We start from the raw sequence: 72,089 nt of genomic DNA on the forward strand, positions 1-72,089 counted from the left end.
GAGAAGAGAAGGCTGCGTGGAGACCTCAGAGCAGCCTTCCAGTATCTGAAGGGGGCCTACAAGGATGCTGGGGAGGGACTCTTCATGAGGGACAGTAGTGATAGGACAAGGGGTAACGGGTTCAAACTTAAACAGGGGAAGTTTAGATTGGATATAAGGAAGAAATTCTTTCCTGAGAGGGTGGTGAGGCACTGGAATGGGTTGCCCAGGGAGGTTGTGAATGCTCCATCCTTGGCGGTGTTCAAGGCCAGGTTGGATGAGGCCTTGGGTGACATGGTTTAGTGTGGAGTGTCCTTGCCCATGGCAGGGAGGTTGGAACTAGATGATCTTAAGGTCCTTTCCAACCCTAACTATTCTATGATTCAATGATTGCAGCTTAGCACTTATTTCACATTCTTCTGCTGTAAAATTGATTAGTTTTCCTCTGAAAAAGCAGACCTTTACTAAATTCTTCAACTGAAATCCGCTTGCTTTTTTTCGCCTTTGGCTTTACGGCATTCCTTGGTCTTTCGTGAAGATTTTCAGGGTCCTCCTGAGCCCATTCCTAAGTTTGAAGACCCAGGAGCTTTTCCAAAAGTAAAATGCACCCATCAGTGTACATGGAAATTACGCACATCTACTGAGGGAAGAAGAGAGAAAAATATGCCCTAATTTTCCTTCACCTGTTTCAGTGATTGGCAGCAGTGGAACTGGCCCAAGCCTGCATCTTCACCTCTTCTGTCCCTTACACATCAGGGTCTGAGTCTCTGCTGCTGAGTGATAATCCCACAGAGCACAAAGTGTCACATCCCTCTGTGTAGGATGCACGGAGTGGCTTTTAATACTTACTGCACAAAATGCAACAACATCTCTGTCAGGGAAGGTTTATGGCATGGCCAGTGGTTTGCAAAAAAAAGATGCTTGCCATTGGCATATTCAACTGAAGTTGCTCATTTTCTTGAAACATGCTGGAAATGATGAAGGGGAGGGGGTGGTTGGAGTATGGTGCTCTCCACCTAGGGTTCACTTAGCTCTCTTTAAGTTGTCAGTAATTTGTCACTGCAAGTAAAAGAGCAAAACCTGTCCACCCCAGGACTGGAGAGATTTATGGCCAGACCAATCTCAGCAGAACTGCAGGCTCTAACGTCTCACCCAAATGTTTAACATATATCATAGCAGAAAGTGCAGACAGCAGAAATAAACCAAAGTCAGAAAAGCCTTTGTGTTTAGTTATGGTTAGTGTTACATTAGGAATTGCTGGGCACCATCTTCCATAACCTCTTCACAAAATTCAAGGCAAAGAAAACACAGCTCCCCAGTGACCACACAATATATATCTCTTCTGTAAAGCCATCCAGGGTTGTCCCAGCCATGGCACGAATTTCTTGAACCTGGCAAATTTGCAGGTATGTTTTCCTTTGTACTGCCTCTTCTGAGCTTATTCTGTTTTTCAAACTGGACAATTAACTCTTCAGATCTGTGCTGCTGTCTGCCTACACATGATGAGGAGCTCTTGTTCCTCAGGCAATGCCACCAGCACTCATGAATTTCAGTCAGTAGTGAATAGGTATAGACATGTGGTGAAAACTTTTCCCCTGTTTTTTTTTAAGCTGGAGAGAGATGCAGCATTTTCAGCCTCCTGGTACTTACTTGCAAGGGACAATAGGAGGTTGGTTAATGAAATATATGAAGTGAACCCTTCTCGATTGTTCTGGGTTCAGCTGTAACAGTTATTTTTGCCTCCTTCTCAGTAGCTGGTGCAGTGCTGTGTTCTGGCTTCAGTCTGAGAACAATGCTGATAACACACTGATGTTTTTAGTTGTTGCTAAGTAGCACTTACCCTGATCAGGGACTTTTCAGTCCCTCATGCTCTGCTGGTTAGGAGAAGCCAGGAGGAAGCAGAGACAGGACACCTGACACAAACTAACCAAAGGGGTTTTATATTATATCTTAGTTACTGGACTGTTCTTATCTCAAACTGTGAGATTTACATTCTTTTGATTCTCCTCCCCATCCCACCTGGAGGGGGAGGGAAGGAGGGAGGTGAGCAAACTGCTTTATCTGAGTTACTGGCTGGGTTTAAATCACAACATCAATAGAGCTGATTATAGGTTTGGGTTTCCAAATGCAATCCCATAGATCAATAGAGGCTGATGTAGTCCTGCACTATTCTGACCTCTTGCACTCTTCACTGGTCACCGTCTCTGCAGCTGAGACTGCCTGACACACAGGCACAAGAAGAGACAAACTATAAGGCCAGGTGCTGTCGTAAAGCGAGTTACCACCTGATGTAGTATTAAAACTCATAGCAATTGCTTTTCACCCGTCTTATCCATTCTCTGCTTCAATAATCATGCCTTAAAGGAATGCTCCTGCAGCCAGGATGAAGTAAACATCTCAGAGTCCCAGCTCTGCAATCCTTCTCCAGCCAGTTACAATTAGACCAGGTGATGCCCAGAGAATTAGGCAGAAATTTTCCACTGGATATAAAACAGCAGTGTTTTTTAGCTGATGCTTAATTAGCCATTTTGTATTTATGTATATGAAGGCAAAACGAGTTCCTCAAACCACCTTCTGCAGTAAGGCTCGTGCATAGAGACAACCTGAATCATCTTGGAGGGGGAGGGAAATGCAAGAGGAAAAAAATCTCAAAGAAGCAGGAGAAACAAAACTCAGATTTATTTTAGTAGAAATTGAGTGCAGAGTGTCTGAAAGCGCACTTTCTCCCTTTGCATTTAGCAGGAGAGTACTTCTTCATTTTTCCCCTCAGAGGACCTTATTAGACCGTGCTTGCAACAGTTAGTTGCCTGTGAAAGCAATGAATAACACCGCCTTCCTTTCCTCCAAATCATTGCAGCATTTCACATTTGCTCTGCTTCTCACATATGTCAGTGCTGCCTGTGGCAGTTCGTAGCCCCACCAAGAGCATTAGCTACGGACAGAAATGGTTTTGGGTGTAGGCACGATGCCAGGCTGGGTAGTGCCAGACACACCAGGAGTACCTGCGATTACTGTACTCCCCAGGGGAGCTACTCCAGTGTCACCATCCATTCCTGCAGCACATGGGGCCACAGGCAGCCCAGTGAGCAGGCACAGAACAAAAAACAAAAATACATGTGTATTAGCTGCATTAGGCCCTTAGCAATGGGACCATTAGCTTATTTACACCAACTCATGCCACAGCTTTGCCCTTGCCTTTCCTGCTTCACATCCAGTGACTAGGTAAGAAGTTTCATGCTGAATAAGAAAACTGCCAGAGATAAAATACTGTGAAATATAGAGGTAGGGAAATGAAGGATTATGTGCCTGAGGAGAGCTACCAAGGGTCAGGGGACAGGGCAGATAAAGACTATCAGAAATTGAGCAATAGTGAAACTTTGATTTATTTTTAGGGAACAGAATCAGGAGCACCTGAAAGTGCCTCCCCCCATCTGAAAAACAAGCCACTTCTCTCTTCAGAGGAGTAGATTTGGTGAACTCTGTTCCCAGCGATTGCTTGCAGGGTACTCTGAATTTGTTCCACCATCTTCTTCTCTCCCACACCACAGAAGAATTTTTACAATTCTTTAACTGAGCACTAAAAGCAAACCTGATCCTTTGGTGATGGAGCACAAGGACAGGGAAGAAGCACTGATCTGTACTCCTTGCATACAAAAGAGCAGTAAAAGCCAGCATTAGATTTCTCAGGGAATTTGATTGCCTTTAATCAGCTACCTCATTAGAGAATCCCTCATTAGTCTATTACTTGTGGATAATCTGGATTCCCATGTACCAAAAGGAAGGTGTGCTCCATATCCATGCACTACAGAGCCTTGATGACTGTAATGGGTGTCCAAGAGGTGTTTTCCCCATTAACACTTTAAGCCAGCACAGCCAAATACTCAGCAGAGTGAGAAATGAGCAGTCAGAGGAAGTATTGCAGCTCAGTTCATAATAAAACACAAGTTTCTCTTTAGTCTAGCTAAGTGAAAAAAAAACCAATTAAAACAACTACCATCTATGGAAAACATCCAACTATGATAAAGAGCAAATGGCAAAAAAGGGTTATTTCAGTAAGAGTCACTTAGAAAAATGACTGTCTCTTTCCCACTTCTGCACTGAATGACGTTAATGAATTCTGCTGATAATTGTCCAGGGAATAGGATTAGGTCGTGTATGACATAAATAAATGTGCTTTTCAAATGGGATCAGTGCAAACTTTAAAAAAAATCATAATATACTAATAATAGTAGAATGTGAGCGAGCCATAAGTGTTCTTCGAATACTGAGCTAAAAAATCTTCAGACAAATGTCAACAGCACAGCTGGGATCTTTGTAGTATGCCACCATCCTCAGCACATCAGGTTCAGGAGTCGCAGTCTCCTTTGCAGCTGCAGGATTCACAGCTTTCAATAACTTGATTTTATAGCACTAAGTCATCGTGGTAATTTAACAATAAGTAACTTCTGCATCAGCAAACCATAGGCTAGACACTTCAGCAGAATTATCTGGGCCCCTGATCTTCAGAACTGTGTAAGGGAAAGCCAAAAGGAAGTCTTTTGCTCCAGATGCAATTTCTTCTTCACTGTGGTTCCCAAGACTCTTACATAAACTGCAGCCAACAACAATTACCAATACTCAGACCTACTCACACAAACATACACGTGGCAGTGCACAAAAAACTGCCAATAGCAGCAAATTTATTTTAAAACTATTCCATGTGGTAGCCAGAGTTTGTCTTTCAAGTCCTTGTTGTGTTTATCTACATGACAAGCCTGTCTGGGATGGAAAGGGAGCACCACTGAGCAATCCAACCCCCCTCAGCTCCCAACACACTCAAACTCCTCCTGGTTCCACATCATTACAAGGTGTTTTGGGCTCATTGTCTGGGTAGAGGAATCCCATTGCTAGGGCAGTGGCTGACATTGGGTCCTGGGCAGGTTCCAGGAACCCTGGGAAAGTGAGGCAGGGCTATGGGTGCCCTCACTGCCCCAACACCCACTTGGTGCACTCCTTGAGGAAAGGTGATGGCACATGGATGAGGTTAGGCCAGGGCAGAGCTGAGTTCAGCCGGACTGGTTTCAGTCGAGGACACGCCAGGGCTGTTACTCACATCTGCACCAGGAGAAAGGGATGTGTAAAAATGCACAGCCCATGATGTGGCTAAACAGCTACACTCCTCTTCCAAAAGACAATCAGGCCACAGCTGGAGTATGGGCATCGTATCCCTCCCCTTCTCTCTCTTCACTGCACAGACACCTAGCAACAACAAAACCACAGCTAAATATGGTCTGCTTGGAGGGAGCTCTCTCCAACAGCTTTCACCATCTCTCTGCTTTCCTCATTTACAGTATCACCCAACCAGTGCCCCTGGTTCAGCATTCAGCTGCCCACTCAGCACACCAGCATCTAGTTCAGTGATGCTTCGTGTGATTGCTCAGTGATTCACCACTTTGTTTGGAATTTCTGGCTCCCAGGCTCACGTTTATCAGCAAAGCACATACTCTCTCCAGCATCAGGCTGTAAGTGGATTGGAGCCGTACAAAATGCCTTTGGGCAAGATGCTCTGCACAGTCAGGTAAAATTAATGTCTATTTAATTGAACAATGACACCTCTTTTATTCATACAGCTTTTCTCCCAGGTCTTTCAGCACGTACTTTGCACTTTTCCAAAACGGGAGATATGATAATGAACTTATAAGTGAAGATATGTTCTTTATTTTCTTTTAGAGGCTCTAATTCTTCATCTCTGTTGTACTGTGCTTGTGACAGGACAACTGAGTGCCAGGCCCTGTGGGTAGGATTCATTTTACCTCCTTTAAAACACTTGCCTTGGTTCCCACAGGGAAGTGGGCAGGGTTAACCAGGCAGCTCTGGGGTGATTCATCTAACACAGGTTGTGTGAATCACGGAGATGCCTCCATCCCCACTGAACAGGGAGGGACTGGGAGATGAACATCTCTGCACTAAAGCTAGCCTTAAACTGCACTGTCTGAAAGCTGGACTGGCAGTCAAATGAAGAAATCCCTAACAGCCTAAAGGCTGATTTTTACCTGTACCTTTTCAGATGAGCACTAAGACAAGGTTCAAGATGTAATCATTACATATGCAATGCTGAATAAAACTATCCTGCAGTAGTACAGGAGATGCATAAATGCACAAGCAACTTGGCTGAAAAACCTGGAGAAACCAGTACATGTGCGTGTTCAGTGTGGATGTCAACAGGGTTCTTTTCTCAGTAGCTTCTGGGACACTTCTGGGGAGGAATTACTTCTGTCACCATCCACACCAACCAAGCACCAATTGCTGTTTCTTCGCAGCCTCTGATATATGGCAGCATGGTTTGTGGAGTTTTCTGCCCTGCTTCTGCAAGCCAAGTGCATGTTCTCACTGTGCATGTTTTCACTGTGCATGACCATAAACACGTCCTGCTCCATCCAGCCAGCCTCCTGAAAAAGGAAGATCACAGCCAGCACATGTTTCAGGGAACACACTCAGTGAAATTCCAGCAGTTACAATGCTGTCAGCTAAATCTTACTCCACAAAGCCAGTTTCTTGGCGCTGAAGGCTCTTGTGTTCCTGCAGGAGCCAGAAAGGGGTAGCACAGCTACAGCAGGCTCTTCTCAAGCCCTCTAGCTAGGACACACACGCTTGCACATGTATGTCTGTGCTTAGGCTGCTGGGTGACCTCCTGCAACAGCCACTTGTTTGTCTTTTGCTTTCTCTCTATTGTTTTAATACAATTTATTCATTTTGTAAGCAGGCAGTAAACACAGGAGCTGGGCATAATAAAAAAGCCGTCATTAATAACTGAAATCAACAGCTTTGATGGCTAGCAAAACCTTTAATATTTTCACTGCTTTATGCTCCAGTGCAAATCATGCATCTGCAAAATTACGTTCCTGTGATAATGTGTGGGACACCACCATTCTTTACAGAAGCAGTAGACTGCAAGGTCTCTGTCACACACATTTTTCCCTCTTCATTGGAATTAGCACATTATTTAATGCTTTCTGAGCATTTTCTACACTGAAAGCTACCAAAGTTTCACATTAATAAGGGAGTACTTGTTCTCATGAAGCCAAAGACGCTGACTGTACTACTGATTCAAAGATGTGGATATCTAGAAAAGGAAATGTCCTTCTGTTGCTCAGCACGTTTCTCAGGTGAGTTGCTCCAAAGCTGGGTACCTGACATGCATTGCTCCTGTGAAGCATGAAACTAAACTGGTGGGAAAAAGCTTTGATTTCCAGAGCCTTTGGAAGTAGCTACAGCCTTGGTTTTCACAAATCCTCCATGTTGCTGGAAGTTTAATCAATGGCTAAGCTGGCAGATTTAGGAGCTGAAAGAGAAATAGCAAATTATAAATCACAGACTCAAGGAACATAGCTCTGGCATAACTCATAAGGTAGATCTGATTTTTGATGCTCTCCAAACCTTGGTTCTAGGTAGGTCCTTGTTTGTCCAGCGGAGCAGAAAGAGCAAGCAGCCATGCAGCCACACTGTCCCTTCCACTGCACTGTGTGCTCCCTGCAATGTAGCTCTGATGGATTCTAAACAATGCTGTCATGCTGTAAAGTAGGACCCAGCGTACCACAAACGTGAACTCAGATGATAAAACATATTGTAGTGAACAAATAGAGACATGAGGGGGAACAATATGGACACATCCCACTGCAGAAGGCAGAGAAAATATTTTGGTTTCCTAGTTACAAGCCCACTCCTGTTTGACTTCTGACCCAAGACCATACTGCCAGCAATTACATCACCACTGCTGGGCAGTATGATGCCCTCAGAAGCTCTTTGCCTCGTGAGCAGGGTATTCACAAGGGCAGCTTTGGCTCTCTGAGTCAGTGGAGGGAAATGGGCTCTTTCAGAAAGGATGGCGGAGCAGCTCAGGTAGGCTTCAGCACTGAATTGCCTCCCGCACTCTCCCTCACTCGCAGCTTGAGGAAGAGATGAAGATAAAATGAGCAGTACCCTTAGGGGACAAAATGTTCTTTCACTAGATGATCTTAAGGTCCTTTCCAACCCTAACTATTCTATGATTCTATGATTAGAGGATCACATGAAAAAACTCTGACAGCTTCCCTGAACATCTTCAAATATCTGCTGTTATGAAAGTCCTCCTTCTCTGCCCATACTGGTATATATCAGAAGTCACCCTTAAAATAAGTGAAAATCAAGCTTAATTGAAATTTAGAAACATATTCAAATTATGTAAAGGGAAACAGCAGTGAAAGTCCACATGGCATCAAACTTCTGCCCCATATACCCACATGTTGCTGGTTCAGCAAAACCTGCACAATATACAGGCCTGGATTCTTCTCACACTTCACACTAAGGACAGACCATATCTACTGCTTTTGTGACCCCAGATTCTCCCTGCTCTCTGCCCTCACATTGCAGAAGGCCTTCAACAGCACCTTTGGATAATTTTCTGATTAACCACAGTATTAATATATAACATATACAACACCTGGTGTACAGAACTTGTTAACTTGTTCACCTTCTAACTGAATTAGAAAAAAGTGAGGATAGGAAGAGAGGTCAAGAGATAAAAAGAGAGAGTTCCTACTCTCAGAACAGCTTTCCTGGGACCATGCAGGTACAGCACTGTCTCCTATTTGAAGATGTTACATTAACTGCAGATTTTTTAAACCCCAGGATCCCAGAAAAGTGCTCTCGTTGGAAGTCCTTAGGCTCTCATCTCCCAGTGTCTCAGTCTCATATTGCTTACAGTAATGTGACTGTATTAAGTAGCTAGGTCTCCTCAGCCCAAAACAACTAGGGGAAACCTAAGAGCTTCATGACTTTGGCTTTCCAAAGCATTCCTCAACCATCAGTAGCATAATTATCATGGCTTTTTACCTAGCCTATAGGCAGGGGAGGCCTTTCTTCAGCTTTCCAAAAGAAAACAGAAGTTTCCCTTTGGGTGTCCTAGCTCTGGCTGGCTCCAAAACACTTGCAGCTCTACTTGAAGTGAGTATCAGCTGCTCTGTTCACATCACAGAGCAAACACACAAACTCAGGTGCAGTCCTTGTTCAACAGTAAAAAGAACCTGCACATTTGATCAACTTCAGGCCCAAAGTCTGTAGAATTGATAGAAAGTGAGGATGTGGAGATGAGGACAGCCAGCATTAACAACATTTTATCTGTGATGAGAGGAGGGTTGAGACAAGATGGGATGAAATTACTTCTTCTCCAGGCAGGGAGCAGTCAAGCTCTGGAGATGTCAGATGCGAAACGTAACATTCTGTGAAGGACATAACACGGCTTGCAAGCAGCTAGTTCTCAGGATATTTTATTTTCCATGTCTAAAGAACACTGGAAAGTACTTTCCACAGTGAGGGGAAAAGTTCCTGAATGTTAGAAAAGTGCAGTAAAAAAGTCCTGTAATTGAAAGGGCAGATTCTTAACACACATGTGTGGGAAGTGAGCTATTTTGTGTATACACATCTTGAATGTACTTGGCAGCACTCTGCTGTTGGCCCCACAGCTCTAATTTCACCTCCAGACCACGACAGTGATTTCTCAGGGGCAGCAGCATTTAGCATAGTCCCCTGTTGAAGATGCTGCTCTACCTTCACCATTTTAGCACCCAGTACTAGGAGAAACAGCCCACCTGGCCGTGGTGCAGTCCAGAAGCAATGGAAGCAGCAGTCACATATATTTATTCTTTAGAAAAACAAAACCCAGTGACAGTGACAAGCAGCCATGACTAAAGACTGGAAGCCACACCAGCTCTCTGCATTGTGTAGCTAAGCAAAAGACAGAATAACCCCAAGCTCAGACATAAGAAAGTGAGATACAGTGCCTTGCACAGTCAAATGTAATGCACTGTCTCCAATATTAATTGCTAATTTCATTAGAGCTGCACAAATCACCTGGTAGTAACATTTTTGTTTATTTAAATTCTGCGTCACTACTTTAATTATTGCCTTTCCATGATGCACTATGGGGTGTATACTTCCCTGCAAACAGAGCAGCAAGTTCCCAAAACTCACCTGTTTTAATGCACAAACTGTACTTATTGCATCTGGGGGAAAACTGATTTATCAAACACCAGCATACACAGAGAGATTCCTGAGCAGGTTGAGCAGAACCTCCTGCTTGCTGTCACTTCACTGGCTGCAGTGGAGGGAAGGAGCTGCCAAGTTCAAAACCACATCAAAACACTCACAGCTGCCATAGAAGCTGCCTCCTGTAGTGCTCAGGCAAGCCAGGGACTTCAGCCACCATCCCAGAGAGGAAACATGTAGGAGATCCCAGCCAAGGCAGCAAATTTGGGGGTCATCGCTCCAAATTCAAGCCCATGCGGCTGTAAGTGACAGCAAGCATTAAAAAACTTAGTCCAAGCTTTTATTTAACATGGCAAGTCTGAAAGATCTTAATGAGATAAATAACCACTCTTAATACTCAGTGTTACCCAACATCTGAACTAGGTTATAGTATTTTTCTGTTTAATTGGGGATAGCCCGACATATAAATAGACTTTGGTTATGTTTAGCTCGGTACAAGGATTAGAGACTGGCTTAATACAGAAGTAGATCCTGATTTCCACTTAGGAAATAGAAAGAGATTAACTTAACAGTAGAGCCAGGATACAATGACAAACCAGCGACAAGAGGGTTTCACTAATTAGGGATGTTTATCAATGACAGTGCTCTAATGCCTCTGATGTTTATGTAATTTCCTATGCTAAGACAAGAGCATCCCTTAAGTATGAGACAGGTAAATACTCCAAGGAAATAACACTAAAGATTGAATTATTGCTGACACTGAAGGCATATGCCAGGTATTAGAAGATGCATGTTGTAACCCTTGTCCTGCCTCTCATTCGCAAGGCACTTCCTGCCCAGCAGCAGTGCTTGGGTTTTAGCAGTTGCACTGTGCAGTTTTATTCAGACATCTGGAGCAGATCTCCGTATTGTTAGGTCTTGGGCTTTAAATCACTAAAATGATACAGGCGTAACACAGCGCTTGTAAGGAATGTTGGAAAAAGCACTTAGATTATTAAAAGAAATCACAACTGATGTGGAAAGTATTGCTAAAATAATAATTTGCTTCTAAGTATTTAAAAGAGAACTTCTGAAACAGTTACAGAGCTGGAGTTTGAAAGAATTGGAAACATCATGATTATTTGACATCCACAGTCAGAAACCAAGCACCATCATGCCAAGCACTATACAAACATCCATCAAAAATATAGCCCTTGTCCCAGACAACTGTCAGCCTCATTATTAAACTAGAGGCATGGAAACCAATAGGAAATAAAGAGAGAGCGCTGTTTAATAGGAAAGACAATGGCCAGAGCAAATCAGCATCACAACAAACAATCAGATATTTGAAGAATAATCAAAGAAGTCTTTTATGTAGATTTTAACAGAAAATGCCACAGCTCTGTGGTCTGTAGGGATCTTCTAAGCGCAAGGGACAGCACAGGAAAAAAAAGGAAGAGTAGAGCCTGTAGATAAATTCTCCTTCATTGCTATGGAAAAGAGATTTTCTTTGGAACAGAGTTGAGTACATTTCCTAACAGAATTCAAAATAGCTCTGGGCTTTTAGCATGCCTTTACGTTGCCTACACAATTTATCATCCAGTTTCAGACCATGTTCGTGATCTATGGCATAGCACAACATTTGGCCTTACATAGTCTGTTAGTCTCAGAATCAGAAGCTACAGAAAATAATTTGCCTATATTCATGTTTTCTTACTGTTTTTCATTAAAAGCCAAATATTTAGAACACCTTAATCTAAATTTCCAGAAGTTAGCAATAATTTCTTGATGCCTTGGTGCCTTAAAACTTTCTTCAATTCCTCCTTGATCTTGTACCATAGAAAAAGAGTGTCTGAAAACTAGATTCTTACCAAGCCTACTGAGCTGGGCCTGAAAACCTGCTCCTGAAAACATAAAATCCTTTATATTAAAAGACCAAAGACTTGCCTATGTAAGAACATAATGGAATATGAAAACAACCACAATGGAAAAAGTGGAATAGATTTATAGTTTTAAAATAGCACGCATGATACAAAAGTTCATGGGTCTATTTAAATTTCAACGAAAAAGATGTTGGGTTTTTCATTAATGCAGAATACATTCATTGTGGGTTTTAAATACCTCAATTTAGTAATTGAAGGCAATTTTTATTAATAGCACATGTAATCCCAACACAGGAGATTCCTGTGGCAGATTCATTTGCTCCTTAAACAGGCACCCTTGACATCAGTAGGAATAAAGGGCTGAGTAACAGCTGCTTGGCAAAGGGGGGCTCATGGTGACAGCAGGGTTCCTGCTGGCAGTGCCACCTCGCTGCTGTCCCACCGGAGGGTTGGGCACACTGGTCATGTCCTGAAGACAAGGCATGAACGTGCATCCTCTCCCCTCTGGAAGGAGATCCCACAGAGGCACAGAAGAGCCAGGATGCATCCTAGGTCTAAACATTTGAGGGAAAACGACCCCAGGATGCTGTGCTGCCCAAGAGCACAGACAGAGCCATCGGGAGCGGGGCAAACACAACACTGAGGAACACAAGGAAGGAAAGGTCACCGTGTTGGCTGTCACTGGCTGTAGCTGACAGGCTTTTTCTATCTCACCCTTTTTATTCTAAGAACTCCTCTGACATAGAGGGAGTGCTGGCAGAGTAGGACTGACACCATCACTGTGGTCTCTCTGGTTACTATGTATGGATTCAATTTATCTCAGACTTTTCATGGAAACAGTTTGTGTGAGCCAGGGAAGAAGAGAAAACATACTCCTCCTGCCTCCCTGAGAAGGCAAAGAGCCACCAGGAAAACCCTCTGTCCAGTAAAGGCATAACAAAAGTAAACGCCCCAGAACCCACCAGGGAGATGTTGAGTATCCTAAACTCACAGATTCCAAATCCCCCCTCCTTGGAGAAAGCTGCCTTGCACCATGTGGTGAAGGCTTAGGAACTGCAATGGGCAGCCAAGGATGGCCAGACCTGCACACAGCAGCCCAGCCCTGCAAGGAAGGGATGCGACTTCATTAGAGAGCCATGAAGTTCAAAAGTAACTGTGAGTCCAAGAGGCAGCTGAGAACTCTTGGGTAAAATCTTTAGAAAGGCAAAGAAGCAAGGGGGAGTTTTTAAGGACAGCATCATGCAATAGCAGAGCAATGGTGAAAGAGAGCCCAGAGCTGCAACGACACATCTGTCCCTCTGACTGTCCTCTGAAGGAATTTGAGGAATGCTCACAACTCATCTGAATACCATACTAAATGCTACTTTTTTTTCCTGCTTGTTATAATTCAATGATTTCTGGCTGTAAGAGGAATTCCAAGCTGTCCCAAAGGTAAAAGGGCAAAAGCCCTCATTACCAGTAGAGTCTCTGAAACGAGCTTCAGAAAGAATGAGACTAACAAATGATAATTTCCAGCTGCTGATGCTCCCAGTATGCAGAACAGAGCTGTCATGAGCTACGACAGCTCTTGAGAGAGGGGAGGGAGATGCCAGGATTGCAAGAACCCCTTTACATTCATCATTTTACATGAAGTTTCCAGTGGAATCATTTTGACACATCTGCACTTGAAAAAGACCATAAAAACCTTGTATGAAATACATTTCTGCTTTTCAAACTTTCTTTTCTTTGTATATTCCCCTCATAGCTCAATATTTACCAGTGAGCTACTCCTGAGGCAGTTCTGGTGTTTCATAAACCAGCAAGCAGTAGAAGCACAGGAGATGAAACAGCACCCACAGCCAGTGAAGATGCTGCTTTACCACTTCCCTTCCAAGGTGACTCCCTCGCCATGCATTTTATCTTGGAAGAAGTTGTGCAACACCATGAACATATATCTGGTGCTGTTATAACAGCAACGGGTGAGAGCTCACGGGAGCTGCAACTCCCAGGTAGGGATCTGAATTCATGTGGAGATGTATCAACACTCGCTCGCACGGCATCCGCTGCTCCTTAGCAGCACAGTTACCTTCTCTGGTCATTGCATGCATTTGCTTAGGTGGATTTTGTTCCTGAAGAAGTGGTTCTTAAATGTGTTTCAGAGGATTTGAGGGCACGGGATGTCCTTGTGATGGAGGGTGGAGGCTTGGGGCAAAGTCACCCCTCAGCCAAGTCTGCAGCAACAGCCCAGAGACTGTAAAGCAGAGATGGCACAGGATGCCCCAGGGCCTTGCTTGGCAAATGCAGGAAATGGCAAAAGAGAAAAGCAAACAGCTAATGTACAAAGCACCTGCTCCAAACTAAGCATCACATAGCAGGGAGGGCAGTGCCTCCTAAGACAGTGCGAGAACTGGGCAGGGTCAGGGAGGACCCTGCAGCCCGTGCATGCAGCAGGGATCCTACAAACATGATAAAAGCGTGATACATGCCAGATAAGGCCTGTGAGTGAATAGAAGACCCATAGTGTCATGAGCATGATGCTATACCAAATGTATGTACTGTTTTCCAAGACCTTTCCAAAAATGACAAATGACCTCAGTGCGGATGTTTCTTTATGTATTATTCCCTTTTCGTATGCCTACTTCTCCTCTTACAGGCATTTTCTGTCACTTAGGTAAATGATGCAGTAGATTTCAGATCTGTCAAAGGCCCAGGCAGTTGTCATGTTAGTAGAGAGAAGAGATAATACATATAGTCTTGCATCTTTTTATCACATAGGCAGTCCTCAGGGACCTCGCTGGTGAGATGGGTGTGCATAAGAATTACAACACAATAAAACTATCTGAAAAAAAAAAAAAGAGGATGAGACAAGGTCAGAGTAATTTATGTGGAATATCAATAAACTGCCAAAACAGAAACACTGCTCTGCATTTTTCTTCTTATCAATAAACAATTCTGCAGGCAGTGCAATGGTACATCCCTTGCTGGCTTCTCAAGGAGTGCCTGTGCAATGGGCTTTGTGTATATTTACACGTGCAGTGGGGAGTGCATAAAACATGAATTGCACACAGAGCTACACTGCTGTGCGTGCTCAATGTACAGCTCAAATGCTTTTTACTGTTGTTCTTGGAAGACACCTTTTCCCTTCAGTGCTGAAAGCCAATGAACAGAAGAATCTGTTGGCATTATAAAACGAGAAGTGTAAGTGAGCTTACAGATCTAACAGCTACACAGGCTGGGATGCATGAAAAAACATTTGTGTATGCATGTAGACAGGGTGAAATTTTCCATTGTAGTTCTTTCTGTGTCAGAAAATAAAGAATCTCAACCAACTATACAGTCACTTAAATAACTGTGCACTTTATAGCTTTTCCACTCTGTGTGGTCCTGCTTTCTTTATTTCGTGTGTGCCATTTACCATCTGCTGTTGCCAATGGTTTGGACCCCAGTTCTAGGAGTTTTCTGTTAGTTCACTGCTGCAGCAGATACCAGGCAACAATGTTGGCTGCAGCAGCACGTACGCTCAAGCCATGATTCATTATTTTTGGTTCCTAAGAGTATACATGATCCTAATCAAATTCATCTGTAAGCGAGTCAAGTGTGCTTGATTAATGCTAATGAGGAAAATCTGAGGGCAGATAGGCATGTAATTTCTGCTTCATTTAAAAGACATATTGAAAACTGAAAACGTATATTGGTACAAAGCCTATTTCTAAAACATTAACTATACTCTGTCTTTCTGCATGTCAGCTGTAAGTACTGACAGGCTAAGAGCAGAGTTTCTCCATTGCTGCTGCAATGTGTTTATTCTTCTGGAGGCATATATGTGCCTAGCTTTGCAGCCACATCATAGTTTGTCCTTGGGGCCATGAAATATTTATAGGGATCCTTCCATTCATTTGAATTGCTCAAGCAGAACAGTCCCACAGGTCTCACATTCTGAAAACTATTTAGATATCTTGTCCCCACTGATTCTGGCAGCAGGGACCTAATCAACTTGCAGAATCACAGCCAGGATCACTCACCCAAGAGGAACAAAGTAAAAAACAGTTTGTACCTGGTTGCATTAAAAGCCACTGTTGAGAGTGACTAACAGAAGTCAGCAGCAGTATGAATTCTGCAAGCCCGGGAGCTGTGCCACAGATGCTGGCATGCCGCTTGGTTATCACTTCATCTAATTACAGAGGCGAGCCTGAGACAAAAAGCCCAGTAAATGTAAGTAACCACAGGTATGGAGTGTAGGCTTGCACAGTCACAACTGTTTTATGCAAACCTTTTCCCAAAGAGAGGTTACAGCACCGGTGGGGCAATGCATTATTCCTGCAGCTGCATAGCCTTCCTTTTCTGGAAGTGCACGGGTAACTCCACAGCCTGATTTACCACAGCTCCACTGCCTGCATGGCAAGTCCTTTGGGCGATGCCTCGCAGTATTTCAGTAATCCTGTTCATCATAAATTGCAGATAGTTGTCGCTGCAGGCTGCAAAACAGCTTACATGAGTAATGCTCTGATAGTCCAGTGCTGCAGAGCAGTGACAGCAGCAACTGGGGCAATGATGCTGCAGTGTCTGAGATCAAACACCCAGAATGAAACATCCTATTACCCAGAGGAGACAAAACTGCTCAGCCTTCTGCCTCTCAGCTTTGGGCAGAGGGTCTTCTACATTGAGGCTAGCAAGGAAGTGTGCAGCGTATAGGAGAGGGAAGTGACTAGAATCACATCTAGCACTTATAACCTACACATTATGCGAGTACAGAAAATGCAGTGACTGAATCAATCTTCATTTCTAGCACACAAGGGAGTGCAAATGTGTTCATGAGCTCTTGAAGTGCAATGCAAGGGGGAATTTGGGTGACTAGCAAAACAAGCTACCAAACCCCTCCTAGCCCAATGATACAACTGAGAGGACACAGCAAAAGAGGATTTTGCCAAACAGTACTCTTAGGTACTTAAAGTTCTGCCCTGTGCATGCCCTTGGGTGCCACTGCTGTGGCCAAGATTATCATAAGTCTTCTGCTGAGATTTACAAACTACTTACTGTTGTGACAGCCCGGTTGGTCCCTTAGGGATTCCCAGCACATCTCTAGAGTATCCAGCAATATCTATTTTGCAAAAAACAATCAAAAAACCAGCTCAAACAGTAGTGATTTCCATCCTGAAATAGCTAGAGGATGGAATCCAACAAGTTTTTTGTAGCAGCCTTGTAGATAGAGCACTCATACAGGAACTGGGGACACAGTATTTGCTCATCTCTTCCCCTGGAAGGGGCTCAGGGACATACTGAGCTGCTGCTGCAATATGCCCCAGGGAACTAACGCAGAGCCCAGCGATGAAGCTCAAGCCCACCCCTCCAAACTGATTACTTTAACCATTAGATTACATTCTTGCTTTTATATATTAGACTGTTTCCATGAATATTATCAGCCCAGTGTGTCAGTTGCTTCCTGTCACCTGCAATTCTTCAACAAACCAGGGGTTCAGGGATGCTCCTGAGAAGAAGATGCAGAGTGGAATTCCTTAAGGATAAAGAGTCCTTCTATGGATGAACAGTGTAAGGATCTCACTATTACAAAAGGTTGCCTTATCTTCTGTGCAGGCCCCTCTTTTCATGACTGAAAGAGAAACAAAACAGAAATACCTCTTGGGTGAACACATAGGGGTTTGGTGTGAATTTGCAGCTTGTTCTGTAAGGTTAGTCCCCCATGTTCCCCTCACACTGCACCAGTAGACCTCGCATACTTGTTTGCAGATCCCACCTTCTCCCTTCCTGACACCACCAGCAGATCCTGGACATTCTGCTGTGATTGCACCCACTTGAACTGCCCAGGCACCAGAAGACGCTGGTGGGGGAATCTGAATCCCAGCCTCAAGCAGCACTTAACATGGATCAATCTTGTGGACCAGTAGAACCATGGGATGCAGATTTAGGGCCCCCATCCCTGGTTCAGGGTGTATTGAATACGTGACCCCTGGGGGCAGTTGTCTTGTTTGTGTTGCAATGTCACCAGCTAGGGACTTTGGGGAATTTGAACGTCATGCCTGCCTTCTGCCTATACTCTTCTCAAAGAGCCAAGGAAACACCTGACTTCAGCTGATGGGAAACTAAATATTTCTGTTTGCATAGTACCTCCCAAAGGAACAGATGCTTGGAGCCAACTAGCAACAAGCTTGCTTGTCCAACAGTTTAGTGTCTAAAAACATTTAAAAGCTGTGTGGATTCAATCCTCTGTGTGTTGAGTGTAGTAAAGACTGCCTTGTGTCTACCACAGTCTGGGACTTGGGGTATATGTCATGGTCTAGTTGAAGAGACTGCTCCAAGCACCATTAGGTTTTACAATACATGGATTTGCTGTTCTGCCTGCTGACTTACTTTTATCCCATCTACTTCCCCAACTATTAATTTAAACCATATTGATGGAAATACATCAGAAAATGATCATACAGGCAGCTAATCTGACTGCAGTAAAGCAGTTAGAGCCTGTGGTAGCATTCTTTGCTCTTGCAAGGGGCAAGCCAAATCTCTCACTTGAGTGTTAAGAAAGTTCAGCATGTTGCTTCAAAACCAGACCAAAAATCTCTCCTCCTCTTTCCTCATTTAGTGGGAGAGGAAAATCTTTTGCTCCAGCAAAGTCCTGGCTGTTTCTGTGTCGCTGCTGCATGTAACAACATGGACAGAGGAACTGCTTAGAGCAGACGCAGCCTCCTGTGGGCCTCAGAGTTTAGACTGATTTTTTCTGTGCAGTATTTTGTAATGACTAACATTTGCCACAACTGTCTTAGTGTGTGTTTCTATATGTAAAAGTCTCAGCCCAACAAGAGTCCATCACAACTTTCAGCTTTGGAAACCTCTCTTTTACATCGGCAATGATAGCAAACAGAAGGCACAACCATTCTGATTAATTAATCCCCACACAGCACCTCCTAGCAACCAAAGGCTGTTTTGCTAACACTTCAAGCCAGGACTTGTAAGCGTATAACTTAACCACATGGGAATGCACTATCTCATTCTCATGAGCTCAGAAGTCTTTAAAGGAAACATTACCTACCTCAAGGCTCTCTCTGAGATGCCATCAGTGGCTGAATGGACAGCACGACCAACACACAGGCTAGTCACAGCAGGCAGGAAGAGAAGGCGCGATGCAAAACTATGTAGTTACAATTAGCAACTCTTCAGTTCTCCCAAAAGGCTGATGAAGCCACCCGGTCAGACCTTGGCTCCAAATGTGTCTGCTACAGCAAATCACAAGGAATTTCAGAGCACAGAATTGATGCTTTTCTGGAAGGCACCTAAAACACTGAGCTTGTGTCACTGAGTTTGTGCGGTGTCAAGTGCTGGTAAACAATCCAAGATATGCCCATGTGGGATGCAGGGACATTAATGACTTTCACTAATTTTTGACACTCTGACATACACTGTGCAAGAGCCGTCTCCATATTATAACACCAGAGCCTCCAGCACTGAAGCTTCCCAGATCCACTGGTGGGTGCAATGTGGCATCCCACCTTTAAAACTACTTTCAGCAATATTCCATTAAATCCCTCCGCCTGCATTGGCATTGACAGGTTTTAAAGTGTTACCTCAGTATGTCTGTCACAGTGTGTTCTTAAGATGCATCTTTTGCTACAAAATCTGAGCTAAGCAAAGCCAGCAGAGCCATCTCCGCCATCCTGAAGCATGAGGAGAAAAGGAGTTGGCTTCAGCGTTTACACTTGCAACAAATCAGGGGAGCCTGCAATCAATGCAGCTGATTTACCTTGCGTAACTGCTTTACACTGACATGCGTAAGCACCTGCTGTGCTCCACCAGCCTCAGGAGGTCAGCAAATGTGCCTCTGCTGAAATTAACATGAGGAGAAGAAATTTATACCATAACTAAGTAATCTTCAACATGCTGCATTACTGGGAAAGGTGAGGAGTGTTTGTAACCAGTGGATTGCCAGGAAACAAGGATATACACAAAGAGAGATCATTTGGGATTAAGGCCCCTGCCTGACATCACATACTGGAGCGTGAAGGTGGACTTGATGGGCTGGGACAACCTCAACAGTTGCAGATTAATTCTGTTAGCCCAGACTGCATAGAGAGGTGTCTCAGGAGCTCATGCCAATGTTACCAGTGATTATCAACGTATGTTTCTGTTTTAATGCTTGCAAATAACTTTTTTACCTCTGGAAATTTGGGGGGGTTTAGTTCTGCATTTCAACATATAAGTGCATTTTGTTGTCACTGAAACCCCCTGGTATTAAGAAAGATGTCAAAGTGATCTTGGAAATGCTGGTACTCCTCCCTCCAGGCAGCACTGCGTTACCCACTCAGGACATTGGAGATGGCTCCTCATCAGACTTTCCCCCTCTAAGCAACACGTCACATCAGTAACCACACCACCACTTTCTCTGCAGACCTCCTCTCACACACGCTCCTATGCCACAAATGTGTGGCTCCCCTCCTAAAAAGGGCAAAGAGACCCTTTACTGATGACCTGACGAACCACCACTGAAGTGGTTCTTGCCAAGCCTGACCTCTCACAGCAGTGTCAGGTGGAAACGTTGAGGTGTCAGTAGGAAGACACTGGGGCTCTCACGGGCACTCAGTGGGGTGTCATAAAGCAGCAGCAAATAAGCCAGTGCACTGGGCTAGTGCCTGGCGGACAGCATCCCCATCCACTGCCAGGGCCACAGCGCACTGAGACAGCCCCCAGTGCTGGGATGGAGGACAGCAGATAGCTGCCTTCTCTCCAAGGCAGTGCAAAGATCAGAGATTCTTATCAGCACAACTCACGAGGATGACCGCTGTTCATCGCAAAGCACGTACTGACTGTCTAAATCAGACAGCGTAAGAACAAAGGGCCATGTGTTACGTGGCTTTGCAAATCACGTGGTGAGCTAGAGGAGGGGGAGAAATGACTTTGAATATTGTCTAGTTGAAAGCAAGCCATTACCCTTCCACTCCACCATGCCCAGGGGTTAGGGTGATTCCCCATAGCCTGACCCAACTGCAGTCCCTTGCTGACTATGGCCAGACAAGGCACTGGGGAGCGTCAGAGGAGCTTGGTACTGAAAGGGCATCATTCCCAGCAGCCCATTTCCAGTCTAAGAGGAACACCTGCTCACTGTAATCACCCTCCTTCCCAGCTCCTGTTTTTTTCGCTTACTGACCTATTTTCCTGTACATACCAAATGACCAAAATGCAGTAATGCAAGGTGCATCTTCTAAGAGGTGCAGATCACCATTTGGAGAGAAAGGGTTCCCATTGTGGATGTCTTGCACGGCTTGGTGGAAGCCTCTAGTGGCTCCAGACACAGCTCCTGCCAGGCATTTCAGGTGGAGCTGACATGTCCCTGTACAGAATATGGCAGCACCCCATGTCTGGGAAAGGCAGGAGCTGCCTCTGCAGGGCATTCCAGCTGGATTCCAGCAGTCTGAGCAGCCAAACCTCCTGCTGGGTTCAAAACGCAGCCAGGACTGTGGCCCAGCAGCCACCACCTTTTGCAGGGGCAAGAAGTTTCAAAGCCAGGGAGCGCCTGCAGCCAAGCCACCTGCTGGGTGTCACAGGGCTGCAGGTCTTAGTAGACACCTGCACTGTGGGTTGGAGCACCCGCTTTATCCCATCCCTACTCCTCACATCTCCCACAGGAGAAAATCTGCCAAGAGGCATGCAGGGAGCAACTGGGTCCCACTTGCACACTGCTTGAGGGAGTCTCCAGGCCAGCTTCACTGCTCGGGTTCAGAGGGACTTTGTGTCATTCCAGCTGGCAGCACAACCACCCTCAGCCAGCCCAAAACAGGACCTGTTGCTGACAACTGCTGGTAGCAGCCAGGGGCTGGACATTGGGTAATTGATTTTAACTTGTCATTAAACCTGTCTGTGCATCAGCCCCATGGGCAGAGCCTGTTTAAAAGCTGCACTCATTGAAACACAAGCTCTCATCAGTTCCATCTCCAGGCTGCTCAGTAGGTTCTCATGGGTCTGGGCAAGGCAGAGCAGCAAGAGCTTTGGCTGATGATGAACAGCCTCTACAGGGATTTCTGGTTGCCAGAAGTTATCTGCCTAGCATGCTGCAGAATGAAATGGAAGCAGCACCCACTCTGTTGGATAATAATGAGTCATGCAGACATGTTTCTCCGTATTTTACCAGACATTTCCCCATGGCCTTTCTCAGATGGCGCTTCTTTGGTTCTTAGAAATGCACTTCAGATGTTACCACAATGGAATCAACCCAGCCATGTTTAGTTTGTGTGCTGCAACAGATATGTCTTAGTGGGATGTATGCTGCTCACATAATGAGCACCTGGGGGTAAAGTATCACAGTATCACAGTATGTTAGAGATTGGAAGGGACCTCAAAAGATCATCTAGTCCAATCCCCCTGCCAGAGCAGGAACACCTAGGTAAGGTTACATAGGAATGTGTCCAGGCGGGTTTTGAATGTCTCCAGAGAAGGAGACTCCACAACCCCCCTGGGCAGCCTGTTCCAGTGTTCCGTCACCCTCACTGAGAAGAAGTTTCTTCTCAAGTTTAAGTGGAACCTTAGTAGTAGCTGTCATATCTGCAGAGAGAAAATGAGCAAGACAAGGTAGTTTCAGATACCTTCCTTAGCAGGTCAGTCCTCTGCTCTGTAAGCAGCTGAGCACCCTAAGGTACAATGCTCACAGGCAACAGGGAAAAGCAACTGGAAAATGCCAGGCTTGCCTGAACTGGCTCTGAACATATCCATGATTTGGAAAAAACCCAAAGGGCCAAACTTGAAGCATTGTTCGTCTCCTACTCAGTTCTTACTCAAGGATTTCAGGAGAAGTGTAGCCTGGAAGAATTTGTGTGTGTGGTCTCGGGATTTTATTGCCTAATTGTAATGCAGTAAGAATTAATTCAATCCCAAGGGATTCTGGCCCTCCCAAAAGACACACCAAGATCCTGGACCCTGATAGAATGATGCAAAGTGTCCAAATTTGGTAATGGATAGAGTTGGGACCTTCCATGTTCTTAACCACCACTGAGGGCAGGTCTGAAGGTTATAAGGGGTTGTGATGAAGCAACCTCTTTAAAATATTACAGTCATTGTAATTTAGAGAACCTTTCTGCCTTAAATTACTTACAAGATCCTACTGTCTTCTACTGGCCCTGGAAATTAAAAGAATAGAGCAGTTCCATGCAGTCATTTCTGCTTTTTCCTCTTGGCTCATAGGCAAGCCTTGGAGGAGGATGCCAGCATCAGACACATTTGCAGAGACAAAGGTGCTCTGAAACTCAGCCTTACGGCACCAAGCCTTTCAGGACTCCCTGCTATGTTCAGGAACCACAGCCCTGAATTAGGTGTGCAGGGACACTGCAGCACCTGGAGAGAGCTGGGTACCTCAGCTGGGGTTCACCGATGTCTGCGGCATGAGGAGAAAAACACAAGGGCATTCTCAGGCTTCTAATCTTGGTGGCAAGTCTTTGGCAATAAAACACCCACCTGAGATTACCCTCAGGGAGTCTATTGGTTCCGGTAGGCATTTAATGCATTCAGATATTCTGCAGGTCAGCCTGCAGCTGCAGAGTGGTTTTAGGACTCTGGGCTTTTAGCAGCCTATTAGCAGCACAGGGCAGCACTTGGGTACCCAGACCCTTTGCTGATCTAGTCCGTAGTGCCTGCACCGTTCCCTGGTCTGTCAGACACACACAGACTGCAGCTGCAGCTTTGACTTACAAACTATGGTCTTTTATGTCAGTTGTAAACCTGCACGGCTTGCCTTTTCTGTGCTGAAAGGTGCAATCTCATCATAACTTACAGCAGAGGTCGTCACCAGATCTTACTGATTTTAATACATAAATAGAAAGATCCTGCCTACCTTCTGTCTGGCAGCAGCAATGGAGTATATGTGATTCTACAAAATAGAACCATGGGATGGTTTGGATTGGAAGGGACCTTAAACATCATCTAGCTCCAACCTTCCACCTTCCATTAGACCTGATTCCAGTCCAACTGGACACCTTTCCACTAGACCTGGTTGCTCAAAGCCCCATCCAACTTGCCCAGAGATGGGACCGCCTCAGCTTCTCTGGGGATCCTGTGCCAGTGTCTCACCACCATCACAGTGAAGAACTTCTTCCAAACGCCTAATCTAAATCTCTCCTCTTTCATCTTAAAGCCAGTTTGTCCTGTCACTACATGCCCCTGTAAAAAGTCCCTCTCCAACCTTCTTGTAGGCCTTCTTTAGGTACCGAAAGCTGCTTTAAGGTCCCCCCTGAGTCTTCTCTCCAAGCTGAACAAGCTCAACTCTCTCAGCCTGTCTTCATAGGAGAGGTGCTCGAGTTCCTCTGGACTCGCAGTAACAGCTCCACATACCTCTTTTATTGGGAGCCCCAGCGCTGAAAGCAGGGGCATTTCACCCGAATGGAATAGAACAGCAGAATCACCTCCCTCGATTTGCTGTTCGCACTCCTTTTGCTGCAGCCCAGGTTCCTTTATCGCAACGTCGCCTTCCTGGTCACAGGCTCCTCCGATGCGTGACGGGCATCCTGCGCCCCCTTTACCTCCGAGGGCTACCCAGGGACCAGCGCTCCCCACGGCCCGGCTCGGGCACTGCTGCCCAGCACAGCCCGGTCCGCTATCCCGCGAGCAGCTGCTGCCACCCGCAGGTCACCCGTGCAGGAAACCTCCTGAATCCGGGCTGAAACAAACTACTAAAGCAAACGCAGCCAAGCTGCCGGGAAACAGAATTCGTGCGCCTGATGGCATGCTAGCATTGCTTGCCCTGGGTGAGTCAAGGTCTCTGATCTATAATGCTCTATATAAGAGCAGGGCACATATGTCAAGGATGCAGGAGGACCGTGAGGATGATAACCATGCAGGAGGTTGCGAGTCCCGTCACACGCCTGGCTCTGGGGTCAAGGAATGAGGCTGCAGTGCAGTCCTGCCCCAGAGGGCAGCACACGGTGCCTCTCTGCCACCCAAAATCCACCTCGGCAACCAGCCAGGCAGCAGCACCCTGCCTGCAGGAGCACAGCTCAAAACAAGCTGCACCCACCTCGGAACGTTACCTGCACGGACTGGAACTGCAAGAGGGAAACAGGAAATCGGAGCGAAAGAAGGAGGTAGACTGAAGTCACATTAATTCCCCACTTCCAAACCCCCAGGTAAATCCCCGGCTGGATTTAGACACCCACATCCTCACACTCCTCTTTCCCAGCAATAACAACACATTTGCAGCTAGACCCACAGCTGTGGCCAAGGCTGGGAGAGTGCTGCTTCAAGCAGTCTGAATTGTTATTTAACAAGTGTTCTGCTTCTATTTACACCACCACACACCACCTACATCAGCTTGTACCAGCTGAGGGGCATAGGTCTTATACAGATGAGATGAGATAGCAATGAGGAAAAGGCTTCCAGTGCTGTGAGGCAGGGTGTTGCTCTGAAGGCAGTGTCTCTGCTCCCTTCTAGGGCTGCTGCAGGAGAAGGGATGAGCTCAGTGGAGCAAACTTGGCTTCTTCCAGCCCTTTGTAGCCAAGGGCTTGGCTTTTACTGCCCAACTACTCAAACAAAACCAGATTTGAAGGTGGGCAAAATCTTTGTTCTTATTGTTCTCTTGCTATACCTGTGATCTTTTCACCCCTGCAATATTTGGGTAATTCTCCTAGTGAGAGGAAAAGAAATTAATTGTCTGGAGACCACTTTTATTGGCACATACAAGTGCAGAACTACATTAGCCACATCCTGGGGAAATCATCTGTCCTCTCAATAACGTACACTTTAAACTACTGCTGGTGATAAGGACCTTTCTTGGAAATTTTTTCTGAAGGTGGCTTGCTTGCTGAAGTAGGGAGCAAGCAGAAGTGATTTTCCTAATAAGTTTTGTTCATAAGAGTGTCAAGATCAGCAATATTTTCATCTCCAGCATGTTCTTCCCTCCTAGTATTTTATCTGTTGGATTCTGAGACCATCATAGCTGCTAGGGAAGAAAAGCTCTAGCAAAGTAATCTCTGGTCTGTCTTTAGCTTTCAAATCAAAGTTGAGATTTCAGAACTTGCAACACTTCAGCACTTTCTTGAAGAGCTTTTCAGCCATTAAATCTTGCAACATCTTTGGGCGGGGAGATACAGATTACTATTGCTTTTGAGTTATGTTTTTCTTCATGTACAGCTGTGCAAAACAACATACAGAGAGACTCAAAGACTAGGCAGAGTAGAGTCGTTGTTAATAGTAGCTTGAGGAAAGCTGGTGCTACAATTTCAAGTGGCTCTCAGGTTTAGGCAACCTTCCGCTGTTCATCTACATGGCACAGGCTCCTTGGTTAACTGGCTTCTGGGAGCTGCCAACACACAGTTAGTGAAAGACCTCTCACAACTCTTTCCAGGCTGCTGATTTCATACTGGTGGTAACAAGTTTCCCTCCACAAAGGTGGATTCCTAGATTCTTTCATCATATCAGATTTTAAAATCTCATTGTTCCTCAGCAAATCCTGTTCTACATCCATCACAGACTGTAGATCCCAAGGAGCTTTTGAACATAGTCAGTGACTGTTAGTCACAGACCTGTACTTTCTCCATACTCCTAACACAGTCCAGGAGATCACTTTCATTGGAAGGAGCCTTTGGAGGTCATCTAGTCCAACCATCTACTCAGAGCCAACTTCAACATTAGATCAGGTTACTCAGGCTTTTGTTCAGTCCAGTTTTGAAAACTGCTAAGGATGGAGCTTCCACACGAACCTGGGGGAGGGAAAGAGGGGCTTTTTCAGTGTCACTCTCTTTTGCTGTGGTGGGGTTTTTCCCTTTTCTTTATATCCAGTCAAAATTGTTCCTGTGCATTTCATAACTATCACCTCTTATCCTTTAGCTATGCTCCTCTGAGAAGAGTTCAGATCCATCTTCTCTCTAAACTCCAGGTCAGATTTCTGACCTCCCCCTTATACATCCAAGTGCAGATCACAATTTGGTTAATTTATCTTCACATCACTGCTATCTGATGAAGAGTTATTAACTGCACTTAATAGTAGCATGGATACTAAAGACAAGAAGTCAGACACATCTGTTAATTCAGAATGCACCATTAAGATAAATGGCACCAGATTTCCATATATGTAAGAAAGCACAAATTATGTTCACATCTGCTGCAACTCAGCTTACTCCCAAATCATTGTCCATCCTCTTAGCTGAATGAAGCAAGGAAAGAGAATACATGTTGACACAAGACTTCACTGTGATGGATACGTACAAGGCCATTAAATGTCCACAAGTCAACGTTAATCCTGAAACCCTGCAGCTAGCAAAACTGTATCTGTATCCTTCAAGAGGTTGTGCTGCAGTGAAGGCTGCATTTTCATTTCATTTGGATTATCCTTGCAAATTTCCAGTGATTCATAAATCAATAGAAAAGGGAGTTCAATGACTCTAAAAGCTTGCAGACATGAGCTGAAATACTAACTTAACCACAGACTTCATGGGTGTATTTGGTTTGCATGGCAAGGTTTTGGCAGCAGGGGTGCTGCAGGGGAAGCACAGGGCTTCTGTGAGAAGGTGCTAGGAGCTTCCTCTGCTGGGGGAATGCCAGACCATGACAGACCTGCTGCTGGCCAAGGCTAAGTCAATCAGCAATGGTGGTAGTGCCTCTGTGGTCACATATTTACGAAGGATTAAAAAACTGCTACACAACAGCAGCTGGAAGACAGGAGTGAGAATACGTGAGAGCAACAGCTCTCCAGACACCAAGGTCAGTGAATAAGCAGCAGGAGCTGCTCCAGGAGCCAGAGCAGACATGGCCCTGCAGCCCGTGGTGCAGACCATGGTGAGGCAGGCTGTGCCCTGCAGCCCATGGAGGTCCATGGTGGAGCAGATATCCACCTGCAGTCCCACACCAGAGCAGGGGGATGCCCAAAGGAGGCTGTGACCCTATGAGAAGCCTGTGCTGGAGCACAGTAGTATCTGTGGCCCAGTGAAGAGAGGAGCCCATGCTGGAAAAGGTTTGGTGGCAGGACTTGTGTTCCCATGGAGCAGACCCACGCTGGAGCAGTCTATTCCTGAAGGATGCACCCCATGGAAGGAACCCAAGCTGCAGCAGTTCATGAAGAATTGTAGCCTGTGGGAAGCACCCACACTGAAGTGGTTTTATGGAGGACTGTTTCCTGTGGGAGGGATCCCACACTGGAGCAGAGGAAGAAAATGAGGAGGGAGGAGCGGCAGAAACAATGTATGATGAACTGACCGCAAGCCCTATTCCTCATCCCCCTGCACTGCTGGCAGGGAGGAGATAGAGAAATCAGGAGTGAAGCTGAGCCCAGGAAGAAGGGAAGGATGGAGGGAAGGTGGGTTTAGATTTGGTTTTATTTCTCATTCTCCTACTCTGATTTTTATTGGCAACAAATTAATTTTCCCACATTGAGTCTGTTTTACCTGTAACAGTGATGGTGAGCGAGCTCTTCCTGTCCTTATCTCAGCTCATGAGCTTTTAGTTATATTTTCTCTCCCTTGTCCCGCTGAGGAAGAAGAGTGGCTTGATGGCCACATGGCAGCCAGTAAAGGTCAACCCACCACAACGGGCATTTGCCAAGAGCAGAATGGTGAGATTTGGGAATCACAGGGTCCATTACAGGATCTGGAGGAAAGCGCTCTCCCTCCTTTCACCAACCTCAATGCTTCTTTCTTTCTAGTAGCAGTATCTGGTTCCAACCTTGGTAATTTCACCATCTCATCCCCACACATTCTGCTCACTCAGCAGGACCCCAGCCTTTGTCTGCCCTGCTCTCCCTCCTACCTCTCCATCTCCTTGCTCTCCTAGGTCCCCTCCACTTCCTCTTTTCTCTCTGTGACAACCCTGACTTCACTGGTTTCTTTATTCCATACCAGCTTAGGTCTAGTTTTACTGCTCTGACCCTGGTGGTTCTTCCTCCTTGAGGAGGATGGGATGTTGATAGGCTGATTTAGCACACAGATGAGACAGTTCCTTGCTGTCAGCTGCTGCATTTCTGCCCTGCCCAACAGAGAGCACTTGGAAGGAAGAATCCCTTGAAACAACTCAGGTTGGTCTGCATTTAGTCACCCTGTGGAATGTGGTGTACTCAGAGCCTGATCACAGGTAAAAGCGCTGAGAGGATGAAGCTTGGTGAATCTGGTAAAACTTAGCAGTTCTGAGTCTCATACGAGCCTGGTGTGGAAGAAATCAGGAGACATTTTAGCTGCTCAGAAGACAGAAGTCTCTAACATCCATATTCCTACTGCCTTTTTCTTGCAAATATTTATAAACTGGTGCAGATTCTATGGGGAATAGTGGAAAACATGCTAATGCAGAAGTCATGCCTTTTCCTCCTATCTCTTCCCACCTCTATTTTAAGTCCTAATCCAAAAATATGAATGCAAGAAGGCATTTCAGCAGAAGGGTTTCCAGTTCTGAAGTAAGGACAGAACAAATTGTTTTCTCCTACCCACCATCTTAGGAATACATCAGCCATTTTTGCTGAATCGTTTGACCCAGCACAAACATAAGTCAGCCTGGCAGCAGAAAATTGATGGGGGAAAAAATCAGTCCAAATGGGAGAAGTTTCAAAGTAACAAATGAAGGAGAAAAGTGCTGTGTAGCAGGAAGTGCTGGCCAGCTTTACTGTAAGGAAGCACTGATAAACTCTTCTACATTTGTAGTACATATATCAAATACATTAGCATAAGCAGCCCACAAAGGTTCATCTACTTAACTAACTCAATGATTTGGGCAGCTAATCCAGATCCCAGGTCTGTAAAGTTTTGGATAAACCTTGACTCCTGCACAGAACTCCATTGCCTCAATGAAGCTGTGGAGACCTGTGTGTCCAAACCAGCTTCAGAACAGGACAAAACCCCATCAAAGGCAACACTTCCCAACTGGAGTCAGGAAATTTCAGGCTGAACTTTTATTGAGCAAACTCCATCCCCCAGAGGAACCTTGAAAAGTCAAAGGTCATAAGGGGACTCACTGTTACACGACATAACTCACACTCTAGAAAACTAAAGCCTGGGCCAAGGCTGTCATAATGAAGAGAGGACTAATTGACACAAAGCACCAAAAAAGCTAGCTTGCAGGAGCACAGGTTTTTGGTTTTGACTGACATTTTATCCATTTGGAAGGAAATTAATTAGGGGAGAATGAAGAGCATGTGTTGTCAAGTGGGTGTAAATCAAACTAAACAAACAAAGGAGCACAGGGAGAATCAAAGCTGAGAGAGAAAAGGCTGGAAGCAGCAGCAACCTTAAATGGCTTTAGGGTTAGACAGACGTATTTCCTTCACATCAGCTTAGATTTCCAGACGTTGATGAAAAGTCAGGTGAAAGGTAGCAGCAACCAAGGTACCTAACCAGGGAAGTTTCCAGCAGAATACCTGCAAGCTGGTTGCATTGTTCAGTATTACTTACCCAGGTCCTGACTCGCAGTGCTTGTGCAAACATGTATTGCCCCTCAAGCGTGGAATGCTGCATCGTACATTATAACTCCTGTAAGTACCTAGGTCTACAAAAGAAGTCTTGCTTTTGTGCTAAGTAATAGCACACAAGGTCTTGTTAAAAACAGATTTCAATTCAGCTTATTCTTCAGTTACTCTATAAAGCCAAAAGTGGTTTTCCTCATTGTTCTTTATAGCCTTCTCGGATCTTCTAGCCACAAACACATCATTTAAGCCACACATAAACAACCATGATTTACGTCAACTTTTCATTCAGTGGAAAGCACATGAAAGAACTACTTTCCTTCTGTGTGTTACTTGCCTGCAAGGGCTGGAGTCTCTCTTTGTAAATTCCTGGTGGTAACCCCAAGCAGTTGTCAAAGCTTGTTCCATACTTGGCATTTTAAGAAATTCCATTACAGAATCACTCAGTCACCATTTGGCATCTGTTTTGCACCAGATAATGAGTCAAAGAACTTTATGAGCTCTGAAAAAGGCAGACCTTTAACCAGACTTGATGTCAACCTCCTGTTAGAATGCAAGATATCTCTACTGCAGTTGCCATACAAACTTGTATGACAATCTCTTGTCTGACAATAAGTGAATAGCGTTATAATTCATATTGTTATTCTGCAAGTGAATAATATAGGGTCACCATCTCAATCACAAGAAAACCTGAGCTAAGATGGTTAAAAGCTGAATCAATAAAAAATAGTCATATGAAACCAGTTTAAAAAAGCCCTTGCTGAAATATACAGAAATAAATAAAACACCACCCCTTCTGCTTTTTAAAATCAGGGTTGGTCTCAGTTGAGAACATGCAGTACGCTTGTCTCTCTGGCAGTATGCCCTACACCAGAAGTAGCAGAATTGCTCCAAATCCCCTCCTCCCAGCTAAGAGCTGGCAAGGAACATAATATTGATTGCTGAATCTGAGGACTGTCTGGCAACCCTCCCTGCCCAGTGTGATTCTGAGACCCAGAATAACCGTTCCAAGATGAGCAGACTAATCCCTAAGAGCACGTGACTTCACGATCTCTCTTCTGGCAGAGTGAGCACACCTCTCTGGGCCCACTGGTGCAAACCAGCTCCAACTAGTGTTATTCAAGGGAGTGCCCTACAACACGTTTCAGCTCAGATGGAGTACACCCCTACTTGATAACCCTCAACATCTCACACCAGGATGTTTAGCTGGCGCTGCACTTTCTGCTGGCTGCCTCAGGCATACCTCTGTGCTGACATTAGCTGTAAGCACTAATGTCAAATACTGGCAACCTTCGCTCAGCATTTGTTGATAAAAATACATGCTTCTTGCCATTGTGCTTACACCTGTAGTTTCTGCTGCTCTTCATGCTGCACTGAAGAAGCCACCATTTGAGACCTACTGTTTAGGCAGACTTGCCTTATTCTTTAGTGTGGGTCCATGAGAACTACCACTTGGTGGATGAACACTTGCACCCTTCAAAAAGTGGAAAAGACAACCAAGTACAGTCATCAACACCTTGTATTTCAAACCTTGCACTAGAACACAGACATGGTTTCAACAGCCCTTGCCTCACCCTTTCTGCAGATCAAGTCTTAGATCTAAGAGACTAGGACTAATTGGCTGAACATAAAGTACATTGTGCTTTACAGCTGGCATCACTGGCAGTGAATTCAGAAGCCACATCTGAGACCATCTGCTGGGACCTGCCACTTGCCTTTCAGCACCAGCCACCTTCCCCATCCTTTAGGGTTTCATAATTGTTGAAAGAAGGGGCAATGTCACCTTGTAATTCCTTGAAATTCCCAATATACTTTATCAGCCAGTAGTCATGTTTGATACTATGACACAGGGTAAATTCACCACTGGTACTTTTCCTAGTAGATATTTCTCACCTACGGGTGAAGAAATTCACATGTCCACATGCTGCACTCTATGAAAATACTGATTATTATACTATGATTATGTGAGCAGCATAGGCTAGTCTCATTTTTCAGGCTGTTGTAGACTACTGTGGGAGAATCACAGATGGCATAATAAATTAGAGACTGTATTCATGCTTCCTATATTTTCCACAACCCATTCTTCCAGTGAGAAATGCTATTTTCTAGGACACATCAAGTATCAGAAACAGATTTTCAGTCTTCATCATGTGCAATGCCATGTGCAACCCATTATCTGGTGGTATTTTCTTACCCAAACAACCCAGAAGCACACACATACTTCTCTCATGCTTTGAAGTCATGAAGGGTTAATGAGGGACATCATTTGGCTGATCAGGTGTATGCTGGAGAAGCCTTCCATGGAGTATCACCACACAGCTGTATAGGCTGCTTTGGGCTTCCTAACCTTGATGAACATTATTTGGTGTGACAGCCCACCTGCCAGAAATCCCTCCCAGAACAATGGTCTGAGCCTCGATCACCTTCACACATGCAGCAGTATGTGTCTGGAGGCTCATCTCCTCTGGCCTCCCAAGAGCTCCACGGTGGTCCAGCATCAGCTTTTATTTTATTTATTTAAAAGCTACCAAAATAAAACTACCCTGGAAGATAAACAATAAAAGGGCTTCTCTGCCAGACCTGTGTTCTGATAGCATGCGGCTACAGCTATATTGTGCAGAGTGGTGCATGACAGCAAGTAGGACTATCTGAGGCATGACTCAACACATGAGGTGAGACTGCCTGCTGAGATACCCTTGAGGGGCTGCTTTAGGCAGAGAAGGTGAAACTTGGCATGGTGTAGATCCTGAAGCAAACTTCTTTCTATGTCCAGGTTTCCTCAACAGCACTGCCAGTTGGTTTGCTCCAAACCACAGTGGGCTCATGTGTGTTCAGTGGAGATGACCAGGGTCCCACAAACAAACCAACAATAGAACCAAACTGTGGCAGGGGTTGGAACTGGATGATCTTTTAGGTCCTTTCCAACCCAAACCATTCTGTGATTCTATGATTCTGTTCTTCTGGACCTTTCAAAGGCTTGCTTAAATCTTACTTAAAAGCTGCAAACTATTTTCAAATTTTTGTGCCTTCAAAGAAGGAAAGTATAGTTGTAAAAAAATATATATACTATGAAATATACTCAGACCACCAGAGTCTGGCAAACTGTGTCCTTAAAAGGAGTTAGCTAAATGTAGATAAGCTTGCAGTCTGTATGTCTGAGATATAAAGTTTGTTTATTTTCCTAAGTAAAAGCAATAGAAGGATTTCAGAATATTTTGACACAGTATCAAGCTGTGGTCTCAGAATTTTGGACCTCAGTGGCTGTTCGAGTTTCATTACATTGTAAATTCAAGAGAACAAACACCTACCTTGTTACAAAGCCTCCATTATACATATACATAGTCACTATCAAAACAAAAATCCAACCAGAGTCTTTTTAACAGCATATACATCTGTATAGCATTGCCTAATCTTATAAAATTTGGAAAAGCTGCCAGCTTTACAAGCAATAAATCATTATGATAAAACAAAAACTATAAAACAAAGTAGACATACATAGGAATGTGCATAAACCCAATCTCACTAATTATGGTATCAAAGGAACAGAAGACTGGAAAGCAAAGCTAGTTTTAAAAAAAATCTGTGCTATAATTATAGTAACTATTATTAACTTAGTAATAATTGTAACTTTGTATAAACAGCAGGAATCACATTTACCCAGGAACCTCCTCAGAAATACACAAAACAGAACTTGGGAAAAAGAACAACACAATGATGCAACTGCACATCAGTTGTTTACCTGTGAGGAGGAGGATGAGAGTGGTCAGGAAAGACACTTCAGTTTTATTAGGTGGGGGAAGTTGGACTGGTTACATTCTGGAAAATGAAAGAAACATTCTCTTTTATCCTTTCAAGGAAAGGATCAGCAAAAGTCTGATGTTGCCCAGAGAAATGTTTCCACTGCATCAATTGTGACATGGAGAGTGGTTTCTTTGAATTAGGCTTCCCACGGTTTTGTCCAAGCTGACAACTTCTGGATACAGAAGGATTTTCTGAGGAAGGATCTGAAAAAAAAAACCGTGTAAAAAATGAAAAAAAAGATGCAGTAAAAAGATGCAGTAACCTAATCAGAAGAAACTAAGACAGAAAATTACAGTGTGAATCAATAAGCCCAATAAGGCAGTTGGTGATAACAGCTGAGAGAAAATAGAACAGTGTATATAATCCTTCTATGTCCACGAAACCCAAACATATATATCCACAGTAAGAGGGGAAAGGCTGTTTCTTGCTCATTGGTTGAGTTTATCAAAATCACCATATGCTAGCATAAAGACAAATCCTTTTACACATGAACGGGAAAGGAAATATCTTATCTGGCAATTTCCTTTATTCTGTCTTTTTAATTCTGTGACAGTTGAGCTGCTCCCATTCTTTAAGTAAATATGAATCTAGAAGTATGTTGCAGCAAAATTCATGCTAGTTTCTATTTCCTCCCAGAGGAGTCATTCCAACCAGCTAAGAATAGTATGAATCGCTATTTCATTGACTCAGCACAATAGAGCTGCGTACTGTGTACATCCAGATTATGCCAAGCTGTTCAATATACACAATATTGTATACTGTAGATCACAGTAAGGAAAAGACTATTACTGTGAAGCACAAAGAGGGGAATTCACTTTCGACAAAGGATCCTAAAGCCCCAAACAGTACCCAGTCATTGCAGGGTATGTCACACATTGCTGGCTTCATGATGCATCTGATGCATGTGACAAATGAAGAAATCATTTTGGATGGAAAAAAATTGCATCACTGCTGTTATTGGTTTAAAACTTGTCATCAAGTATTTTCATAGCAGTGTCACATGCTCCTTAGGAAAGATGAATGATATGAGCAGCATGAGGACTCAGAGTATTCTTGAGGGGTTTTAAGATTTGGAGAGCCCATAAAGACTCATACATGCAAGACTTTCCTTTTGACTTAACATTTGGTGCACATTTGCACTAGACTTGAAACATATTCTTTTTTACTGGCCAGAAGAAAACTTAGAATAGTTACATTTCTCAAGACCTTACAGATTCAGTGTTCCATAAATTATACCATGATCAGGTAAAACAATAGGCTTACAGCTTTACAGCTGTAAATATCCAAGACTGGATATTCTTGACCAAGCTTCTGCTGTCCATCCATTCTGCCCCTCTACTCTGCTCTCGTGACACCTCACTTGGAGTATTGTATACAGTTCTGGTTTCCTCAACATAAAAAGGACATGGAACTGTTGGAACAAGTCCAGAGGAGGGCCACGAGGATGATCAGGGGACTGCAGCACCTCCAGTATGAAGACAGGCTGAGAAAGTTGGGGCTGTTCAGCCTGCAGAAGAGAAGGCTGCATGGAGATCTCATAGCAGCAGTATCTGAAGGGGGCCTATAAGAGTGCTGGGGAGGGACTCTTCATGAGGGACAGTAGTGATAGGACAAGGGGTAACGGGTTCAAACTTAAACAGGGGAAGTTTAGATTGGATCTAAGGAAGAAATTCTTTACTGAGAGGGTGGTGAGGCACTGGAATGGGTTGCCCAAGGAAGTTGTGAATGCTCCATCCCTGGCAGTTTTCAAGACCAGGTTGGACAGAGCCTTGGGTGGCATGGTTTAGTGTGAGGTGTCCGTGGCCATGGCAGGGGGGTTGGAACTAGATGATCTTAAGGTCCTTTCCAACCCTAACTATTCTATGATTCTATGATTCTGCGTGATTAAACTGAAGACTATAACTTACAACAATTTGGCTAGGGAACTGATGAACCAGTTTGTCCTCCACTCTTTAGGAAATCAAACCGTCCCCTCACTTTATCATTTCTACCACTTCAGTCTAAGAATGACCTTCAGGTTTTTCCTTAATTTACTGCCAAAATGTTCTGTTCACCTGGTCTAAGATATAATTACCCTTGAGGAAGTCCTCATTACAGAATCCAAGACACCAATACTGTTGTTGAACAGTGTTCAGAAATGTGTTCAAAGCACAAGATAAGCAGTCAAGAGTGTTAAGACAATTACAAAATGCTAAATAAAATCATATGCACCAGTGTCCATCATAGCAACAATATTAAAATTTTTCTGTATTTCCGCAGGAGCTTTTCTAGGAGCTCTACCTGCCTCACTGCACACAAATGAGAAAATCTGTCTAACATTTAACATTAAAGGTGCCTTTTCCACACAGATCCTGTAATAGTACCTAAGTGGAGGCTGGTCTATTTTAGAACATCACTGACTCATGCAAAAACAGAAGATCTATTTTTTCAGTCATTAAAGAAATATACAAAGACAGTGACATCAGTATGTAGAGCAAAAATAAAGGAGAAAGTCAAATTCTTGTGGCTACAGAAGCACTGTGCTTTCACCAGCCAAGTCCACCCCATTCTGGGTAAAATGAGATGAGAAAGGAACACAGCTCTAGCCTATTACCTGGAGATATGCAAGCCATCAAGCAAAAGAGTCTCATTGGGTTTGTGGCTGAAACACCTGAAGACTGTGCTGCCATTCAGCAGGACCTTGATAGGCTGGAGAATTCAGTGAAGAGAAGCTTAATGAGGTTCAACAAGGGCAAGTGTAGAGTACTGCACCTGGGAAGGAAGAATCCAAAGTACCAGTACAGGCTGGTGGCTGACCTGCTAGAGATCAGCTGAGAAGGCCCTGGGAGTATTGGTAGATGGTAAGTTGACTATAAGCCAGCAGTATGCCCTTGTGGCCAGGAGTGCCAATAGTATTCTCGGGTGCACTGAGAAGAGTGGGGCCAGCAGGCAGAGGGAGGTGACCTGGCTCCTTAGTACAAGACAGACAACGAGCTACTGGAGAGGGTCCAGTGGAGGGTGACAAGATGATTAGGGGTCTGGAGCATCTCTCTAATAAGGAGAGATTGTGAGAGCTGGGCCTGTTTAGTCCAGAGAAGAGAAGACTGAGAGGGGATCTCATTAATGCATATAAGTATCTCAAAGGCAGGTGCCAAGAATATGGTGCCAGACTCCTTTCACTGGTGTCAGACTCCTTTCACTGGTGCCCAGTGACAGGATGAGGAGCAATGGCCATAAACTAAAACACAAGAAGTTTCATGTCAACATGAGGAAGAGCTTCTCTAAGTTGAGGGTGGCAGAGCACTGGAACAGGCTGCTCAGGGAGGTTGTGGAGTCTCCGTCTCTGGAGACATTCAAAACCTACCTGGCTGCGTTCCTGTGTAATCTGCTCTAGGTAACCCTGCCTTGGCAGAGGTCCCTTCCAACCCTAATGATTCTGTGAATTACTTAATTTCTTGCCCATGTCTGTTGAGAACAGTCTTGTGCCCATTTGTTTGCTCCTTTCTATTGTGGTATCTGTGTGCATTTATAAGATATCAATATTGGTACCTCGCTATCACACCTGTAAATAGCATACATGGATATTTCATGCCTAAAGGAAAGAAACATACCAAGGCAACAGATATTCTTTACTTTATGAATTAGATAGGCTATAAAAATTAAAATGGATAAGATAGAAACATAACTTATAACAATTTTTTTTTAATCCTGCTCCTAACTTACACCTATATACCTGTATGCAGCAAGGTATTAAAACAATTTTGATATGCCAAAAGAACAAGAGACAGATTCCTATAGAAAGAATAGGTATGAATATTTGCAACTTGGCTTTACAACTGCCAGGGGATCTTCCAGCATTTCTCAAATAACTACTTCAATAATCCTGCATCAGCTTTAGTTAATAACTGTGAAACGAAGGCCTATATTCAGAGATCTGGAATACATATTTATCTGGTATAGCTGTCCTGAGATAAACAGCTTTTGAACTAGCCCTTTCCAACTTTTGAACTAGCCCTTTTCCAACTCATTAATGTCCTTGAACATTTAGAAACAAAACACCATATAGAGTTATTTGGTTGTAATGAATCACTAGTTGAGCTGTCCATAGCTAATTCAAGGAATTAAGAGGCATGATACATGAATTGGTTGTTAGTGCAAGGAATAAACCCTTTTTCCTCTTCACCTCGTGAAGGGCTCCTATGGATTAGAAAAATCAGCCGATACCTGGAAGATCTTATAATGAACCTCATTACTTCAATCTTATTTCACTATGCATGGGAGTTTTCTCCAGTGGCAGATTGTATATCCAGAATGGACAATGGATGTATATCCTCAGCAATGGCCAGAGATGATGAAAAAGAAACTCACTTTGATGGTCTTTCTTTCCCATACAGTCACATTCAAGCAAGTCATGGGTAACACAGCTGGAATCTTCATGAAGAGTAAAGAGATTTCTAAGCTCCTCAATGGAAAAATGGATGTGTTCAGATGTCTTGGAAAGGTCTACAACTGCCCCAGAAAGGTCTTGTTTGCTGATCTGTCTTTGATAAATCTTTTCTTCTATTGAGCCTGTATTAAAAAAAATAATAAAATAGATACACTGGGGTGATTTTTGGCCAGTACTTGTCAAGAAGAAAAGTTAAATTGCATTTCTTAATATTCATAGGAATATGACTGGTTTAAGTTCCTCAAGCAAAGCCAAATGAATCAATGTGATGTCTCTATTTTAACTGAATTCAGAACAAATATATTTTTAAAGAGCTAATGATTTACAAAACCACTCCCTCCCTTTCCTTTAAGGGACAAAATTTCAACAGCTATCTCAATCTAGGGTATGTTTGAGCACCATCTCTGACCTGTGGTTAGCAGTCTGTAGATATGTACAGTATGTTTCTGACCATCTCTCCACACTCTAGCCATTGCCTGAAGAAACAAAAAGAATAGCATTAACAGAAATATGATTTCCTTACTGCCATTTATACCCTCTTTTCTTTCTGTGTACTACAGTAGGAAAGTAGGGGCTTCAACTCTTTCCTGCCATAAGTCCCCTCCTCATATCTGTTTTCCAAGCATTAGCAATTGTTTAATATTTCAGGAATACTCATAATTCTCCCCGATCTCCAAAACTGGGTTTTGCCATGATACATGTTTAAAAATTACTTTCCCATTTCTATTAAAATGATACAATTAGAATTTCACACCCCCTTTAATTCTTAAACAAACAAAATGTAACTGAGTACTGCTATGAGTTTTTTCAAAAATGTAAGGGTTACACCTAAATGTAAGGGTACGAGGACCCACAATACAGTTTGTGGTCTTTGGCAACCCATAGCAATTTTAAGTGATTTAGCAGATTGTTTCAACGTAACAAGACAAGCGACCACATGAGGATACTAACCCACACTCGGAACAGGAGCAGGGCCAAGAATCAGAGCTTATTTCAGGTATTGAGCACAAGAAGTTTCTCACTGCTTTATAAAAAGGTGGGTTTTTGTTATTGTTAAGGACTATTTTAACTGAACACTCTTATGTCAACTAAATACTCATTCTTTTAATTCTGATCGGAAACTCTCCCTTTTTCTCAGGTATTGCAACTCGACAGTAACATTTGCTATGCAGTCTAATCATGTTTTTCTTTTCAGATACACAGCAACTTTCCAGTTTGAAAGAGGTCAGGAGACAAAAGGGATACATGACTCACTCCTCCAAAGAAACCAGCATTTAATCTTTTCATTTTTTACTGCAAGAGGGCTTCTAATGATTCCAATATATATATATATAATAGGACAGAGAAATATTTCTCCTTTTCTTCTCAGAAAGAGTTTTCCTTCATTATTGTACTTGTCCAGATGCTATGTGACGATTGGGTAGATAATAAGACATGTAAAGCCAAGTATTTCAAAATCAACCAAGAAATCATTCAATGCCTGTTCCAACCCACATGTCCACAGTTATTATCAGACCTGAATATCTGTAGCTGGATTCCAGTCGATATCATAAAGAATCAAATGAGATGCTCCGACCAGATTCAGTCCTACTCCACCAGCCTTTGAACTCAGCAAAAAGATAAAAGCTGGACTGAATTTGCTATTAAAAGCATCAACAATCTGTTGTCTCTGGGAGACAGGAGTGTGTCCATCAAGTCTAGTATAAGAGTATCCATAATGTTTGCATGTCTCTTGTAATATGTTTAATGTCTGAGTGTAATTGGATACCAGTACGACCCTGTCAAACAATAAAACAAATTTATTTTATCATCTTAGACCTCCATAAAGCTAAAGTCCAATAACAAATTATTGAAGACATCTAAGAAAGTAAAATTACAAGTCAAGAAAAAATTACACATCAACCTGAGGCTCCTCATTTTTCCTAAGAAATAAGTATTTCCTATTAATTTGAAGCACGTACTAGATTTGGATGCAGTACACCTACTGTCAAGCATTCAAATGTTAAATAATAATAGTTTTCCTTTGCCACAGATTTTGGCTTACTGCACAGACTGCAGGGATCCAGAACCAAATCTCTATGTATACAAAATAGCTGTTGTTAAGGCAGCATTTACAGAGGGTGTGGTAGCAGCTAATAAATACTATATACACATGACTATTTACTGAAAAAGCTACTGTGAACTTCTATAGACAACCCTGTAAAACTCTAACAAATAAAATCATGGAAGCCAAATATGAAAGCAGTGACTCTCCTGCATTCTGTGACTGAAAAGAACTGGGATGAAGGATAGTGAAAGAATCACAGACAACAGAGTCCGGATTTTTGTTGTTATATTTTTAAGCAAAATCAGTCTGATCCCTTATACTAATGGCCCATACTATGTTAGTGGTTTTTTCTCTGAAATTTTAACTAAATAAGTTTCTGAGATCTGCACATGTAGAATTTCCATCCTCTCAGATACTGAGGATGATTCTTCTGACTGGACAAAGAAAAATTTTTTTAATTTAGGCCATCACTAAAATAATAAGGACAATTGGAACATTTTCTGATGGATCTTGTTTCAAGGTCTTTTACAAACTAAACTAGTTTCACAAATTCCATCAAAGGCACTCCATTTTTTAAAATAATTTTGATTTAAAAGAAGCACTGAAGAAATAGACAAATAATTTTGTGGAAAATCTGACAAATTAACATTTTAAAATTGTTCTAAAGTATTTTTATTATTACACTTTACAACTGAACTACATTCAAGACTTTTTTACAAAGATTTTGCAAGATTTATTTGTTTTTTTGTCAAGCAACACCAAAGTCACACCTTTGTTTTCACTCAAAAATAGAATATAAACTTCAGAGGAGCACTGGAATTGAGTCTGTATATTGCAAAATCTATTTAGTGCTAATGAGAGCAGAGAAACAAAAGAAAAAGAAACTTAACAGCACTGAATTAAAGCAACAAAACTTATAAAGGTATAAAAAAAACTTATAAAGGCTCGCAGCCCAGAAAGCCAACCGTATCCTGGGCTGCATCAAAAGGAGCGTGACCAGCAGGTCAAAGGAGGTGATCCTGCCCCTCTACTCTGCTCTCGTGAGACCTCACTCGGAGTATTGTGTGCAGTTCTGGTGTCCTCAACATAAAAAGGACATGGAACTGTTGGAACAAGTCCAGAGAAGGGCCACGAGGATGATCAGGGGACTGCAGCACCTCCCATATGAAGACAGGCTGAGAAAGTTGGGGCTGTTCAGCCTGGAGAAGAGAAGGCTGCGTGGAGACCTCATAGCAGCCTTCCAGTATCTGAAGGGGGCCTATAAGAGTGCTGCGGAGAGACTCTTCATCAGGGACTGTAGTGACAGAACAAGGGGTAATGGGTTCAAACTTAAACAGGGGAAGTTTAGATTGGATCTAAGGAAGAAATTCTTTACTGTGAGGGTGGTGAGGCACTGGAATGGGTTGCCCAGGGAGGTTGTGAATGCTCCATCCTTGGCGGTGTTCAAGGCCAGGTTGGATGAGGCCTTGGGTGACATGGTTTAGTGTGGGGTGTCCCTGCCCATGGCAGGGTGGTTGGAACTAGATGATCTCAAGGTCCTTTCCCTAACTATTCTATGATTCTATGATTCCAATAATGCTTCAACACCAGCTGTAGCTCAGCAGCTCCTATAGCACTGATACAGGGGGAAATGTTTTTTCCTGATAATCTTGCTAATTTTGACCAGCAAGGAATAAGGCCAGTACCTTTAGATACTTAGCTGTCATTGCTTTCAATGGATGCTAGGCATGTAGACTCCAACAACAGGCTTAGCTTTCTAATTTGTAAAAAGACAGCATCTTCAAATTCCATGACATCAATGCTAAGACATCTGCTCTTACTTCCCACTACTGAATTACAGCATGCCCTGTTTAAGCATCAATTTAAATAGAAGTTAAAAGCTAAATACTTTTGGAAAAGCTGGGCTTTTAAGGCATGAGTCCATAAAAAAAGTTATCCTGAGGCTACTTGGTTATGTGAGATTTTCATGAATCAGCAATTGCACAGTAACTAACCATGTGCATCCTATTACCCCATGATAACAGAGGTTTTCATACATGCCAGTGGCATTTACAAAAGAAGAAATAAGCAGTTGCTGTGCAAGTATGTTTGTTGAGACTGGTTACCCTGAACAGAAAAGGCAGAAAGCACTGAGCAGTTAAATGTGATTAAAGAGGAAATAACTTATAATCTAGCAATAAAAAAAATATTTTAGTGGAAATTAAAATATTTAATACGTTAATACATCTCCTCAAGGAGATACAAAGCTTTGGAAAGTCTCTGCAGGTAATGATAATATGTCATAGTACAGGGGCTGTAACAAACTATTTTACTTGCTGGAACTCAGTATGAAAAATACAAGTATCTTTATCTGGAAAAATATAATGAGCATCTTTGAAAATAATGTCAGCTGCAAATCCTAGTTAATAATTTAACAAGGAAGAGCCAGGAGTACAATGCATAAATATGCCTGGCACCTCTGCAAACAGTTGCATGCCTTAGTTTTGAATATTATGTGTTCACGCCTTTCAAAAGCAGAACAATATCCAGAAGGTCACTCCCATTACCTCCCTTTACCTTTACTTCACACTTGCCTTTCCGGAGAGTTGAGCTCATGGATTGCTTCCAACAGCTTCACCAGCACCTGCAATTTTCCTGAATCTGTTTCAGAGGAAGTGTCTGAAGTATAATCTTGTGGGAACACATCTATTAGACCTTTGTAGAGGCTGGACTCATCGTGTTCATCAGCCATGGGATCACAGCCCTTTTCCTATAGAGAAAAAAAAGATTCAATTCCATATCCCCTCTAACATGTTTTGGGATTTTCAAAACTTGCTATGTTCATATTACAAAGACAAAAGGAGGCACCAAAAGCTGCCACAAAGTAGTGTATCATGTGAGCACAACTTCCCAATACTGGATTGAAAGCACATTTTTAAAACACTGGTAGTGTTTATTATGTTTACACCCTCTAGTCTAAGATGATGTTTGCAGCTGAGTAGAAAGTTGAAATACTTAAAACTGAAAAATATGTTTTACTTCTACCTCTCTACTTAAACAACCACATAGATGTACACCCACAGCGAAGCCCTATCTAAAACTTGGAGAGGTGGTGCATGGTGAAGCCAGTACTCTGTTTATTCTTTCTATTTTAGTGACATGGTTTACTGAGGGACTTGCCAGTCCTGGAGTAAAGGACTTAAAACTTAAACAGGGGAAGTTTAGATTGGATATAAGGAAGAAATTCTTTACTGAGAGGGTGGTGAGGCACTGGAATGGGTTGCCCAGGGAAGTTGCGAATGCTCCATCCCTGGTGGTGTTCAAGGCCAGCCTGGACAGAGCCTTGGGTGACATGGTTTAGTGTGGGGTGTCCCTGCCCATGGCAGGAGGGTTGGAACTAGATGATCTTAAGGTCCTTTCCAACCCTAACTATTCTATGATTCTATGATCTTAAAAGTCTTTTCAACCTCATTGATTCTATAATTCTACAAGAACAAGAAAATATTCATAAAGCAATAGGAAACTGGTGAGATACCTTCCCCAAGTACATTCAGATTTCTTAACACTTATGCTTTTGACAGCAGATCTTCTAAAGCAAGATATACGTGAAAAGAGAGTATGGAAATTACCTGAAGTAACATGCACATTGACCATAACCTAGTTTTAGTGACCTTTTCCTGCTGAAATGACTAATTGCAGGCACCCACCCCTGCGCAAATAGATACCTTTATAGCTTTAAACAGAAGACACGGATGATTGCAGAGTTTTTTCAAAGCTCCTATACATATTAGATGAGGACTGTTTTCAAGCCTGCCTTGTAGACAGGACCTAATAATTCGAGAACTAAGCAGCTTCCGATACAATTCAAGTTGCAGCGCTGCTGGTCGGCAGAAGATTATGTTCTCCTTTTTGGGGGGCAGAAATTTGTTTATTATCTCTTGTGTTCTCCTTAGAATAAAGAGTCCAGTGAGGCGTGTGAGTTCAGCTGCTCTTTTTTCTCCTAATTCTTTTTCCTCCTAAAAGAACAAAGCACAAAATTAATGATAATCTTGCATCTCATCACAATAATTTTTGCTAGAATTTTAATTAGGTATTTAAATAATGTTTTAAAAGTAAGACACCACTTTCTGACATGGGTCTGTAACGAGAAATTCTTCTCCAATGAGCACTACTGCATTAGCTTAGTTCTAGGTCTGGTTTCTAAAGTCTTAAAGGAAGATAACATTTCAGAAGACATCCAAGTCTTGAATTATGTCCTATAATTTCTCAAGATGCAATAAAATCATGCTGATTTTGGAGTACTGTGGAGAAACTAAGAAGGAATAAAGTATCATCACATGGTAATGCGCATGGCATTTTTGGGAATGTGAGGTGTTGGAAGGACAATTTTTGCTTGCTAATTAACAGGTGATGCTAAATTAAGTGATCTCAACATGCATGTATTCCTCCTGCTCCCTTTGAAGAACAAGTGAATTTGTTTCAGATAGGAAGGTAAAAAGGTTTTGCTACTATTAGTAGTCCTGAGTTTCATTTTATTCCATAGAAAGCAAGTTTCACAGTGCTGTCTATGAGTTTTCTTCTATAACCGCATTTTTTTAAATAATTACCTTTGTTGCTGAAGGCTCTCTAGATCTGACAATTGGTTCCTCATATATCTTTCTATATGTGGATAAAGAACCAAGTATTCCTGGATTCACAAACTCTATTAATGCATAAAATTCTTGCAAATCATTTTGGATTGGAGTACCTAGAAAGAGAAGAAAAGAAAAAATTCAGCATTGGCAACATTTTCTTGAAACTGATGTAAGTACAATTGTTGAATCCAGGGTTTAATGCTGAGAATGCATCTTGAAAACAGATGTCTTGTTTCAATGTGACTTTCTCAGAGTTCTGAATTAATCTCAAACTTTATCATGATTAATAAGCTATTGTCCTCCTAACTAAAGAGACTGCACGTCTAATTGTTTTGACAAAGGGATTAAAAAGTCACGTTCTAAATCAATTTTATTACGTAACTATAAAGGAAAGCAATGAGTGTATGCAAACAGAGTCCTGATTCCCTTACAGAAGTTCCGAGGCTCCTTTGCTGTTCCTGAAGATAGGCAAATTTTGCATTTATTTAAAAAAATTGGAAATAACTTGTGTTTACAAGACTCAAGACTTCCACATTTAATATCCATTGCCAAAGATTATACCATGCCTCTGTCATACTTACAGTATGTTTTTCCTTTATGCCAACCTAGCAGTATTAACATAGTGAAATATTAAAAGTAAGTAGAGATACAAACCAGTAAGGATAATTCTCCTTTCACAAGACAGACTAGTGAGGACTGTAGTTGTCTTAATAGAGCTATTTTTCAGGCGATGTCCTTCATCACAGATTAGGAGGCTAAATTCTATAGCCTGAATTTGATCCAAAGATCGCAGTAGCATCTCGTAACTGATTATCATAACTGAATAAAGTGGAGAAGCAATGAATTCTTCTACTTTGTGGTCCTGCAGGCATAAAAGAAAATGTACCATAGAACTATTTCTTTGGAGATCACTCATTATATTCCTTAATCATCCAGTGTCTACAGAATTTTTTTCTAGCATGACACAAGACATTTACTGTCTCCATGAGTTTGGATTATTGATTCTTCCCTAATTTGCAAAAGAAATACAGGATCTGATGCAGCAGTTTAGAGTTTTACCGCCTCATTAAAAGAAAATTTATTATTCTTTTAGGCCTTCAAATCCTCTGAGACAAGTTACTGTGATGGTGAAAAGCACAGGCTCCCTGTAACAGCTTCCCAGTCCTGACATTTAGGTAAGCTTCAAATGAATAATTAAAGCCAAGATAACAAAGAGGCATAAGTAGTTGCCTGTACACTCACTCTGGGATCTCAATCTGCAAGTTGCAGTGATGTGGTCCATTAGGAAGCAACTACATTCTACCAAAATTCCCCTTGTAGCTTTGAACGGAATGTTATTGAATATGATATGAATATTATTGAACCTGATGAATAGGTTTTAAGTTTTAAATTTTAGAAAAGCAAACTTCAGCTTGCTCAGAGCTCAGGCAGGAAGGATTCCATGGGGAACTTCCATGGAGGACAAAGGAACTAGCAAGTGCTGGGAGTTTTTGAAGAATGGTCTCCTGGAAGCACAAAACCAGTTCATTGCTTTTAAAGGTAAGGGAAGTAGGAAGAGCAAGAGACCTCCTTGCCTTAACTATGAGCTTCCAAGTTGGCTCAGAGAAGAAAATCAGAGATGGAAAAGCAGACAAATAGCCATTGAGAACTACAAGGGCTTTGCCAGGGTGTGCAGAGATGCAGCTAGAAAAGCAAAAGCTCAACTGATATGGACCAGATACATCAAAAACTACAAGGAAGGGTTCTTTGGGTATGTAAACAACAAGCAGAAACAGAAGGAAAATACTGGCCTGCTGTTAAACAGGAGAGGGGAGTTAGTCACCAACAGTGCTGAAAGGCAGAGGTTCTCAATGCTTTCTTCACCTCTGTCCTTACCCGCACTGTTGGGCCCCAGGCCTTGGGAACAAAAGTCCAGGTTAATACAAACCCAGACCCACTGTCAGCGAAGGAAGAGTTGGTACGTGAACTGCTACAGGAGCATGGCCTCTGCAAATTGATGGGCCCTGATCTTATTCACCTGAGGGTGCTCAAGAGAGGTGCTGGCGTTGCTGTGAGGGCACTCTTCACAATCTTTGAAAAGTCCTGGACATCAGGGGACGTCCCAGAAGACTGGAAGAAGGCTTGTGTCACCCCCATTCACAAGAAGGGCTTAAAAGGAGGATCCAGGAAATTACAGGCCCATCAGTCTTACTTCAGTCCCTGGGAAAGTCATGCAACGAATCCTGCTGGGGGCCATCTATCACAGGTCAAAGCAAGCACGTGATTGGGAAAAGCCAGCACGGATTCACCAGGGGCAAATCGTGCTTGAGCAACCTGATCACCTTCTGTGACACAGTAACCTGCCAGGTTGATGTGGGGCGAGCATTGGACACTGTCTACCTGGATTTCTCCAAGGCCTTCCATACAGTTTCTCATAGCCTCCCTGAGAGACTGCTGTGTTATGGTCCAGACAATTGGTCCAAGTGGTGTGTGGGGAACTGGCTGACTAGCAGCACCCAGAGGGTGGTAGTGAATAGCTCCTGTTCAAACTGGTGACCTGTCACCAGTGGGGTCCCCCAAGGACCTATGCTGGTAGCAGCACAGTTCAGTGTCTTCGTAAATGATCTGGATGATGGGATCAAGTGTACCCTGATGAAGTTTCCTGATAATACTAAACTGGGTGGGGAAGTAGACACTTTGGAAGGGAGAGCCACCCCACAGGAATATCTGCATAGGCTGGTAGAGTCGCCTAACAAAAACCTTATGAAGTTCTAAAAAAGAAAAGTGTAAGGTCTTGCACCTGGGGAAACATAATCCAGGAGTACAGCACAGGCTGGGATTTACCCAGCTGTGGCGCAGCTCTGTGGAAAGAGATGTGGGAGTCCTGGTGGAGAACAAGCTCAGTAAGTGTGAGCAGTGTGCTGCTGAAGCAAACAAAGCCAACAGGATGCTGGGTTACATCAACAAGGGCATCACCAGCAGAGATAAAGAAGTCATCATCCAGCTCTACTGAGCACTTGCCAGACCACACCTGGAACACAGTGTTCAGTTTTGGTCCCCACTATGCAGAAAAGATGGGGACAAGCTGGAAAGGGTCCAGAGGAGGGCCACAAAAGTGATCAAAGGACTGGGAAGCCTGCATATGAGGAAAGGCCGAGAGAAAGAACTGGGTTTGTTCAGCCTTAAAAAAAAGAAGGCTCAGGACAGACCTTATCACTGTGATCCAGTAGTTAAAGAGTGGCTACAAAGAAGATGGAGACTCCTTTTAAAAGGAGACACATGGAAAAGATGAAGAATAATGAGCACAAATTACTGCTGGGGAGATTCCAGTGGGACAGGTGGACAATTTTTCACAATGAGAACAAACATCCACTGGAATAATCTCCCCAGGGAAGTGGTGCATTTCCCAGTATTTTAAGATTCAGCCGGGCAGGGTGCTGGGCCATCTTGTCTAGACTGTGCTTTTGCCAAGAAAGGTTGGATCAGATGATCCTCAAGGTCCTTTCCAACCTGATGTTCTGTGATGATTCTATGATCAACATTGTTACAAGCCCTTAATACTGATGGGTTGGCCAACAAGTAAGGGCAGCCTGGGACTCAGAAAATACAGCCCATAACCAGCCCCAGAAAACATGTCTGTCTACCGGTAAAGAAATGCAATTAATTTCTAAACCCTGTATTACTCTTCAGAAAATGTCTGTGAGCCCCTCCACTCTTATATACCCTTCAAACCCTTTTCCTTTAACAGATATCAAGACTTCTGATACCTATTAAAGGAAATAAACACACTGAATAAAAAGTCACTGTAATGTGACAGGTAACTTCTTCCAAAAAGGTTTCCTAGTAATAATTACATTTCTGTGCAGACTTGTGAAGGTACCAGGATTGCTATTATGTGTAAAAACTGAAAAATCTACTCCAGGCATGTCCCTCACCTTGGCTCCAGACATTAATTCCCTGCATACTCCTTTCTATTTCCTAACAGTGTTCACTAACAAAGCAGGTTGTAAGAGCAGCTGACAAGCTGAAGGACCTCTGATTGTGAAAGCAAATCAAGCTAGAGCCTCGGAAGGTATATTTATTTCCAAACAAGATCAGTTACCAAACACAGACAACTAAGTCTGGAGCAGATGGTGTAATACACTGTAAAAGCAGCACCACTTAATTATCACAACCCTTAGAGCCTCCTAGTAAGTGATTCAGATGAATCTATGGGCCGAATCTGGCACATTAATCTCACAAAGTACCTTGTGGTAGATCAGTCCCCACATGCTCATGAAGAGGCCCAGCACATGTCAGAGGAAGAAAGGAGTAGTGAGAAACCAAGTAACAAGGGCATGCACCTATTTCCCCAGGTGTCTGGGCTGGACCCGAGCATTACTGTTGCTTCCAAGGCTGTAGTTTAGTGCCTGTTTTCTGGCCATATTTTGTACTGCTGTTTTCAAAATAGGAGCAGGGAATTCCCCAACACAGAAACACAGACACAGAGAAGCGCTGTAGGCAACACCCAATGTTGTCTCTGCCCAGTATTCAGGCTCCACATTGCAGTCTTGAAGACAGAGGCGATGCCTTTCTGACGTTCTCTTGGGATGGTTAAGCATCACAAGGTGCCCAAAAATTATTTTGTCTTCCTACACTTTTGGGCTGTGAGATGAGACTATAGGGAAAGTACAGAGGCACTGGGGAAATGCCTCCCATGTCCTTCCCCTGGTAAATCATCAACTCTTCTGGACTGTTTGAACCTGATTAAAGTATCAGGAGAGTCCTGGTGTATTATAAGCTTCCTGCAGCTAAACATAATATACACCCCGCCGTATATAACAACAGCAGAGGATGATGAACTAAAAATTAAAATAAATTTACGAGCTACTTTCAAGTAATTAATTCATCCTCTTAGCTTGCTGCAAGATATGTATGTATTATAGCTTCCATTTTCACAATTATCCAAAGTGACTTGACAGGTTTAAGTGAGCTGCCTGGAGCCACATATGGAGCAATTGTCAATCAGTATTAGAGCTCTGTAATGTCCCAGACTTACGCTTTGAACAGACCTTTCTTTGCACTAGTCCAAATCCAATGTACCTGGTGAAGTGTAAATTAGAGAAAAAAAAAGAAGCTGCATCATGAAGCAATGTAAATACTTAATTAATTCTCCAGATATCTTCACTTGGAAACCCAACCAAAACAACCCTGGTAGAAGTGATATTCTGCAAATAGATAAAGAAGTTATTCTCTCAAACACATCTCAAATGCTGATAACATGGATGAACAAGACCTAAATGCAACCTTTGTGGGGACACCATTTTAAAAGCAATGCCCTCTGTGTGACATTTGTGTTTTAACAGAAGTAAACTGTAATCACATTTCAAAAGCAGATAATGTCCTGTTTTTTTGAAAAGTCCATTACTGAAGGGTTAGGATCAGTTCATGGTGTTTCAGCGTGAAAGTGAGGAAAACATGCCTCACATATTTTTAAAATCTGACAGTTCTTTGAATGTATTCCTTAGAGGCAAGAACAGAAAAAAACCTTTGAGACAACCTCTTCCTTTTAAGTTATACTGGAGAAATAACAGTATGGTAATTGCTGTTTTTCCACAGAAGATAGACAGTAAATTATTTTGAAATACCTCATTATACCCCAGGCAAGTCATATTGTGTCTCCCTTTTGCATGACAATGTATTCCTTGCTATTTGGGAACACAATCTTAAAAGCTGCTGAGTATCCTCAATCTAAATGGCTCCAACAAGATGAGTAAGAATATTAAAGTTATTTAAGTTAAAAGAAAATGAAAGCCACTGTCATTTTGGGCATAGTAACTGTCAGCAAAATCAGGTTTTCCCCTCCCAACACCGTTCATTAAAACTGCAAGAAAACATTCAATTATTTCTAACTACCTTTTCACATAAAAATGTTGCCCTATTATATTTTGCCTTCTATCCATTTTTTTTAGAAACTTCCTATTTCTCATCCTAACCTATATTACATTACAGTTCCTGACAAGTCAGTTAGCTTCGCTTGAAACACCTTGAAACAAGTGACTAAAAAAAGCAGATGATGCAAAGATGATGCAATCCTCTTATATGTGGATTGTTCTTAGTGGAAGAGGGTAGGTTCAGTCATTTCAAGGGTGTGACAATAATGAGTGGAATTCAAAGAAATAATCACTGTTACAAAATTTTGAATGCTCTACAGAACAGTTTAAAAATAGTTTGAAAACCTCCATTTCATCTGAAATATTCACTATCCCACAAAGCAAGTAAGAATAATGCAAGAAACTAAAAGACAATCTGGTTGATGTAGGAACTGGGTAATCTTTAGAATGAAGTAGTATTTGTTTCTTCAAACAACTTGTATGGAACTGTTAGATTAGAAAAATAACTTTGGAAAATAAATATCTTTATCTTTGTTGCAAGCAACAATGCAGATACTATAATTTCTCCTCTTTTTCCCACTGGCATAATTCAAATATACAGGACCAAGAAAAAAGTAGGGGTACAGCAGATTGCTGAATGTACACATTATTAAATAACTTTCTCTTCCTTTTCTGCTATGAATGCCCGCTTCATATGGATATGGGGTCCAGAAGTCTTAGGAAAAGAAGTACTGAATGGTAAATTATAAAAAATGGAGCTTGATTCTGAAAGCTTCAGAAGCATTAATAAAGGCATGAGCAAGTTCCTGTTCACAGCTTCAAGAATGCTGATCCTGAGGGTACCCAACCCTCTGACTGAGATATTGAGCCATGCTTAATGGGAAAATGTACATGGCAAGAAACACGTATTGGATAATCAGAGCAAGATGTTGCTCTCCTCCAGAGAAAGCCAAGCCCTCAGTCAGTGATGCTACAGCTTCACTCCTTGAATTCCTTTGTCTTTTACTTGGCCAGACATGCTTTCCTGCCTGATGTGGTCAATAAAGGTCACTGAAGGGCAGAGTCTGTGGTAAAACTTTTAATCTTTGTAATAAAGGACAGAGAGAGTTTTGTGTTTCAAAAACAAAGGCAAGACCCTAAAGGTATACCAAGGAGATTAAAAGATAAAATACTTCATCAGCACACAGGATTCATGCAGGCACTACAGGAACTTGGCAGTGTCATTACCAGCGGCAACAGCTTCACTAAAGGAGGGGACACGCATCAGCATCATCCCACTTCTTTATTAAGATTTATACTTGTCTGCATTCTTCTAGAGACAAGAGATATTTACATATCTAACACTGAGATTCTAGGCTTGGTAACTCATGAGACTTTAAATCATCCCTAGAGAAACTTGATTCTTGACAGGGACAGTAAAGGGAATAACCTTCCAAAGTAACCTGAAACAGACAGCCAAAACAAAGAGGAACAATTTCCAGCACAGAAGAAAAGTGACTACCACAGAAACGGAGTATAAGTCAGCCAAGGTAGATGTTCTGGTACAGAAAGCAGTGAAGGTGTGCACTTCAATAGTCAACAGAAAGCTCTGTAAACCAAAGAGACACAAGGAGGAGCGTGTCACCTTTTACATCTTCAAACGGGAAGCCTGAGGAAAGGTAAGACAGACATACACTACACAGGCAGGTGAGCTTAGGTGTGATCTGGTTACTGACAGCTAAATGCCCATATGGGCAATAACCTGAATGAGAAATAAAGTATTACAAATAAATATTGATCGTGTATTACTAGTTTTGGACTCTGGCTAAAAGAAAATAAAGCGGAGGATAAAAAAATCACAAGTCAAATCTGACCTAAACCCCTTTTGGAAATAAATCTTACCTGATCAACTGTAAAGACTTTGATCCTTTCACTTCCCAACCATTTCTGAAATTCTTTTTTCCAGTTTTTTACCAGACTCCCAGGGGTGACAATTAGCACTCGCTTTAGTACAGGTTTGCATCCATAGACCCCTTGACGCAGAAGAGTCCAGACAAGTGCAATGCATTGCAACGTTTTTCCTAGGCCCATTTCATCAGCAAGAATAGCTCCAAATCTTCCACTAAGTCTGTAAGGTATAATTGAGTGGTGGTAACATTTTAAAAGACATAGCTATAATTATTTACAACTGGTTTAAAGAATTGCTTTTTGTGGTTGTCTTCTGAAGTATGAAGAACCTATTTATACTCAATATGCCTTATTGTAGGTCTTAATTTAGTTATACCGGAAAACCTTAGAGTGAAACTTCTCATTTTCCAGATAAGTGCATTAGTACTCTACAATCAAATAGCCTAAATCTGCTTTTAGAATTACAATTATTATCTAATATTTGTAAAACTTTTTTATAACTTCAGGAATCTATGACTTGAGAAAACACTAAATAGTACATTATTTCTCTCAATAGGTTGGTATAAACAGCTTTTTTATTCTAAATGCCTGGATTATAAATTATATTAATAATTATGAACTCTATGAATTATAAATCCCAGAAAGCAGTGCTCTTTAACATGGGTTAGACTGTATCCATGTTTACAATACTTGGTATTTGCAGTAGACCTGACAGATCTTCTGGTGCACTAGTTTCTCATCACATCTGGGAAAGCTATAGCAAGCAGGATATTACATACAAGTCAGAAAAAACTTGTGCAACCTTTGCTTGGGAGGGGGGGAATTAGCAAAATTAATTACTTAATTAAACAAATGCTCAAATCTTCCCATTCAAATTGTCTAATTTTGAACACAGGCATGAAAATTTTACAGGTATTGAAAGCCAAAAGGATAATTACTGTCTTACCTCATTCCCATTACACATTCATATAGGAATATAATTCCTTCTTTCTGATGTGGTCGGAGATTATTTGCAATGTAAGGATCTACAACTACATCCACCATGGGTAAACCAGCATTATTGAACGTCCACTGATGACTTGCATTTGGTCTTGGCATAACTAGAGCATCTTGAAGTTCAAAACATATGCAAGTATTGCACAAAAATGTTATTTTTAGTCTGTTAGCAAAAGGCATTATTTCTCTAACTTAGCTACAGAATAAAGTCAATGACATAATGACTGTTACAAATACCATTTAATAAACTGACCATTCTCAGTCAGAAAATGTATTCATCAACAAAGCATTTAGATAAGTCTTCTAAACAAAAAATCCTTTTACAGAATTTTTCCAGTTAGTTTACACTTTTCTCGAAGGTAAAGGTGACCAACTGAGAAATCTGGGGGGGGGGTATGATTATGTGAAACTGCCTGCCTAATAAATGTTGCATGATGACTTTGAATGCACAGAGTCAAATGAGAAGTTCTAAAAGGCTTCTGAATTGAAAGTTTAAGAAAAAACATGCAACAATGACCTACATAAATTCTAGACGCTACATTTCAAGAGGATATTCTTGCAGCTGCCCAGAAAGACTTCTCTGCCTGAGAAACAGAGATAAAAAGACAACAATTTGTTTGGAAAAAATAGGGAAGTACTAAGAATAACCTGACAAAGGCTGCCACAGTGCATGCATAAATGAAGTTGACATGTTTGAAGACATACAGAGGCAAAGAGAGCATGAAGTACTGGGCTACAACTGAATAACAGTTTTGCTTGCCATAATTTGTTTACAAACTAACATCATCGTTTTGCTAGACAATCCTAGGTTGCTTATATTGATGCCACACACCTCCACTGAAAAGTTGTATTCCTGGAGGACAGAATGAGAAAGAAATTTATAACTGCTGGTATTTTTATGTTACTAGAGTAGATCTATATTGATAATTTACTCATGGGAATAGGTTGTTTGAAGGGCTGTATCATTCAAGGGATTTGGTTTCCTACTGACGAAGGGCTGACTTCTCATGGATTACATCAAATCGCACGTACGTGTAGATATATATATATAAAAGCCAGTGGTGACAGAAAGATAACTTTCCTGACATATTTTTCAGCTATGTCAGAGATGGGAAAGAAACAAGGCTTGGATGAGCAATAGACCAAAAGCTTAGAAATCATATTTCAAAGATGTGGCTTTACATCTTTGTAATTGTACTCTGTTCTGCTGAGCACAGGGATAAATGGCTTTCCATGTTGAAGAAGCTGCATTTTATTCAACTATAGTCACAGACCTTAACATAAAAACTTCTGACAGTTCAAATACCAAGGTCCTGGTCTTGTAAAATATCTCCATGGCTTCTGAAAGAGGTTACACAAGAAGCTGTTAAATAAACTATGTACTTCTCCTGTGTAAGCAACTCAGACTGAGAGTCCAACCAACTGATGTGTTGAGGGCTCTCAATTTCGCAGGAAGTACGCAATTCCCCAGAAGTCAAGACACAGGAGACAGCTAGAACAAATTGTAGCTTTTTAACAGAGAAACAGCAAGAAGCTAATTTGAGTGTTGAATGTATCAGCTTTTCGCCAGGTTTCAGGTTAGAAAGCTGATGCAGTATTATCTTGCAAGGACAGGAAGGATCATTCTTTGATACAAAATAATCAGGTTGAATCCAGACCAGAAGCTGGTGTTAATAAAGCTGCTCTACAAAAGGACCGATGATATCAGTAATTACCACTTTCTTAAGATTTCACTGTTTATTTACATAGTAGCCAGTTAGCAGCTTTGAAAAGTCCCAGTACCCAGTCCTTGTATCCAGATACAAGGTAAGAAGTAGGATGGATGTATAACTTTAACAATGTAGAACATACTTGTATTCTTTTAAAATATGCATTGTTCAGCTTTGTAACATTTCTTTAAACTCATTTTTACCTTACACCTGAAACGTAAAGCCACCAGAGGAATATAGCTCCTAAATGGTTTGTTACTGATAGACAAGAGTATTTCTTGTTTACATAAGCAACCCCACTTTCTGTAGCTATCAAATGTTTACAGGATCCCTCTTCTACAACTCTCATGGCTCTTCAGCACATGGTACCTCAGCATTATTAACCAAAATGTTTCAGGTTGAGATTGGGCAGTGTAGTTACACGCTCTGGCTGTGAAGGATCAGGCACTGTCAGGAGTTCTTTGAATCTGGCTTAACTTCTATAATCAGTTTGAGAGAGAGTTGTGGTGGCTCAGCCTGAAGGAAAAGGCTCCAGGGAGACCTTATAGCAACCTTCCAGTGCCTAAAGGGGACCTACAAGAAAGCTAGAGAAGGACTTCTTACAAGGGCATGTAGGGATAGGACAAGGGGGAATGGCCTTAAACTGAGAGGATATATTTAGATTAGATATTAGGAAGAAATTCTTTACTGAAAGTGGTGAGACACTGGCACAGGTTTCCCAAAGAAGCTGTGAATGCCTCATCCCTGGCAGTGTTCAAGGCCAGGTTGGATGCGGTTTTGAGTAACTTGGTCTAGTGGAGGTGTCCCTGTCCATGGCAGGGGGCTGGAACTGGATGATCTCTAGGGTCCCTTCCAACCTAAACCAGCCCGTGATTCTATGATTATTGATCCTCCACTGTAATTACTTTGTAGCCATATTATGTCGGTGCTTCACTGACCCCAGTAGGAAGCTGGAACTCATCTAGAACTTTCTCTGATCAATAAACTATTTTTTCTTGGCAAAACTCTCAGAAACTAACTTGCATCTACAGCCATCTGTAACAACTAGGAGAAACTTTATACAGTGCAGAGTATTTTAACTTGTTAGAAACACACATGATAAAATCCTAACATGGTATTGATAGAAACACTAGCACTTCATGTCAGAAATACTTCAGTAGTTCATTGGGGAACATGAAAATTTTGGTTGAGAGCCAGAAGATGCTTAAAGAAACTTAAAAACCTGAATCTTACTTGGAGCATTTGGATCATGACGAGGTCTGCAGCTTTGAGAATCTTTGAGCATATTTTCTTTTGTATTGGGTTGACAGAGACTTTTGAATGGTTTACAGAATGGTTTCATGCTAGTTTGAGATAAAGCAGTTGGGACTACATCATGAGTTCCTATTCCAGCCTGAAAACATCTGCCACTGCTGAAATCATCTGCTGAAATAACACCCATCACTTCAATTTCTTTTCCTCCAACCATCAGTGTTTGACCTTCATCAAGACTGTCTAGGTCTTTAGATTTATATCCAGTACCTAAAAGAATATAAAAATATACCAATTAGGACAACATAGCCATTACCATTTCCATAACACCACTACTCATGTGCAGGAAGGAAAATCAAAACTATGAACAGGTATTTGATTCTTTAGCGTTTGAATTATTACACATACAAACTCACAAAGTCTTTCCCTCCTTAACAGAGGGAAATCTACGTTTGAGTAGATAGCAGAATATGTCGGTAAATATTCAATCATCCTTATCCACTATCAATTCTACTGAATGTCAAATACCTATTGAAGGGAATTTATAAAAAACAGCCTCATATCATAGAATCTGGCAGCTTACCTTAGTTTTAAACTTGCTCAAAACTAATGACCATTCTAGGTCCCTTTTGTTCTTTTCATGTCCCAACAAGAACACCACTAGCCCCTCTTGCTACTGACCTACACAGAATATTTTACTTTTAAAATAATTCTGACTTAGCTTTTTATAATTAAGTATTCATATGCATCTGAAATCTTTACTTCTACACATACTCTGAAACATATATGCTCTGATTATTGCCAGGATTTATCAATCGGCTCAACAGTTCGTTCATTTGAAAACCTACCAGGGAGGTGATGCATTTTAATATGTTTCCTGAGGGACTCCATCAGGTGGGCATTCTCAGAGCAATGGAAAAGGAGGTATTTTTCTTCCCCTTCTTTAAATGTATTCAAAAACCACCCAGCAGACCTTGTTTGGTTCTTGAAAGAAAAACACTTGCTCTCAGGTAAGAGCTAAAGATGCCCGAACACAAAGGAATGCACATGCCTTCCTAACCAAAGTGCCTGAAGAGGTATTTATGACCTCTCCTTTGCATTTTTGTTTTCTGTTATTACCTCCACAGAGCTTCAGGCTGCACATACTGAATACAGGTATATCCCTGTGCAGGATCTTTCAGATTCTGGTCTGAAGAGTCTAATTCCAAGACAGAATGGGCTTTAAGAGTAAATGGGAAGTTAAGAAAGTTGAAAAGCAAACCTACAAGCTCAAATGTGTTTACGCAGCCACCAGAAATAACTGTTTCTATTACAAGAGAGCACTTCCTAAATTCTTTGTAATACATTATTAGGGAATTAGGACATTTACAGGAGAGAAAAGCAGATGTTCTGCTGCCTCAGAAACAAGCTACAGCCTGTGCTGGCTTCAGGTTCCCATGCCCCTCCTTAGATCCAGCCCTGGTATGCCTAAGGGAAAAAAAAACAAACTAAAAATCTTCCTTTGCCCTTTCCTTCCTATTTAACAATAATAATCCCAGATACTCATTCACATTCACTGTAAACTTCCTGGTATTTAATGCAATTTTGGAGGTAAGTACCACTACCAGACTTTCCTTCTCACTCAACGGTCTTGTAGAATAATTGCAGAAATTGAAAACTCACACTGCTTAAAATGGTCAATTTACAATTTTCTTAGAATCAATGAGTATTGAAAGCAGCTCTGAATGAGCAAGTTAGCCCCAATGACATTGGTATCATTGTGCTCCTCAAATACCATCAAACACAGCAAAAGACTTTTACTAGTGAAAATCAGAATATTTATTTTTCTATTGTGTTTTGTGCTAATTCAAGAAGACAGGACTTGAAAAAAAACCAGGAACAACAGGGTGGTGGCTGATGCGTTCCAGGCATTACTCTCTTTCTCTCTGCCTTTTTCAAAAACAAGCAAGTCTGTACATATATTGCTTTGCTATAAATAAATTCAAATTACTTCTAAGTCACAGACTCATTTGCAAATCAAAACTGCCTGGTCCTAACAAGGCCCACAATGTCATGATTGTAATAAAGAGCAAAGAAGCCATTTCAGCCCTAAAATTAATCAAAGTATGTTTTGAAGCAACATTGTCCAGTCCTACTCCCTTACAAAATATCTTTGGCTCAGTTAGCAAAGTTAATTCTTGCTTTGCTTTCAGTAAAAAATTACTGCTTCAAGTCGACTGCAGCCTATAGTTTGCAAGTCTTATTTTTATCTCTGATATCAACCCAAACTGTGTCTTACAGCAGCAGCTGCTGCTAAAACTACAAGACTAAAAATTGCTGCACAGTTGACTTCAGCTGGGACAGAAAATGTTGCTGTTTGCTTGTCTTTCCAACAAAGATAATATTTTTAGCTGTTTGACTGGCTGAAAAGGACAGATCCAACCTCTGACAATTCCAGTTGCCATACTACTGACTGACTGGAATATCTACAATGAACATACCCGTATATTTCCCCCCTAATTTTAACACTTTCTCCAATGCATTATATGAGCAACCAAAATGAACTACTCAGCCCTCATTTGGCATCCCCACTGAATTAGTACAGCCGTTCACTTCCAGATTCTCTCCTTGGACTAGCATTTGGTGTTTCTGTGAATAATGTTATTCAGCCTGCCCCAGCCTCCCCCACGCATCTGCCTTGTACGTAAGAAATACAGTTTTCCTGCCATCTCACCCCCCCAAAAACCCTTACTGTTTTTATATCCTCCGGTTGACAGTGGTGTGGAGCATTCTTAAATTATGTAGAGAGCTGTGTCTCTGTTATCCAAAGCACAGTAATTTTGAGCCAGTTGTTCACTTACACAAGTATGCAAATCTACAATACCTCTTCCAATGTCTTTGCCTTCCATATCTTTCAATATTACTGACTTTCCTTTTGTAATAAGAACAGCATCACCTTCCCACTTCTTGTGCTTTTTCTTTGATGCCTTACACCACACAACACTGAAATATTTCACAAGGCAGTCAGGTTCTTCCTGAGCTGCTTCTTCCTTTGCTGTCCCTGCTGTTGGCACATAGAGTGCATCTAAAAGGGAAATAAAATAACAAAGAATATCTCAGATTCTCTTGACAAAGCATACAGTCATTTGCATTTCAAATAAATCAAATGCAATCTATGCATTTCATCTTATATAAACAACCTGGTGTATTTCCCAACCTGGTGTATTTCCTGTCCTGGGCTGCTTGAGGTAGGTTTGGACTGAGACAGAACAGCACATAAGGACTCATCCTGAAAATGGAGCCATTAAATTGTTTTGGAAAGCATGCACTTCCAGGAAAAGCATGTTACCTGGTACATTAGTAAGCGAGCTCCTGATCTGACATACAGAATCACAGAATATTAGAAATTGAAAGGGACCTCAAAAGATCATCTAGTCCAATCCCCCTGCCAGAGCAGGAACACCTAGAGGAGGTTACACAGGAAGGCATCCAGGCGAGTTTTGAATGTCTCCAGAGAAGGAGACTCCACAATCCCCCTGGGCAGCCTGTTCCAGTGTTCCGTCACCCTCACTGAGAAGAAGTTTCTTCTCAAGTTTAAGTGGAACCTCTTGTGTTCCAGTTTGAGCCCACTACCCCTTGTCTTACCATTGGTTGTCACGGAGAAGAGCCTGGCTCCATCCTCGTGACACTCACCCTTTATATATTTATAAACATTGATGAGGTCACCCCTCAGTCTCCTCTTTTCCAAATTAAAGAGACCCAGCTCCCTCAGCCTTTCCTCATAAGGGAGATGCTCCACTCCCTTAATCATCTTAGTTGCCCTGTGTTGGACTCTCTCCAGCAGGTCCCTGTCCTTCTTGAACTGAGGGGCCCAGAACTGGACACAATATTCCATATGTGGTCTCACCAGGGCAGAGTAGACGGGAGGGAGGACCTCTCTCGACCTACTGACCACCCCCCTTCTAATACACCCCAGGATGCCATTGGCCTTCTTGGCCACAAGGGCACAGTGCTGGCTCATGGTCATCCTCCTATCAACCAGGACCCCCAGGTCCCTTTCCCCGTCACTGCTCTCTAATAGGTTATTCCCCAACCTGTACTGGAACCTGGGGTTGTTCCTACCCAGATGTAACACTCTACACTTCCCCTTGTTATATTTCAAGACGACAAGAGTGGAGAAAGAATAAAGGAAAAGCTGGAAAAAAAACACAAAAGGGCAATGACCATAGCAGAAAATGAAAACAGTGTCCTGGTCAGTACTGGGCAATGTTCTGGAAGCAAGGACAGGAACACAGAACTCAGGAAAGGGAGCAAAGGAGACCAGTAACCAGATCTGGAGCTGAAGCCATTAGTACTAAGTGGCAGAACAACCATAACTGTAATAATGCAAAAGATTATTTTAACTCCTTTCTTTATAGCCTTTAAAAATAAGTAATTGTGCAAATCTTGACACAGACAATCTTGTGAGTTTGCAGCAATTCAAATGTTTTTACTAGCTTAGATTGATTTAGATTTGTCAGCACTTACCTAATTATAAGTGCCACAAATGTAAATATTAATAGGAAATATTTCTGCTAATAAGGTTAAGAAATCACAACAGAACAGACAGCAGTTGATTAAAGCATTGATTAAAAATAACCACATACTTTTGAGAGTTAGAAATCTAACATAAGTAATGGTAGATAAGTGCCCAGCATTACCTAAAGGAATATCTGTAGCATTCCTTTACAGCACATGCACAGCTTCAAAGGGAAAATCACACTAATTTTCATCAAAATACCCTTGCATGCTGGTTAAAGGCTTAAATCAGCTTGCTCCTTTGATTCCATCTGGGATTCAACACTATACAAATCTGTTACAAAAGTGCTTATGCCACAGAATAACCTTTCCAAAATTTCCAAGTGCTGGTATTTAAAGTGTCAAGAGCAAAGTTTTGTTCACAATAATGGTCCAATAAAGAGGCAACTTTATCACTTCTACATCAAGTCTACACATTCTTAAAACTGCAAAACCCTCATAACTGACACGCCTCAAACGAGTGCAGTTTTGCAGACTAGCACTTACTAAAAAGGTATTATCTAAATGAAAAACGCTGCACTTATAGAACAGAGTTTTCTTCCCAAAGCTCTTTGAAAGTTCTCTTGTCTGTATAGAACTCTATGCTAACACACCACCTAACAAGGATAAGATTTTTCATAGGTGGGTGCTTCTTCAGGGCATTAGCCATCATCTGTAGTGTTACATGCAACAGATGCCCCCATCTCTAAGGAGTAACAGAGCAGCTACTGCTGCACTGGCACACTGCAGAAGGATGAGAAAACAGAACAGAGCAGCTCTCTCAGAAATGTAGGGGATTCTTTGTAGATGAAACCTGGGAAATGAGCCAGAGAACAAGAATAAATCCTGGCAGTTCTGCAAAAAGGTACAAGGGCTCTCTTGGATCTCCAGTAATCACAATCACAAGTGATAAGATTTATAGGAGCAAAGGGGATGAGGGGGAGAGAAAACCCAAACACTGCTAAAAAAATACCAAAGATTAGTCTGATTCTATATTGAGTTTCTAATTGTAAACAAGATAAATACAGGGTGTTTTCTCTTTGCTTTTCAAATGGATTCTCTTCATTTAGCCAGCAATTTCTTTCCTCCTATTAAGATTATAAGTAACTGTTACTGCAAGAACTGGAGATTTCATTGCAGCACTTTCTTCTCTCCTGAACGATGGCCATCCATAAATAAATGACCATCTCCTGATCTCTTTCACTGACCTCCCACATGAGTCTGGTGACCCCTGAGATCTGTTTTATGGTCATTGCTCTTTTACTCAGCTAGCCCTGTGTGGTGTTACCAAATCACCAGTAGATTAACTTTCAGGTCAGTAACAATTTTTCCAACTCTTCTTATCCCTACTTCATTTGAAATGATAAAAGAAACAGAGCTGAAAACTGTTCGCATTTTGTAATAGTGACTTTTGCCAAAAAGGATTTCCAAAGCAACCTGCCCCCAGTGAGAAGCAAGCTGGGCACTAGTGTTCTACATGATACTAAAAAATATCTGCAATGCTCAGATCTCTTCCTTCAATTTGCGTTCTGAATTACCATAATTTCTGTTTATAAAAATATCCAAGAATGATTTGTTTCTCTGCTACATACAGTATTATCCTTTCAGCTATAATGACAGTATAGTCTCAGATAAAAGCACTATTTTTCTTTTTTTTTTAATTGAACATTTTTATGTAAAAATAATTACCTCCTCTCAACATTATCTTCCACAGAATTTCTTTTAATAGAAAACCTAAACCTGTTCACAAACAGTGCTGATTAAGTACCTGCATTCAACCTTCTTTTTATCTTATCAGTTTTGTCTGTATTCAGCATCACACTTGTGTCATTTCAAAGATATATTTCAGTGCAATAGCAGAATATCCAAACTCGATTAATACAGTTTCACGAACTTTTCCGGAATTTAAATGAGACTGGAATTTAAATTACACATGGGGACTAAGTTCAGCAGGGACAGAGAGCAATGGTTTCAACAGTAAATCCCCCATGCTGCTCACTGACCGTAGGCAGTATCTTAAATAGAGCTGGGTTTGCCTGAAAGATAAACTGTGATTGTAAACTCTGAGCTCTGCTGTTAATCAGTTTGGACTGAAAATAATAAGTAACAGAAACTACAAGTACACCACGTATGAGAAAGATCAGGAAATCATGCCCGCTCATTTCTCTCTCAAACAGCAAACTGCCCAGCCTGAGAGTGCAGTTTTCTTAACCATGAAGGAACTCCAGAAAGTGGCATGTGGCCAGAATGAAGGGCTTGGGAAATTTAAAGACATGGATAAAAAGGGTTTGAAAAGCTTCCACAAATAAAAAAGCTTTCTCTCTCTGGTTGAGAAAGCAAAGATTTAAGTTTCAAGATATAAACCATAGCCTAGCTGGTATGAGGAAAAGTTTCAGCAGCCTCAGGAAGGTGATGATTTACAGAAAGTGGGACAGGATCCAGGAGAGGGAACAGGAAGGGGGTGAGAGCGTTCCAAAGGCAAACTAGTTTAACCAGTTTCTGATGAGTAGGATTTAGAGAAAATGCATCGATTAAGTGCATTAGGTTACTCCCAGTGCACTGAGAAGCAGCTGCATTATGAAAAACTACAAAAGGTAACTCAAATGTGAATTTTTAGTAGACTATACACTCCAGCTTGCAGCACTACAGTGCAAGTAAGCATGTGTTACAGCAAGGAGTGCAGCACGCTCCAGTGAGCAGGGCACTAGACACTCAGCTTGAGGTATGGTTTAATGGATGGCTTAACCCCATCTAACTGCAGGCTGCTGCCAAAGCCCACGAACTCACCCTTCCTTCCTCCTGCCCCTCTGCTTCTTATCCACCAGCTGCAGGTAAACCAGCTCAAGGATTCTCAGCAGCAACTACAGTCAATACAAGAAAGGATATGTGCAGTTTGGAAGAAGGAGACCTGAAGGCTGCGCCTTTTTTGTGACAGCTACTGTTAGATCGGGGTGATTTTGAAACCCGGGGACCTGCTGAGTTACCAAGCACCTCCATACCTGAACTTCCATTCTGTAAACATATATGGAACAATGGGGAGTTTTCCCTTAACTGCTCTGAATCTTCTAAATAAAAAGCACTGTCACAATGCAAAACCTACAAATTAAAGACGATAACTTTGATTCAAGTTGCATTCTATAGTGCTAATGAATAATTTAAAAACAGAGGGAGGCAGAGCAACAAACGTAGACTTAGATAAGAGGAGATTTGGCTCTGGATGAATCACAGCCACAACTCGATGGAGTGCTCTTCTGCAGCCTTTGCAGCCCCCCTGTATGGGTGCCATTGATCCATCATCTCTGTCTTCTGAGCAGAGGAAGTTCCTAATCAAATTAATTCATAACATTTAGAGAACAGATGTTTACATAGTAGTTAAATGTCTTGTTCCAAATGAAAGATTTGTATGTTAAACACTCCTAAGATATCCCGGGAATATTTAAAGAAGTATGAGACAGAGATAGCATCATCCTTCATTTGCAAAGCAATTTCAGTCTAATGATAAACTTAATATTAAACTAACACATAAATGTATATTAGTGTGCCTCGAAGATGGTAAAATATCTAATAACTCTTCTCATAGCATTTCTGTGAGACTTTTATGAGGAGTGTAACCAGCAAGAGTCGATCTGACTTACCACAAAACCATAGGAATCAATGACAGCTGGGATCACATCTGAGTAGCTGGATCACAACCCAGTGCTTTGTAATCCTCTTTCAAAGACAAAATGTGTATGTATTCATCTCACACATATGAGCATCCTATCACCTAAAGATTGATATTTCAAGCAGGAATACTTTCTTTGAAAAACACATCACCATTTTACATCCAAAATTACTTTCAAACAAAAATGCAAATGATCAAAATTTCAATGTATTTTTAAACATCTGGTTCAAAGTCACTTTATGGGCTTATCTTTCATCTGAAACGCCAGTCATACTAGCCTCTACATTGCTGAAGGTGCATTTCTATGAGGATCTCCATTAGTAGATCTTATTTCACATAGCTAACAACTTCGCCAGGCCTTCACCAGTCCATACGACATCTTCCACACTAGCTGTCTCAGTTTAAGTGCACATATTCATACACACACACCACGTCAATAAAAACTTTTAGTGAAAGAAAAAACACTGTTTATGAGAATAAAAATCACAGATTACTGCAGGTTTAGCCACAATGAACTGTGATTCCTTGTAAAAGCTCTAACAACTCAATATTCTGGAGAAGAATCTAAAAATCTGGGGAAAAGATAGAACTGTTTTGTTGGTTTTTTCTTTTGGCTGGGGTAAAACTTTTTTTCATTCCTGAAAGCTGAAAGCTCTTGGAAATAAATGCAGTTTGCACATTCTCCACAGCTTAATTTCCTGGGGATTAGACACTGGACATGCTCTAACTAAGGCCGAGAATAGCTTTCTCTGTAGTCAAAGCTCTCATTGCTCAGACCAAAGCTGGGTCTCTTCCAAGCACACCAGCAAGGAACTTTTCTTTGTCCCTCTCCTTCAGCGACACCATCACCCCTCCAGATACCAAACAGGGAAAGATGGCAGAGGGGACAAGGACCAGGTCCAAGAAAGAGCAATTTGGGAGAAAAAACCTTTAAAGAAAGGCTACTGCTAGAAAGAAAGGCTGATGTTAAACCAGTGGAAAATTGACAACTGGATAAAAGACTGTTAGTCTGAGCTGGAAGCAAGGCACACAAGGAAAGGCTAGAAACCAGGCAGGGGAAAGAAGAGTAGGAGGCAACAGATTGTGTTAGGAAAAGGGATGGGGAGAAGCACTAGGGCACACTGGGACCAGAGTGAAGTATAAGAATCAAGGAGCAAAGAGAAAGAGTTGGGATTTCTGAGCAGGTGCAAGAAAAAGTTACTGCCCATCTCTAACCCTTAAAATTCAAGGTTTACTAAAAAACATGTGGCTGAAAGCCATCAAGGGAAATCAAGGGAAGACTTGGGAGGAAAAAATGAGAACAGGAGCCGATTAGGCAGTGACATGGAAAATTAAGTGAAGAAACCAGCTAAGGACAATGTGGCATTGCAACATAAAACATGGCCAGCAGGTGAGCCCAGAAGGGCACTGGCTGCACAAAGACATGAAGGGCACTTGGAGCAACTCAACCTCCTGCTAAACAGGGCCCACTCCTCTTCCTGCAGCCTTCTAGTTTAACTTTTTCCCTGATGGAATTAGTCTTAAAGGTAGTCAAAACTCCTGTATTGTTATGCTGTTCTGTATCATCTTACAAACCAGATTCAGCCGCTCTTCATTCAGGTAGGGACGCAAGGCAAAATGTAGGTGCCACATAAGAGATGGAGGCAATTAAGCTTTTGAACTGGATCCATTTGACTGATCACACCCTGCAAGACTAACCCAAACCAATTCTGAGCTCAGGACTGGTAGAGAGCCCAGAATCGGACAAATAATTTCTAGTGGACAAGGCAGCGAAGGCAAAGCAGGAGCTAAAGCTTGGATCATTGTTACATTCTGCTCTTCAACATGAAAAAATTTCAATCTTTCAGTATTACTGTCAGCAAACACATGCAAAACTCACTGGGAAAAACACTGCAACACTTTACATTAATACAGTGGTCTACACTGAATTCAGTGACCTTCTAATGCAGTAATTCACTTTATTACCCCGAAAGGGTAAAGTTAAGACTTTCAACCTTGTCCATCTTATGTAGATGAAAACATAAAATTATATGGAGTAATCTGTTTAGAAATGTTAATTTCCTCTAAAAGCCAGAAGATTCACATCTACAACCTCGTGGTAAGAAACTATATACTCACACCCCCCCCCATGCTTTCCCAAAACCCAGCTTCCATTAACTGAATGGTTTTAAGGTTGTGAAGTTGAGCTGAAGTGGAGATGTCAAAAAGATGACTGTTCTAGTGACCTGATCTGCCCCATAGTGCGTATGCATTCATGATAAAGTCTTTACAGAAAACATGCTGTACTACATTGCCATGGGACCTCTTGCTGAGTCAGTGCAGAGAACTGAACTGCTTGGCAGTGGCAAAAGTAGCTGCTGCTGCTTACATGACCCCTGAGCTACAAATGGTGTGTGATGAAGAAGGCCAAGACTGCAAGGACAGAAAGCCCACTCTTGTAGTTAGATAAGCTGAATCACAGAATGGTTTAGGTTGGAAGGGACCTGAAAGATCATCTAGTTCGAACCTTCCACTAGGGACACCTTCCACTAGACCAGGTTGCTCCAAGCCCCGTCCAACGTGGCCTTGAACACTGCCAGGGATGGGGCAGCCACAGCTTCTCTGGGCAACCTGTGCCAGGGCCTCACCAATCTCACAGTGAAGAATTTTTTCCTAATGTCTAATTTAAATTTCTCTTAGTGCCTTAAAAAACTGGATTTTACTTGCATGTCTTCTACAGTTCCTCTGTGGAGTAAGGAAAGTCATTTAACCCCAATTTTCAGCAGTAAACATTTGTCTGAGTACCTGCTGTCCGATTCAGTCTCATTTGTAGTAATAGTGAACACTAACAGGTGCAACTGGAAGTTGTGGTTTGGAAAGATTAACTGTACTGAGATAACGCAGTCCTGGCTGATTCAGTCTGCACCTACTGTAATACCAGGGCTTTTGGGTTTTATTCTCTCTGTGCCTCAACTCCCACTTAAAAGTGGAGATTATACCAAACTCTTACCTCACAAGGATGTTGTGAAACTTAATTACATCTGTGAAGCACTCAGATACTATCATGATGGGCACCAGAGGAAAAAACATTAGCCAATTAATTCAAAATAGTTTGAACAGTGTGCTGAAAACAAAGCATCACTCTATAACTGAGCAAGGAGATAGAAAGAAAATACTGAATAGTGCCTTACTAAGGAGACAAAGTCCATTCTGTGGCTTGAGACTGGCAAGGAAGCCTGCAGAAATATAATCCATGTAATTAATGACTATACCCAAGAGCACAAGAAGGCTGGATTCAGGTTGTGCGTATTTGCAAGGTTTTGGGTACTTGAGTTTGTAACCTCAATTTTCTTTTCAAATAGAAACCTTCTGTATGCAATAATAGAGAGGGGAGATGTACTTAATTTGAACAAGTATGAACAATCCTCTCAGTGCCGCTTGATGAAATTTATCTCTTAAGGGTATCAATGCAGAGAAGGGAGGATGGAGAACATACTGCTTCCAAAATTATAGCTCCATGGTAGAAAACTATTCTTCTTAAACCTCTCAACTGTCTAAAAATCCAACTGACTCCAGCTTCCACAATAAAAATTTGATGAACTAAACTGAAAGCTTCTGTCAAGTCCATAGAAATAGATGTACAAGGCCTATTATCAAAGGAAAAAGCAGCATCATCGAGAATTCAGAAAAGCTGCGGCCATCATTCGGTGCAGTGAGCCAGATCAGCTCAGTAAAACATGGGAACCAGTCCAGTGTCATCCAAGTTGACTGTTTACTACGCATCTTCATGTTGCCATCCACACTGGAAGTTGTTTGGATTAATTTGTCAAATAAAGGCGCTTTTACTTTAAAAATAAATGCAAAGTGATGTCAAAAAGCAACATTTATACTTTGGCTCTGTAACTATTGAATGTTATTGCAATAAATGATAGTCTAAGTGGGATATAAATGGGAAAATTCCAAACATTTAAATTATAAAACAATACAAATTACTAAGAAATAGTTATTAGACTACCAAACGATCAGGTTAAATGCAGCCATCTCAAAATTTTTGAAGCAGCCTGCAGAAATCTAAGTGTGCACCCTTTCATATGGAAGGTACATGGCTAAATCCACATGTGATGCTTCAAAAATGTATAGTTTGATATTCTCTTAAGCATTTGCTATTAATTTCACCGGTTTTCGTTTATTAAAAATAAAAAACTATTAAAAATAAAAATAAAAATAAATAATAAAACTATTAAAAATAAAACTATTTAAATTAAATAAAAATAAAAAAAATAAAACTATTTTGATACTGTACAAAACCTCTGTTCCTAAAATGCAAAGACTTTGAGATCTGTAACAAAAAGCAAGCAGGGAGAAAGAGATTTATTAAGATTACATATTCATCATGTTAACATCTGGTTTAGCACGTATTGGAAGGAAAAACATTTTTCATGTTCTGTTTGTGTTTGTTAATGGCCATCTTTGATTTCCCTGGATTATAATAAAGAGTCCTTAAAATAAAAATAATCAATAAAACTTATGCCTACAGTGACAAGTGTGAAACACAATATATTCCTGTCCTAAATTATTTAAACAGGACTGTTTAAAATTTATGACATTACCCTGGAAAGAGGCACACAAAGGATGAGTCATATTTTTGAGAATTTTCATGTGTTCTGCAGCAATGATTACTTGCAGAGTGGCTGACGAAATATTTGGAAAGGGAAAGAGTAATCTTTCCAAATCAAGTTACATAACTTTGCTTTACATAAATGTAATCCATTCAGTAGTCCAAGCAGAAAAGTAGTATTTATGGCCCAAGCACAAAAACCTAGAGCTCTAGCTGCAATTCTTACTAGGAAAGCAAAACTAGAACAGGGAAGATGAGGAAAGAAGGAAGAGGAGAAATTGATCCTTGTGGAAGTAAGCAGTGCTTATTGTGCTGCCTTTGCTGGCTCTGGATGTAAGAAAATTGAATACAACTTAACCTGCAAAGAAATTCCAATGTATATTATTAAGATGATTCCATGCAGGGAGCCATAAATTCAGGATGCCTTTAAACAGAGCTTACTTTGTCTCAACCCTGCCTATTTTTGGTCCTGAGCAGACCACTTACATAAGGAAATGCTAGAAGACATGGAGATGTGGCAGCTTTCCATCAGCAGACTGGCTCGACTTGCTGTTCCCAAGGGACTGCTTTGACCCTGCATGCTGCCTGAAAGCCTTCGTAGCATATGCACCTCCTCTTACCAACATACCGTATGTATATCTCATTGCGCGTGTGTGTGTATATGTATGTACATGTGCATATTCATCAGAGGAGGATGAGATTAAAAAAAAGGCTCAAATTTCCTTCTGTATTTCATCTGAAATGTCTTGACAGATGCCTACTGCAGCTTCAGAGCAAAATGATTTGAAACTCAAAATACATTTAACTTCTGGACTGTTAAAAAACATCTTTAGCCATCCCACAAGTTCACTTAGGGAACAGGGTATTTTCAAAACTGAACTGTGCAAATTAGCACAGTTATATAACAAAAACTCTCCCGAAAGGAACAGATTTTATCTAGCAGAAATAATTATAACAACCAACAATGGCTAAATTCCCTAAGCAAGCTTAGCTCAGTCCTTTTCTGCACACTCACTATGCAGCACTCAATCACAGAGCTACAAATCGTATTTTCCAGGCTATTGCTGGTCTTTATGCAGGAGAGCTGGGCCATTACCTATCCAGCTGTATAGTCCAACAGCTTTGCAATCCTTACTGTCCTCGAGCACTTGTGCTCAAGATCCTTTCTGTCATCTGTCACTCTCCCTGGATCGACACAAAGTGGTTTCCTCACTGAGGCTGCCTGGCCTGTTAGTAGCAAAACTAGGAACACATTTTCTTTCTTTCATTCAAGGCATTCACAGCTGAGAAATCCCTGTTCCGCTCTCAACAGTGCAATATGCCCAGGCTGGGCAGGCTTCCTTAAGAATTCAGTTATTAGGGACTACCTCCAAAATGTAACAGAACTGTACTGAAAAAGACCAAATTCTGTGCTTGCCAATGACTTTTGAATTAGACAAACTTGAACAAGATTTTATAGGAATGGCCAAAGACCAACTTGATGCCAAATTTCAAGTACTTTTTCAAAAGCACAGAGAAACCAGAACACTGTGAAGGACAGATGATCAAAATCTCTCAGTTTTTCTCAGAGAAAACCTGAGACATAAATAAACACAAATGCATTTATACAACACACACATTATAGCCTGAAGTAACCCAGTATAAAGTAGCTTTGCCAAATTGATAACTGATGCTACCAATGTCACCTGGAAGTCCACCATGAGGTACAACCTACTGCCAAAGCTTCCTTACAATGCAAAACAATGCACCCCTAAGTGAATTCCATATTACAATGAAGAATGTATCAATAGTAACAGTAATGTTACACAATTTTAATCCTGTATTTCTGGTACCTGCCACACATAAATGTTTTGACTCCACAAAATGGTATTCTTAATAGTATGACAAGTGGGCTAAATAAAATTTACCTGCAAACTGTAGCTGAGTTATGAAAAATTACTTTCTTTCACATGACATCTTCAGTGATTAATAATAGATACAACTCAAGACTACTGCAGTAGTATTTATCTGATACAATAGAGAAGACACATCATGATACAGTGACTTAACCACAGGCAGTCCAAAATCCCCCCTCCCCATCTGCAAACTAGATAAACATCTTGTCCTGTTTCACTGCTAAATTAAAGCTAAAAAAGAAAATCATAAAAATCAACAATTTATAAACTGATTTACTTATTTCAAGCCTGCAGAATGTTTCTGTTTGGAAACTGCCTTATTTTGAGAAAGCATTTAGCAATACAGACAAGGATCATATAAAGACATATAAAGTAAGCAAGTGGCGATGCACGGAATACGGTGAACAAAATGACTGAGTCTTAACCAGATTGGGTCCTGACATCAACTGAATATAGAGGGGCACCATCATCACTGGAATTACTTGTTAAGTGACATTTATGTTAAATCATGCTAATGATGGTGATTATGCCAACTATAGATGAAAATCAAGAGCCAGGAGGAAATGGCCAGGAAACAGTGACTTCTTTTTTAACAAATTCTATTTGCATACATAAAATACAAAAAAATT

At 41.8% G+C, this 72,089-nt stretch overlaps 1 protein-coding gene across 1 annotated transcript; it reads right to left on the reverse strand.

Annotated features, from left to right (window-relative positions):
• Positions 1–33,618: 33,618 nt before the first annotated feature.
• RAD54B (RAD54 homolog B) lies at positions 33,619–57,000 on the reverse strand. The gene is made up of 11 exons (XM_080639499.1): positions 56,751–57,000; positions 53,759–53,921; positions 52,807–53,032; positions 45,728–45,935; positions 45,047–45,186; positions 44,165–44,455; positions 43,028–43,209; positions 39,930–40,191; positions 38,823–38,889; positions 38,335–38,535; positions 33,619–34,190 (listed from the first exon to the last, which is right to left on the reverse strand). The coding sequence occupies exons 1-11, from the start codon at positions 56,983–56,985 to the stop codon at positions 33,973–33,975; spliced, it is 2,193 nt and encodes a 730-aa protein (XP_080495625.1). The 5' UTR covers positions 56,986–57,000; the 3' UTR covers positions 33,619–33,972.
• Positions 57,001–72,089: the final 15,089 nt, after the last annotated feature.

The sequence above is a fragment of the Psittacula echo genome (assembly GCF_963264785.1).
Source record: "Psittacula echo genome assembly, chromosome: 2".
Lineage (NCBI taxonomy): Eukaryota > Metazoa > Chordata > Aves > Psittaciformes > Psittacidae > Psittacula > Psittacula echo.

What these genes read in the sequence shown, in the direction of transcription:
- RAD54B (XM_080639499.1), bottom strand. Translation starts at nt 56,985, where the DNA reads ATGGTTGGAGGAAAAGAAATTGAAGTGATGGGTGTTATTTCAGCAGAT. An exon ending in GAGAGCCTTCAGCAACAAAG is followed by an intron (nt 44,456 to 45,046) that starts GTAATTATTTAA and finishes TTGTTCTTTTAG; the next exon opens with GAGGAAAAAGAATTAGGAGA. An exon ending in AACTCTCCGGAAAGGCAAGT is followed by an intron (nt 40,192 to 43,027) that starts GTGAAGTAAAGG and finishes ATTGTTTGACAG; the next exon opens with GGTCGTACTGGTATCCAATT.